This window comes from Lotus japonicus, chromosome 2 (assembly GCF_012489685.1).
Source record: "Lotus japonicus ecotype B-129 chromosome 2, LjGifu_v1.2".
NCBI classification, from domain to species: Eukaryota; Viridiplantae; Streptophyta; class Magnoliopsida; order Fabales; family Fabaceae; genus Lotus; species Lotus japonicus.
In genome coordinates this window covers 45,819,873-45,891,961 of record NC_080042.1, presented here as the reverse complement: position 1 = coordinate 45,891,961, position 72,089 = coordinate 45,819,873, and the positions used below count along the sequence as shown (strand labels likewise).

The window sequence follows — 72,089 nt, the reverse complement described above, 5'->3', positions numbered from 1 at the left end:
GTATTAGGCCTGATCAACTTAATATTGAGGGGGTGATATTCGGAATCACAACTGGCGATGGACTTTGATAGAAGGATGTGTAAGATGAATTTGAACTGGATCGAAGATTAGTCGAGTTTGGAAGTAAAAGTTCGCGTTAAGTATTAGTTTTCTTGCGAAGGAGTTATAGTTTTAAGAAATGGATATTCATTTAAGGATATTCACTAAATCCCTCTGGCTGCTCCATGTAGATTTGCTCCTCTAGATTACCATAGAGAAAAATTGTTTTCACATCCATTGCTCTATATGCATACCCATGTTGGCTACCAAGGCTCATACTGCTCTGATAGAAGTGTGCATAACCACCAGACCGAAAACCTCATCATAACCAATTCCCTCTGGCTGTGAATACCCATTTCAACTAGGCGTGTGTTGAACTTCTCCTCTTGTTTTTCTGTTACTGCTGGCTTTTTCTTGTACACCCACTTGCAATCAGTAGCTCTTTTTCCCTATGACAGCTAAACAAGATCCCATGTCTCATTCTTTTTCAAGGACTTCATCTCCTCCACCATAGCACACGTTCACTTATCTTTATCCTGGTTAGCCATAGTCTCTCGAAAGATAAAAGGGTCTCCTGAATTGGTAAGAAGAGCATAAGAAGCTAAGGGTCTGTTTGATTGCAGTTTTAGTTTTCAGTTTTTTAAACAATTTTCAGAAATAATTTTTAAAAATAGTTTTCACAAGAAGAAAACAGTTTGAATGACATGTTTTGCAACAATTAGGAAACTAACATCTGAAAACTCAAAACAAAAACTCAAATTATATTTTAGTTGTTTTAGTTTTAGTTTTAAAAACTGAAAATGAGAACTGGTTTTGAAAACAGGTCTTATCAAACTCGTTTTCAGTTTTTAAAAACTGAAAACTGCAAACAAACATGCCATAAGTCTTCAAACCCGTATCTCATTGGAGGTGTAATACGACGGGGCTCCCTGTAACACACAAGTGTATAGCCTAGTACTCCACATGAATTTTGTACTCCGCCTAAATCTGAGCCTGGTTCTTCTGATGTTGGGCTACAATCTGCCTTGGACTCGTTGATAGCTCCTCAATGTCTACCTGAATCTTGTTCTGACTGGAATTTTCTACCTCGGTATCTGGTATAACTGTCGCATATGACTGTTTCAACATCGACTGCTCATCAAATACAACATCTCAGCTAACAACCACCTTTCTCTTAACCGGATCCCACAACTTGTACCCCTTTAAACCGTTATTGTAGCAAATAAAGATGCATTGTTTTGACTTGGAGTCAAGTTTAGACCGATCCTCATTGGAAATATGCACATATGTTGGACACTAAAAAATCCTCAAATTACTTAGATTAATGGGGTAACCTGTCCAGACCTCCTCTACAACTTTGTCATCCAATGAAGCCCCTGGTGATATGTTGATGAGATAACATGCCATATTGAGTTCTACGTCCCGAAAACCTTGTGAAAGACAAGCATTCAACCAAAGGAACCTCGCCTTCTCCATTAGAGACTTGTTCATCCTGTCTGAAACACCATTCTGTTGTGGAGTCTTCCTCACAGAAAAGTGCCTCTGAATCTCATTATCCTCACAGAAATACATGAACTTATTGTCAGTATATTTAGTTCCATTATGAGACGGCCAATGCTTTATTTTTCTTCCTGTTTGGTTCTCAACATCTACCTTCCACACTTTGAACTTGACAAAGACCTCAAATTTATATTTCATAAAATAAACTCAGATCTTACAAGAAAAATCATCAGTGAACGTCACAAAGTACCCCGACCTCCAAATGAGCATTCTTTTGTAGGCCCCCAAAAATCACAATGGACATAGTCTAAGATTCCCTTGGTTTTGTGTTGCCTGGTCTTGAAACAAACTCTACACTGTTTCTCAAGAACACAATACTTGCACAATCCAATTGTACAACTGTGAACACCCTTCAGCAAATTCCTCTTATGTAGTTCCATCATCCCATGTTTACTTAGATGATCCAAGTGTGTGTGCCACAGTTTGGTTGCATCATTATTAGTTTCAACAGATTCTACATCACCCACATTTGTGCTCCCCAACAACTTATAAATGTGGCCTGCAATCCTCCTTATTTTCATCACTATCATTGCACGTTGCTAACCCTCATGATGTCTCTATCTCCATTTGACCGGAATGAATAACCTTTCTCTTGGAAAGTGCCTAGAGAAATCAAATTCTTCCTTAATTCTGGAACATAACACACCTCACTCAACGTGTGCATGCCACCATCATCCAAATCAATTTTAATTTGGCCCTTTCAGTGATTGTACAAGTTTTATCATTACATAAATAAAAAAACTAAAATCACAAGATTTGAAGGAGTTGAACCACTCTCGGTGCGGCGTCCTATGGTAGTAGCACCCAAAATCATAGATCCATGCATCAGTGCACTTTGCATATGAAACGCAAATCAAATCCTCTTCATTGCAAGAACCATCTGACTGAACTATATTTGTTGAACTCTTGCCGCTTGACTTGTTTGGCCAATTTCCTTGCAACCCAAACATTCTGATGTTTTTCTGTCCTTGGACTTGAACCTCCCTTTCTTTCCAGAATCCATTGCCTTACCCTTGCCTCTGCCATGGTCTTGACCTCCCTTCACAAACAAACATTCACTTGAACTTCCTCCACCTTCCTCTACACTTTGGCGATGTTGTGCGTGTTGCAAAAGTATCGAAGAAATAGAATCTAGCGTGAAAGATACCTTACTGTAGGTGAGAGTGGTCACCAAGTGATCATAAGAGCCCGATAAATAGCACAACAAAATAATGGCGTTGTCCTCATCGTCAAACTTCACACCAAATCGTGTCAAATCAGCGAAGATATTGTTGAAAGCGTTGACATGAGACTGCAAATCACCTCCTTCCGCACCTTCTTGGACATGTACTGTTTCTATAATTTCTCCCAAACATTCTTCGAAGTTGTGAGGCCCAGGATATGATTCATGTTGTCGTCTGAAATGCATAATCTGATCAAACTTGCGGTCACCTCCTTCCTCTCCATCCAATCAACAATGTTGATGTCCGTCGATTTCTCCTTACACGAGGCCTTCTATAAACCTTGCTGAGCCAACATATCCTTAAGACGTCATCTGATACCAATTATTAGAACAATAGCGCGAATATAGAATCAGAATAGAGAGAAACACACAAGACTCTGGTCATGCAGTTTTACCAAATTATCTACGTCTGTGACTATAGACCTTCTTTGATTAGATAATTTGCATGTTTTGTGGGGTTTATTTAAGTTATTTCATTATTTTTAGTTAAGTATTTGCATTATTTTAGTATTTTAGTATTTTTTTTATTTTAATTAGTTTTACTATATTTTAATAATTTTTATGTTATTTTTATATATTTCATTAGGATTTAATCGAGTTATTTGAAGTTGTTATCTTTTTCTATCTTTTAGTTAATTCCGGTTATTAGTTTTTAATTATTTATCTTTGTTGAATTTTGGAGAAGATTTAAAGGAAATCAGGAAAAGATAAGGATATAGAGTGGCTGGAGATTTTGGCATGAAATTCGTGCAAATTCAGCTTGTTTCTCGCGCAAATGCTTGAGTGTTGTGGCTGTTGGAATTTTTGTGCGAAAATTCGCACAATTCCTTCTTGATTTCGCGCAATTGCCGTGTTGTGTTATTTTTTCTCGAATTTTCATGCAATTTTTTGTGTTTCCTGGCGCAAATGCGCCAAATTCCGCCGGGAAGGTTATAACTCAATTTTAACCTAATTGTTTTTTATCTTTTCATGTGGAACCACTTTTGAGACTTTTGGAGGCAGAGCTTTGAGTTCTTTAAGATTCATTCAGGTTTCTATGACGATTTGAATGCTTTGTTTCTCTTTTCTTGAATTGTTCCCTTTGACTATGAGGAACTAATCCTCCTTTGTAATGGGGATTTGATGTAGTTTTCTCTAGACTATGTTTTGATATGTTTCAGTTATATATGAATGTTCATATTAGTTCATGAATTTCTTCTTTATTTTTATTGAATCCAATCGCGAAAGGGTTTCATGCTATCGTTTGCACAATTGGGAAGTTGGTAGGTGATAGAGATCTAGGAAGAAATTGAATAAGGGTCTCTACGCCTTAGGGATAAGGGTAACAATTTATTTGTATTTGCATGAACATGAAAATGAATCTCTAGTTAATTAGGATTAGTACTTAGGAATTAGCTATCACTAATTAACAAGAAGGGGTGCTTGACTAAGGGATTAGCAAGTAAACAAATAAGCTTAGCTCCATAAACAAATTTAACTAATTTCATATATAATTGAAGCGGGTAGAAACATAGCGAAGGGTGAACGAAATCAATTCCTCGGTGCGCTTTTCTCTAAGTAATTTCAAATCAATAATTGTCTTTTTCTGCATTGTCTTGTTACTTCGTACTATCAACCAACCAAAACCCCCCTTTTACTTTCTCTTTCCGTCTTTACAACGAGAATTTGGTAACAATAGAAGTAAACAATCACAATCCTTGAGGTTCGATAAATTAAAATCCCGGGAGAAACTGTACGCTTGCAGTTTAGCACATCATCCGTTTATTGATTAGGATTCAGAATACCCCTAGGGTTACAGTGTTACGAACATATATAGGGATATCGCAACCTCGTCCTTTCCCACTTGACATTATCCATGAGCCACACTCAACACATATAAAAGTTAATGTTATAATTGTATGCAATATATTATAAGGAATCCAATGAATATTTAATTTTTCTTACCCAAGTATCTTTAGAACTCTTGTTAACCTAAGTCAGTTCTTTCTTTTTCATGTGAGTAGGGGTATGAGAGCAGCCTGGGAATGGTTGAAGGGTGAGGCAATTGGAGTGTTGTCAGTGGTGGTGGTAAGAGGGATTGGTTCTGTCGGGTGGCGGGAGCAAGGCAACGGCAACAGCGCAGGATGGTGATGGTGACGGTGAAAGTGAGAGAGGGTTAGGGTTTAAGAGAGCTTATATAGACATATTTGACGCTAACTCATGACCATATTAAATGGGCCAGGACGAATTTAAATTAGGGGTTTTTCATACTTGTATTAATTTTGATGATATTAGCATGAACTTTCACCAACGCTAATAGATGATGAATGAACACCAATTTAAGTGTAAAATTTACCCTTGATTGAGGATGATGCTATTTTGCTGATGAACGGTGAGCCGGCACCAATTAGTGTTGGTTGAACCGAAGCTACCTTTGATGTTGTGGTTAACGCTAATCTTTTACGGCTAAAGTATAACTATTTCACTTGTGCTCTGTCTGACAATACCAATAACAGATTAAGAATTTTACACCTCAATGAAATTAAACCAATTTCTCAATTGTTATTTGAAAGATAACACAACCAGAACTTTGAATACATTGTATATTATGAAGACCGACAAAATTTAAAATATTGCTATCCCACAAAATAATTTACAGATCACCTTTCCTCAGCCTACAGACAACTTTTTTTTTTCTTTCTCTGAACTAAAATCCTAAAACTAACAAATAAAAGAAGAAAAAAGGGAAAATCCAAATGAACCAAAGCTCTTCTTGCTCTGATTTATTTTCTTTCAAACAACAAGACTTTAGCAGATAACACAGCCATTAGGATCCTCTTCCACAGTTCTGTAATAGTAATATGGATTTGGCTGTCTCATTTGACTATAATAGTTTTCATAGGCCCTGACAATTTCAGCCATTTCTTCCTTTGGATCCTTTTTCTTTTCTACTGGCTTCTTTCCCTCTTCTTTCTTCTTTTCATCCTTCTTCTCCTCTTTGGCAGGTCCAACTGAAAGAATGTCAGCATGACACAGTTTTCTCAACTTGCCCACTACCTTAACAGGGTCGATGTCTCCAATTAAGGTCATTTTTTGGTCCTTCATGTCCACAGAGACTGACTCAACACCTGAGAAAGAAAAACACCAAATCATTAATTATTGAACTTCCTAAGCATCAAAATGAAAACTTTACAAGGGTTTGAAATTGATGATTAGATATTAAAATTCCATACCTGAAAGGCCAGAGACTGCTTTCATAGCTTTTTTCTTGATTTTGTCATCATAAAGTTCCACCTTCAACACTACTTTCTGTTACAGAACAAAATCAAAGAGCTTTTAGTACCCTACAATTATAGTCAATATTAAGAAAGAAAATAACATATATTTGAAAATCTTGATTCTGAAACCAAAATTAATTTTAGGAAAACACATATGTGAGTAGCTTTGGGAAGCAGAATTGATTCTGAGAACAAAGAAATCAATTCAAACATGTTATCTCCATTGAATATTAATGAGAATAAAAAAAAAAGCCCAGGTTGTAATTTGGAAATTAGAATTGCATCTCAATTGTCAAATTTCAAGTATCATAGAGTAGTTAACTAAAATAAAGAAAACAAAATTGATAGTTGGAAAAGGCAAGCAAGGAAACAGAGCAAAATTGAAAAACTTTCAGAAATAGGTTGAATGAATCTATATGGTTAATCCAATTCTTAAGGAGAGGAACCTTGAGAGGGCACAAATTCTTACCTTCATATTGATTTGAAGCTGGGTAAGGTTGCTACTTGCTAAGGAAGGCCAATGGAAGGAGTTGGGAGATTATGAGGGAGTTTGAGAGAGAGAGAGAGAGAGAGAGAGAGAGGGGTAAGAGATGGTTCTAAGCTGAAGTGTTGAGCTACTCGCCCAAGGTTTTATAATACTCCCAAGGTTGAATAATATGCAATGTAGAATAGAGAAATAGTCAACTGAAGTCAAGACCCAATTTGTGATCTTTGCTTTGGTCACTTGGTCAGCATAATTACGCAGCCGTGCTAGGCCCCAAAAGCCATTTTATCAAGTCTTAACTTTAGGTAACTACTTTATAAAAACTTTATGGATTGATTGTTACATGTGCAATGAAAATATGTAATTTTTATAATAACTTCAAGAAGTGATGTGTCATAACGAATTATAACTCATGCATTTGTTTGAATATCTCTCAACCTGCCAAGTAACATCATTTTTTAATATTAAATAAAATATTAAATATGCTATGAATTTTGGAGTAATACATTTTTAGTAATTTTCTGTGATCAAAATTATATTAAAAGCCATCATATTTTCATTTAGTTCGTGTCAAGGAATCAAACATGGCTATTTCAAAAATTCAGGGGACTATTGTAAAATAATTTTTTCCGAGAGACAAGACTCAACTTTTTACCAATCAACCACATGTTCTCGTAGGATAACTCAAGTGGTAAGAGATAGGAACATAAGGGTTGGGTGTGATGAAAGGTAAATGTATAGTGTTCGAACCATGAGAATGACTAATTTACTAACATTAATTACTAATAACTAACATTTACGTATGAAAAAACCACATCTGACAAGCTCTCTCATAAACACAATCATGCGGCTAATGAGCAAGCATGATCAGATGATGTGCTCAAGAATAATTTATTTTTCAAAAGGATTTTTAACATTTTTAAAATTTATTTTGAATATTTTTAATATATATTATTTAATTTTACGAAAAATTAATTATATACATATCTTATCTTAACTTTAAATAAGATTTTTTTTTCATCGGAAAAAATAAACTACAACCTTCCGGGGTTGATTCCTGACTCTCCTCCTCCCAAACTCATATCTACCAGCTATCACCACTTGAGCTATCAATCAGGATGCTAAATAAGATTGTTCTGATTTAACTTATTTCTTATTTTTCTTTGAAAAATAGCTTTAAATAATATTTAACTTACTTCAAAAAGAAACTTTTATTTGAATTTGTATTATTACTTATATATGAAAATAAACATACAAGGTATAATATATTTAGCGGACAAGGAAGGTTTTTACTAGAGTGCTGGTACGATGTAAATTCAAATTAAGTAAAACAGTACCTAAGCTGAAGAAAATTCCAGAAGTAGAAATTAAGGTGTGTGTGATTTTGACTCGAAGTGCAACTGTGTGGAAGTTTCGTTCATATTTTTTATTCTTTCTCCCGTCCTTCCTAAAACCGCGTTAGGGGCCCTTTTCATATTTTGCTATCGAGACCTTGACCTGATCAAACATGCCTGAAGGCTCCTGTTTGCTTCTCACTCGACGACTTAGTACAGGAAAACAGTCCCACTATTAAGACTCCCAAAAGTTGGACAAACAATAGAGACACAATTTTTTGACAGCCAGTAATTGCGCAATTTCTAACAGTTTGATATAGCCACAAGCTGTGTGACTATTTTCACATCCCTAATTTCATATCCCAAAAACCATGTCCAGCTCCATTTCAGGAGTTTATATCGCGGAAATCATGCATAGATTCTCCCGGGTTTTAAATCCCCGAAACTTTCGGGAATTGTAAACCCCAACTCAACCTGCGTTGAAAAATAGTGTTCCGGGTTCTAAAACCCAGAAAATTCAAAATTACAACATTATATATTTCGGGATCTAATTTCCGGAAGTTATTTTTGAGTTTCCGGGTTCTAAGACCCGGAAAAACACTCAATTGCAACATTAAATATTATGGGATCTAAATCCCGTAAACTATTTTTTACTTCCGGATTCTAAAACCCGGAAAGCACTGAATTACAACATTAAATATTATGGAATCTAATTCCCGGAACCCATTTTGGTCTTCCGGGTTCTAAAACCCAAAAAAACTAAATCTCGGAAAAAAAATTGGAAGAATTAACAAAAGAAGAGAAAATGAAGGAGAAGATAATGAAGTTGAGTGAGAGCGAAGAAGAGGAGAGGGGAGAGTGAAGAAGATGAAAGATTGAGTCTGAGGGAGAGGGAGAGTGAGGAGGAAGAGTGAAGAGGATGAAGTTTAATGTCATGACTTATTTTGTTCATATTAAGTTTATGGGCTTCGACCTAGTTATGATTCATTAGATGACCAACCATGGGAAAAAAAGAGTGACCATAAGAAAGAAATAAAAAAAGGAGGATCTCATATTAATTGCCATCAAGCACTAAACTCTAACATCCATTAACCCTAGCTTCTATCACTTCTTTCTCATTCAAAGAGTCAAACTTATCAAAACCCTAGTGCAGTCACACCATGAACCTTTCCTCCGGACCTCTCCACAGGAAGATCCCCTGATTCCCTGCTCTTCCATTCTCTTTCTTTGTCTTCACTGACCACCATCGACGCCGCGCACCACCAACGTCGTCATCGCCCTTTCTCTCTCATTGTCGCATGTCCGCGTGTGGAAGCTTCATCTCCTCCTGAAGAGGAGGAGATTTCTTCACGGCTGAGGAGTTCTCATCATGGCGGTTGAAGAGACGGTTCTGGTATTGGATTCACCTCTTCCTCTGGTTCTAGTTACTACATGCAATTGGGGTTATTTCAAATGATAGGTTATTTTTTTTGAGGTTCCTCTTTGATTTGGTTATATTTTGAGTTATTGTTCATCTGTTGTTTTGGAATATGGAATTTGAGTGAAAACATTGCATCTTTTTCCTTCTATTCCCTTTCCTTTGGATTTTTTTTCTCTGATATTTTCACTCTCGACTAGATGCTAAACGACCCGACAAATTCGCCGTCTGGAAAAACCGAACCCAAACCACCTGTCGCTAGTGAACGGTAAGTGGCGGGTTGCTGGTTTGGTATTTTTCAACCCCAAAGAACCAACGACCTTGGTTTGAAACCGATTGTAACCATCCGATGGAAAACCCTAAAGTATGGGATGGAAATGCAATATTGAAAAGTATGAACGCAGGACTCATGTGCAATGATTTGATCCAAAGAAAAACTTGTGTTAAATTAAGAGAAGGAGGAAAGATAATATAAAAGGAAAAGAAAGAGAGAGAAGAGGGAAACCTTCATTAGGGTTTTGAGAGGAAAAGAAACATAAAGAAAAATGAGAGAATGGAGAGAAGAAATAACAAGGGAAAAACTTCCATGGAGTAATTAGAGCATGGGGACTTTCCCGACCTCTTGCTCAAGAGGACTAAGGTAACAATATAACCCTTGAAACATCATTGTTGTGTGTGGTTCTATCTCTTTAGTAATGTATAAATTTAGTGCTTTGTTCATGATTTATAGGTAGAATTCTTGATTTCTAGGTTTTTCCTAGGTGTGGGATATTGATTTATGGTGGACAAGGAAAGTTGGATTTCCTCTTCAAAGCATGAAAATCGTGCATGGTTTTATCGTTATTGTCCTTAGCTCAACGAGATGTTTTCTCGCTCGACGAGAGAGCATTAGAGAGGAATTTCTGACTTGATCCCTCAACTTGTAAGGGGCTTAACTTTCTCATCCCATGTAAGTTTTAGGCTTGTAACCACTCACTAATATAAAAGAAAACGCATAATCTCGATAACCAAATGTTGTCGGTAACTACTCTAAGCTGTTAGAAAAGTAAATTTACTTATGACCAGATGTTGTCGGTAACTACTCAAAACCGTTAGAAAAGTAATCTTACTTATGACCAAATGTTGTTAGTAACTACACAAAACCGTTAGTATATTACCCACAGTTTTAGTTATGTGCCAGGTTGAACTGCTAGATTTGGAGCGAGGCGCCCAAACCAGTCCAACAAGAAGACAAGAGGGAGAAGGAGATCGTGATGGCAATAGAGGGGATGGTAGGGGATGGTAGCGGATGAGACAGAGGCGTAGGCAGCCAAGATGGAGGAATATGTTGCAAAGGTGGAGAAAATCGATTATGGCCACAAAAGAAGAAGAAGAAGAGAGAAAACCAAGACTATAAAGGAGAAAATAGTCACTTATTTTCATAGTCAAACCACCTAAGGTGGACCAAAAACCACTACATATGGAAAAAAATACCTACCATTAAAATGAGAAGCCTTCCCAAATAAGGGAGAACCCTACGTGAATACGAGATCCTAAGGAGGGTGAGGTGACTACGGACAATCTTTCCTCTCTACTACGTTTTTTTAGGGAGAGCGGTTTCTTTTATCTTTTTATTTTAGTGACGCAAAAAAGATAAAAGAAATAATTACATTGGGCTAATACCATGATAAGTCTCTTATTTTTATTTTAAATATTAAATTTAAGTAAGACGTTAATTATTCACAACACTTCTGAAACCCATGGGTTTCATGCTTTCTTCTATAAATAGTACTGGCACATTTTGGGAGAGGATATTCATCAGATGGTGGACTCAGCATTCCAGAATGGAGAAGGAGATCAGAATTTATTGGAGACACTCCTTGTTCTTATTCCCAAACTCGAAAAATCAGTTCGCCTTAAGGACATGAGACCTGTAAGCCTTTGTAACGTCTCCTATAAGGTGATTACGAAGGTGTTGGTGAACAGATTCAGGCCTCTCCTCCAAGAGCTAGTGCATCCACTATAGGGTAGCTTCATCCTAGGGAGCGACACAAGGGATAATATCATTCTTGCGCAAGAGGTGATGCACACTATCCACACGTAAAAGAAGGGAGGTGGTCTAGTGGCGATCAAGATCAACCTCGAGAAGGCCTATGATAAGGTGAATTAGGACTTCCTTCGTGCGACGCTTTATGACTTTGGGTTCCCTCCGAGAATCGTTGACCTCATCGTGTGGGGTGTTCGATGCCCTAGGATCTCAGTTCTTTGGAATGGATCTAAATTACCACCATTCACTCCCCAAAGCGGGTTTCGCTTCGGAGATCCACTCTCTGCATATTTTTTTGTTCTTTGTATGGAACGTCTAGCTATTAAGATTATGAAATTGGTGGCGGCTGGGACTTGGAAATCGGTCAGGGTTACGAAGAATAGGATTGGAATCTCACACCTGTTTTTTGCGGACGATGTGCTACTGTTTTGCGGAACAATTGTGGATGATCAGCCACACATTGATAGCATTTTGTGAAGCGTCCGGGATGAGGGTAAATCTTTAAAAGTCAAGAATGTTCTTCTCTAAAGCAGTGGACCAAAGGAAACAACAAGAACTTTCTACGATTGCTTGTATCTCAAGAGATAGCAATCTTGGGAAGTATCATGGTCTTCCATTTCTCAAGGGAAGAGTCACTAAGGAACACATTGCTCCTCTCATTGATAAGGTGACTATGAGACTTGCATCTTGGAAGAAAAATCTCCTTAACAAGGCAGGGAAGGTGTGCTTGGAAAAATCGGTTCTCACCTCTTTACTTGTGCATGCAATGAAATCACTTTGGCTTCCTAATTCCATTTGTGAACATGTGGAAAAATTATTGCGTAGATGTTTGTGGGGGAAAAGAGGGGATACTAGAAGTTGGCATCTTGTAGCATGGAAAGACTTGACCCAACCCAGAGCGAAAGGAGGGTTAGGGATTCAGTGTGCAAGACGGAACAATGAGGCGTTGTTGGGAAAATTAGTTCGTCAAATGATAAATGAAAAGGACAAGCTGTGGGTGCATGTTATAGGGCATAAGTACCTTCACTCAAATTCAATTTTGACGAAAAAAAGTGAGATTGGGAGCATCATATGTGTGGCGAGGGTTGTTGAAAGCCAGAGATGCAGTGGCTCATGGGTTTTGTGCAAAACTAGGGGCTGTTGCGTCTTCCTTTTGGTACTCAAATGGGCTCGGAACAGGTCTATTTGCGTGTCGGGTACCATTTGTAAATATCTCAGATACGGCTTTGGCAGTAGCAGATGTATGGCGAGAGGGAAGATGAAACCTTACTGCACTGTATACTCAGCTCCCTATCGGCGTGAAAGAGGAAATTTTGGGTGTCCCGAAGGGGGAGGACAAAATTCTATGGATGGAGGCCAGCAATGGGTGCTATACTGATGTGTCAGCTTATAATTTCCTAAATGATGATGGTGACTATGAAAGCAAATTTTGAAAGCTGGTGTGTAAGGCAACTGCACCAGAGAGGGTTCGATTGTTCTTCTGGCTTGCAAGCAAAGATTCTCTTCCGACAAATAGAAATAGACATCCCATCCGTCTTGCTCCGTCGTCGACTTGTACCGGGTGTGGTGCGCCTTTATATGGAGCATGTCCTTCGACAATGCCCAAGAGCGATATGGGTATGGAGCAGGTTCAGAGGTGCAGTGGCTAGCGTACCATCAACTTTGCGGTTTCGAAGATGGATGTTTTCTCTCTTGCAGGTACAACAACATGTCGTATTCTATGCCATAGCCTGGAATTTATGGAAGTGGAGAAACAACTTTATTTTTTAGCAGCAACCATGGCAACCCGCTGAGGTTCTGCAACAGATAGTCATCGATGTAGTAGAGTTCCAACGGTGGGTAATTGGGACGACGCAGAGCACTGCAATAGCGGTACATGGAGGTGATCACACCATGCTCCACACCTATGGAAGCTGGCAGCGAGGTATGAATCGAATGGGAGGATGGGGAGTGATTCGCGACGAAAACGGGCGATGGGTGTCGGGTTTCTCGACAATGATGGGTGCTGGAGATGCATTCAAGGTAGTGTTAACATCGCTTCATAAAGGATTGCTGCATAATTGGGAGCTCGAGCTGCGAAATGTGGTGTCCTGCGTGGATTTCCTTGAGGTGCAACATGTTCTCACAAACAACGGTGATGTGCAGAACTATTGGCATAAGGAGGTGATTTTGCTGATTAGAACTTTGTTAGCAAGGAATTGCAATGTGTCAGTGGTTCATATTCCACGGGAGATGAATACAGTTGCAAATGCTTTGGCGAAACTGGCGATCATTGATGATTGGAATTGGAAGGTTTGGCGTTTTCCCCATCGGCGGTGGTGCCTCTTCTTTGCCAGGATATAGTTGCGTAGTTTTATTTTCTTGTTTCTTATTTCCATTTGTAACAAAAAAAAAATCATAACACTTCTTACAATGCCAAAAAAAGATTTATAACGAAATTTTTTTATCTTTAATTCTCAATAATGTTTTCTATTTGTATTAGCACCCCTTGTGCTATGTTATATGAAAGTTCTTTGGCCTTTCAAAAAAAGAAAAGGAAATGGATAGAAATAGAATAGTTAAATTGAGAAATATGATAAATGATGTAATTAGAAAAAGAAGATAAATGAAAGAAAATAAGGTAAAAGAGTTAGTAAAACGTCAATAAATGAAACCGATAATTCCTCCCATATCTATTATGGTTTTCCAATGGGAGAGTTCTAGCGGGTTCGGGCCCAATCATCAGTTTTGGTCAGGTGAAAAAAGATCAAACCCTTATGCCGCCATTGTACACCGCTAGGCAGCGAGTTACTCTGGTTCGGGTCGAACATTAATCGGTTACCTCGGGCGGGTTCATCAATTTGGAGATCTAGGAAAAAGATTCAAAAAAAAAATTGATGACAAGAGAGAAGGGAGAACTAATACAATACAAATTTTCAATATATTTTAGATCCAAGTACATCATAACACATAAATTACAAAATACAATCGTATTTGTGAAATCACAACAGAAAAATAAAAAAAACTTCCACAGATGACATGGTGGATGGAGGCACATAGGAGGATGAACTCGTAGTTGAGCAGATCGAAGGCAAGGATAAGATTTCGAGCACATGACCGAAGCTTTTTAAAAGTCCATGACGGTGGACATCTGACGCAGTGGATTTTCTTTTGATCTGAGTGGATTTTCTCAGAGAAGGAGGATGAGGTGGTGGTGTTGCATGTTGGAACACGAGGATCAGAGAGGAAGAGAAGGAATGATGAATGGTGGCTGCGCGTGGTGGTGGCTCGCGGTGGGGAGGAAGAGAAGTAAAGGTTTGTGACGTCTGCTGGGTCTACTAGGGTTTGATGAAGTGAATGTTTAGACCTAAGGTGGAGGGTTGAGAGTGGGTATGGGTTGATTAGGCTGGGTTGGTTTTTTTATTAATGTTACTTCGGTCAGTTCGGTCGGGCTCAAGCCCAAACCGAAACCGACCGAAACAAACCTAAAAAACCGGTTTATGTCACCTGCTGGCTGCTGGACTTGTGAGTCGGCCCAACTGGACTGAATTGACACAAATTGACTAAGTTTTACCGGGTACGGTTCATGCTGGACAACCCTAGTATCTATATTCAAATATGTTCCCGTAGGTAGCGTTTGGTATCCTGCTCGGAAGAGAACAAAACATGACTTAAATGTTTCGTTCTGTCTTTGTCATGTTTTTAACATGGAAGGAACAAGACAAAAGTCTTCAGGAACGGGACACTTTAGTTCTCTGGAAAAGGGTGGAACATAAGGAAACAGAACAAAACACTCTTAAAACTTTTACACAGTAAAAAATGTCCATAGTTTATGTTTGAAATATTTTGTATCTAAACAGTTTAAAATCACTTCTAAAGTGAAAGACACTTATTATATTTGTAGACAAAGTTAAATAAATTTCTGCTTTACAAAAAAAATCACTTAAAATAAAATCAATTATTTTTTCAAAAGTAAAATCACTTTTTCTTAAGCAATGATAAACGAGTCAATGGGAGTGCGTTTGATTCAACTTATTTTAGAATAATCAATTTTTAATCAAAAAATCACTTTTTTAATAAAAAAATCACTTTTATAATCAAATAATCACTTTAATGTTTGTTTCAGCTTTTATTTGAAAAATCTACCTTCGGTTATCATGAAAATCTATTATGATATATGAGAGGAGATAAAAAAAGTGATTTTAATTAGAGTAGTCAAACACGAGTCAACTTATGATTTTCTGAAAATCTCTAATAATAATAAAAAGTTATAGTCAAAAATCATTATTTTTTAATCTAAACAAACACACTTGAAATACCTTAATGATATAACTAGATTTCTGTTTTTTTTTAAAGCATACTCAAAGAACTTAAATATATATAAGTGATTATTTCATGAAGTTAGCAATAATAAACGGTTTCTATGCATAATGTTCAATTGAGTTCAATTTTTTATCCTCAATCAAATATTAAACATGCAAAGTTATATATCAATATATATTAGAAAAGAAGAACTCCTATCAGGCTGATTTAGTGACGTGTCATTCTCACGTTAATTCTTAGTGACGTGTCATTTTCACGTTAATTCTCATAAAAAAAATTCCACGTGTCGTTCTCTGGTTAATTCTCATCAAAAAAATTCATTTTTAATTTATTTTTGATTTAGTTTTAGAGTATTAATTAATTTTTATGGTATTTTTATTGAATTTTCGGATTTTTAATTAATTCAGGATTTTATGAGTTTCTATTGAGATTTGCTAAATTTTGATAGTTTTTATCTATATTTACTTCGCACCTTTTAAAATTTTAGATTTGATTAAGATTTAGGTTGTTTATTTCATGATTTTATCTTGATTTATCTTATTATTTATTTTTAGAGTATTAATTAATTTTTATGGTATTTTTATTGAATTTTCGGATTTTTAATTAATTCAGGATTTTATGAGTTTCTATTGTGATTTGCTAGATTTTTTTAGTTTTTATCTATTTTTATTCATTACCTTTTTAAAGTTTAGATTTGATTAGGATTTATGTTGTTTATTTTTCTTGATTTTATTTTAATTTATATTATTATTTATTTAATGTTAATTTCAGGAAATGTTTTATTTTATTTTAGAGTTATTTTTAGAGTATAAATTAATTAGGATTTAGGTTGTTTATTTTTATTTTAAATTAATTAATACTCTAAAAAAAATCTCACGTGTCAAAATTCTCATAAAAAATAATTTCACGTGTCATTCCATTTGATAGATTCTCTTATGTTGTGATTTGCTAGATTTTGGTAGTTTTTATCTATCTTTAATTTAGTCCCACAAATATTGTAACCGATTTTTTATAGGTAATTTTAAATCTGAATTTTTTTTTTCATAAAATTTTAAAATTTTAAAATATTTGCCCTAATTATCTAAGATTTAATAAAAAACTAAAAATTAAATAAAAAATCTTAAAAATTAATTAATAAAAACTCATAAAATCCTTAAGTAAATAAAAATCCGAAAATTCAATAAAAAAAATTAATTATTACTGTAAAAATAAACTTTGTCTTCACCTAAAATTTATTTCCATAACAAATCTTGAAACTGATTTTTTAAGTTAATTTTAAATCTGAGATACTTTTTCATAAAATATTAAAATCTTAAAAGATTTGCCTTAATTATCTAAGATTTACCTAAATTACTCCTTACTAATACCGCATCAGCCATCTCCTCCTCTACATGCCTCTACTGTGAACCGGTTGGCATGGAGGTAAAATGAGGAAGATCACTCGAGTATGCACCTTACTTTATGTGGTGCTGATAATTGTGTAAGTGTTTGACATCAATGTTTATGCTTCGCTTCCTAAAGGTTATATTTTGTTGCTGAATTGATTGACTTATATTTGGTAGTTTTGATTCAATTTCTAAAAGTCATGGCCTTTTTTTTTCTCTTAATTTGTTCATTGCTCCCTATTTTGTGATTGTTTTGTTTAATTTCATATATGCTTTAGTATTTGTTGGTGGTTTCTGTGATGCTTCCATATCTCTTAAATAAACTAATGATGTGATGCTTCCTCTTATGCAACCCTTATTCTAAATGTACGTAATCGACCAATTGATATGAGACTTACATGTTTTTATCCTTCCCATTTCAAGTTTATTTAATTGCATCATTGCCTGCCAGTTTTGGCTGCCAAAACTTCATCTACAATGTCAGTATCATGAAGGCAGAGAAACTATTTCAGAAGAAGAGACATCCAACAAATTTGACCCAGGATCACAGTTAAAGAAATGAGATTTAGGTAAGATACTTATTCATATGATTGCTTTCAATTCCAGATTTTGCTATTTTTCTTATGAATTAATAGTTTTTTTGCTGTCAAGTCTAAATAGCTTTTAGACATGGCTAAAGTCTCCTTTATTTTGCTTTACTATATGAATAGTGGAAGTTTTTTTTCAATTAGTACATGGGTTAAATTCTAAATTTGCTTAACTAAAGGTATTATTCTATTTGATTTTCAGGCAGTTTCCTATTTGGCTCAAGAATGCTTGGGGTTATGGTCCGGGAACTGCATCCTTATACCTCTCACATCCATGGGTATTAGTTGTACTCATAGTTGCATCTTCATAACTCATAAGTTATATTTAGTTTGGCTTCATAACTGATACTTGAGCTTTTGCTTAGTGGGAAGCAAGCATTAACACAATTAATGACCTGAATGGAAAGGGAATGTGGGTAAGGAGAATGAATCATATAAAATTTCCTTATTTTCATTCACCAATTTATGACCTTTGCTCTTGCTATCTCATTTCTTGCAGATAAATTTATAGCTACTGATTTGTGTTGATTTTGGATCTTAGAATTATGAATCTGATGCAAATAAGTAACTTTTCCAGCATGTGGTTCATTCTCCTTTTCGTCTCCATTTTGTTACTGAAATTCTTGATCTGAAGTGGAATGGAGTTAGTATATAAGATTGGTAGCATAATGAACAGTACTGGGTTCATATAATGAGGATAGGGACTTTGCTGAGCTCTATGGACATCACTTCTCATCCCAATCTTAGGTAAGGGAAGAAATTTATTATAGCCTTCACACATTCTGATTGCTTAGTATGAAAAGATTATTAACTCTTATCCGGGTTTTATGAACTTGCATGTATGCTGCTCACCTTTTTTTTGGTATGTCAATTGTTTACTACTACCTAAACATTATTTCATTGTTCCTCTCAATCTGTTTTGTCCATCTCACATGTGCAATGTAAGCTCTTGCGTGGTTTGCAATTTGGTTTTGTATTTTTTTTCTATAACAAATGCATCATCTTGCACAATTTAAGATCATTCCCCATAATGTAGAGTAAAAGAAATACATTGATGCTCCCAGCTACCAAAGAAGCATGACGATGATTGATAATCTGTGATGGATTTGCAAGAAAAGGAGCCTGAGTTCTACACCAATAATAGTATAAAATGCGTTATTCTAAACACAGTTGGTGTCTACTATACAGCTCTAAGGGACCACACTTCTTGATAAATGGTGGCAAAAAAGAGCATGCAAAGATCAATGTTTGCTGTAATGATGTTTCAAGGTGTTGCCACCTATGTATAAGTAAATCCTTCTCCTATTTTGACACGTGTTACGCTGAAAATTTTAAAATTTTCTTTTTAACATTAGAGATTTCTTTATGCACATGTAACGTGAGATATTGTTATATATAAAAAGTATCATTATATTTTTTTAAACAATCATTATATTCTAAACTAATTGATTGATATTGTGTTAAATTACAAATAAAATCAAATGAGATACCAACCAAATGCATTCAGTTATAAATGAAGTAGAGAAATTTCTGCACCAAAAATTTATTACCAAAACAAATCTATGTTGGCTAATTTAAAAATTTTAAATATGAGAAACTTTTTCATAAAATATTAAAATCTTCTTTTTAAATTTAGAGATTTTTTTATGTATATGTTACGTGAGATATTGTTTTATATAAAAAGTATCATTATATTTTTCTTAAACAATCATTATATTCTAAACCAATTGATTGATATTATGTTTAATTTCAAATAAAATCAAATGGGATACCAACCGAATGCATCCAATTATAAATGGAGAGGAGAAATTTCTGCACCTAAAATTTATTACCAAAAGAAATCTATGTTTGCCAATTTAAAATCTATGCAAAATTATTTTTGTCGGTTTAAGGTTCGTAAATTTTGTACAAAGTCTGATATATTTCATAAATTTTGTAGGTACCCTGCAATATTGGCTCAAACTTGGATGACTTCAAATAAACAAAATGATGTCATATTTTATGATTTATCTTTCACAACCCTAATTTGTGCTACTATCACATTCTTTTTTTTCCCCATGATTAATATGTGTTTATCATTTACTTTATTATAATTGTTCTTACATTCTTAGTATGTTAAATTTTTTATAATTTAAAATATTGATCGATGTATCAAATATAATAGACACATTATTTTTTTTTTCCATGATTAATATGTGTATATCATATGCTTCATTATGATTGTTCTTACATTCTTAGTATCTTAAATTTTTTTATAATTTAAAATATGATCGATGTATCAAATACAATAAACATATTCTCCGTGCAACGCACGGGTAAAAAAAAACACTAGTATGTAATTAAAATCATAGTTTTGTTCAAATGACTTGGAGTTACCAAACACAACACACAGAACGTTATTGTCTTGTTTTGTCCCATTCCTATCTCTTCTGTGGTAGTGTTGTAATGTTGTTATTTTATTTCTCACCATTTTATTCTTCCTTCGCAGAACCATGAAATGGAACTATCAATCGAATGTATCAACCTTCTAATCAAATTAATCTTGGATTTTTATATTTATGGGTTTGTTTTCCATTTCTTGAAGTCATTTGGAATTGGGATTCGTTTGGTTCCCTTTTCTTCATTTTTTTTTTCAGAAACCAACTTGCCGCAGTGTTTACATATCCTTATTTTTCTAAAAGCTTATTGCTTGCCTCCTATGAAGCACGGACACGGGACACGGACACGGGTGGGAACGCCGACACGGCAAAACTCCAAAAAATATGATACAACATGAAAATTTATTCACAAAATTAAGAGAACATTAGACAAGTAAAGATTTATATATAACTTTCCCAAAGTTTCAAGAACATGTATTGATAAAGGGGAGCCTTGGGAACAAAGTTTTTCCTAGTAAACTAATAACCAGCAAGGAACAAAGGAAAAGAAAAACACAAAAAGGGAATTAACAAATCTAAAACAGTAGCAGTAAAACACAGACCAAGAAAAGCAAGGAAGAAGCACCAAGGAGCTTCAAAACACAAAGAGTATGTGCTTCAAACATTCTCAAAGTTAAAACACAAGTTAATGTCATTACAATTAAAAACTTAAAACTTCAATCTTATGTCAATGAGCTTCACCAAAAAGAAATACTAAGAAGTCTCATTTTGCAAGTTAAGAACTTTGTCTCCATAAAATAAAAGAGTTAATCTATCTAGTGGCTTGCTCCTCCTTCTTGACCACCATCATCATTGAAAAATATAGCCTCTAGCTCCGGTTCATCAAGTGATAAATTAGAAACTTCAAGTATTCCACATCCACCATCATCAAGTGATTCAAACGCATCTCCTGCTATATCCCACATCTTGGTTTCCCCTTCATGGTATTGTGGAGAACTTCTTGAAATAAGCCGGAGATTGCTATGAACAAATACTAAATCTTTAGCTCTTTCGGGTGTCATCTTATTTCTCTTCAAAGAATGAATGAAAGAGTATGTGCTCCAATTTCTTTCACTACATGAAGATGAACATGGCTGCCCAAGTAACTTAAGAGCAACTTGTTGTAATAGTGGAGCATGAGCACCATGAGTAAGCCACCAAGATTTAGCATCAATCTGTCCCCTATCTCCTAAAGAGTCAATGTCATCAAATCCTTCTCTTCCATATGAGAAACTTGCAAACTCTACATTCACACGTCTCCTCACATCCACATCAACAAAGTACTTTCTGAAGCACTTCATCCTTTCACGAGTAATTTCCACATCTTGATGTGGACGAACTCTACTAGCATCTTCACTTAGTCATTCATGACTATAATATCTACAATAAATATATACAAAATATGGTTATATATAAATTCGAATAACATAGAGAATATAACTAAACATTATATTTAAAGAGTATAGATAACAACCTTGGGTTCAAAGAGTGAGCTAAACAATGGAGAGGTGTGCTACTCTTAGTCCAACAATCAACTAATATGGAGTGCACTACCTCATAAAAGGTTGATACCTCCGACTTCGTCTTTCTTTCATACTCGTATATGACTTTCCTTACATTTTCAATCATTGAATCTCACATTTCATATACTACATGGAGAGTTGAAGCATCCGTATCCATTTTTCTTAGGACATCATAGATTGGACTAGTGAATGAAAGAATGTAATCAACCTTATCCCACCAACTAACATCCAACAATTTTTCCCTCACAAGTTTGGCCTTTTCAACATCATCATCCTTGTAAGAATTCCATTTGTCCCTAATGACCATCTCTTGAAGCCCTTTCTTTAATTCCCTAAACCTCTTGAGCATCACTATTGTGGAGGCAAATCTCGCTGGAGCAATGGAAAGCAACTTCAAGGAATTGAAAGAACGGAAGATTGATAATCTCATAGAGTGGCACATGATGAAGTTCTTGATAAGCATAGCATCTTCAGCAATTTTTGTGATCCAAGAACATTCTTCGTAAACAGCACTGTTTCTCTCCGTATTCTTGGCTGCACATATATTCTTCAAAGCAAGGTTAAGGGTGTGCACAACACAAGGATTCCAATAAATAGAAGGAAACTCAGATTCAATAATTAAACCTGCTGCCCTACACACAGGTGCATTATCAGTCACAACTTGCACCACATTTGAGGGTCCAACTTCTATTATAACCTTCTTATCTTTTTGGCAATGAAATCTTTATTGTAAGACCCAAGTTTTTAAGCTTAGAAAAAGTGGAAGAGATTTCCATTTACGACTAGGCTTAATATATCGTGAAGGAAAACCTGAACAAGAGTTTACTAAATGAAATGAATTTATGAAGGAGAAAGTTCAGGAAAAGTCAAAGGATTGTATCGAAGTCGATAAAAGTTATAGCACGACCGTTATACGCTTAAACCTAGGTCAGAAACCCTAGTATATAGCTAGTTTTCACTTTTAGGCACGATGGAAGTTAATTCCAAAAATCTTCAGAGAAATGTTAGAACTTCTCTTTTTCCATATATCACAATCGTTTCGAGGCAAAACTCTAGGATCTACGAACGTCCGATTCCAATCATCGGAAGTTTGCCGAAACCGAAACCCTGGTATTTCAAAACCCTAGAATTTCCCGACAATGAAGACTTTTTCTATTCGGAACATCAAATGAATATTCCACACGCTTACACCCATTTCTCTCGATGATTTCAATCTTTCTTCAGAAGGAAGTTTTCCATTCCGACATCCGATGCAAAAAGAAACTTATCGGGTAAAATAGTTTTACACCGACTATGCATTAGTTGCCAAAAATACAAGGAAACCTGATTTTAGTTTTGGAATTCTTTCTCCAAAACATATCTTAGAATTCATGGAGAATGAAGCCGGAAAAATCAGATTCGCGAAACTTTAATTTTACCGCGTTTTGCCAACCTCTATATATAGCCAAGAAAGGAAGAAAAAAACACAAAAACTCACCCATTTTCACCAAGGAGGCCGCGAGTTTGAGAAGAGGAGGAGGAGAAGAGATTTTCTTCATTTCTTGCTTGATCGTCGATCAATCAGTTGCTGCTTCAAGGTTTCGAGGTATAGTCGCTAATCCTTACCTCTGATCGCTTTTTCCATAGCTTTTCTATAGACTTTTCTGAGCTGATAGTTTTGAGGTTTTTGCAAAACTATCCTGAATATTTCATTTCTGATTCTAAACCTCTTCCTTATGTGCCCAAGATCACTTCTGCCGGATTAGATTTTCCGTTATGCCGCCGGATTTCCGCCGGAATCAATTTTAGCCTTAAATACCCATTTTTGGAGTTTTTGGAGTAAAGCTTCAACCTTTAGGCTAAAAACTATCGCCTTAGCTTAGTGCTAGTAGGATTAGTTGTCATAAACGTCGTTAGTAACGTCCCTGTCAAATTTGGTTTTTGGGATTTCAGTTTTGAAAATTCTAAGTTAAAAATCATGACCAAAATACCCCTGCGACAATTTTTGATCCGATAATTTTTCCGAGTTCAGGATACCCTTAGTTACGGCTAATGAAAGCATAGGAACCAAGTTTGATCGAAGAAAAATCGAGCCCCATAATTGTGAAAAGTGGCCGAGCCTATTAGGGGGGAGGAGGAAAATTTCCTTTTCCGAAAACTTGTCTTTCGCGCTAGATTATCGTACCTTAGAGTATAGATTACTTCGAGTAACCTTAGTAAGTATCGATAGCTTAGTTTTCGATAGATTCTGATAGTATTTCTGTGATTTTGCTTTAAAGGAGCTTTTGAGGAATTTCCTGAGGAGCAACACTTTGATTGTGACGAAGAGTTTGAAGTTCACCCTGGAGAATCTACAGGTGAGGGCTTCTCACTGAATCTCTAGTTAATGCTTAGGGTCGATGCTTTCGACATTGTTTACTGTTTATGCACTGGATTGTGTGTGATTGGAAAATGTTTTCTGAGGCTTCGGCTGACAATGTAGATGATTCATCTACTGAATGTTTTTGAGATTGACTTACTGAAGGTGTGAAAAACGACTAGAAGGGGGGGTTGAATAGCGTTTTCAATATAAAAACTTTCCCCTTTAGATTTAAAGTAAATCAATTCGATTTCTCTAAGATAGATGGTGCAGCGGATAAAGATAGAGAGAAGAGAGAAGCACACAAGTATTTTATCCTGGTTCACTTGATAAATCCCTCAAGCTAATCCAGTCCACCCGTTAAGGTGATTTCTTCCTTCTTAGAATGAAGGCAATCCACTAATCAGATAATTGTTACAACTGCACTTGAAACCTACAAGTGACTAACAATACACTGACTTAGCTATCACTAAGATTCACTCTCTTAGTCTTCTCTAGGATCCGATCAACCTTGATCTCCTAAAGGAATCACCACTAAGATTCACTCTCTTAGTCTTCTTAAGGATACTGACCTACCCGGTCCCTTAAGGAAAATCAAACAACTGTTTGAGGTTGGTGTTTACAAAGGTTTGCTTCTAAATAAGCTGAGTGTAAACTAAATATGAACCGATGAAGAAAGTAGAGGCTTGAATCTTTTCTTGTATTGCAGCTCTTGGTTTCTCTCTTCTAGCTTTCTTCTTTTCTTCAGCCTTTTATAGTCCAAGGTGCAAAGGATATTTCTGTTGAGAGAATATGACCGTTGGAGGGCATTTCTGGAACTTCCAGAACCTGCTGTGGCTGAACCTTGGTAGGTAGGCTTTTCAGAATAGTACACTGCTCTTGTACTTCTTGATAGAGACATTTGCCTTTAACCATTGACTTCTGATCAGAGTTATGCTTCGTGTTGGAACTTGTGAAGCTTGGTGATCAGAGTCAGAGGGATGCTTGGATCCTCTGACTTTCGTAACTTCTGCTTCTGGACCTTCAGAGCTTCTGGACCTTCAGAGCCTCTGGTCCCTCAGAGCTTCTGGTCTTCAGATCTTCTGATCCTCAGATCTTCTGATCCTCTGATCCTCAGATCCTCTGATCTTCAGATCTTCTGATCTTCAGATCCTCTGATCCTCAGATCTTCTGATCCTCTGATCCTCAGATCCTCTGATCTTCAGATCTTCTGATCTTCAGATCCTCTGATCCTCAGATCTTCTGATCCTCTGATCCTCAGATCCTCTGATCTTCTGATCTTCAGAACTTCTGACGAATATATCTTCTGGTGTCAGAATCAGAACCTGTTTGTCAAAACACTCAAGACAAACATTAGAGTATCATAGTTGTTCATCCACAAATAAATACTTGTTATCATCAAAACATAGAGTTGTACCACATGACCAAATCTTGATCTTACAATCTCCCCCTTTTTGATGATGACAAAACCATGTATTTTGATGAACAACTCTAAACAAATAAACTGAATACACTCAGAGTATAAGGTATCAGAGTTAAAACTTATCCTGATGTGTATAGTTTTTCTTGCTCCTTCTGAATCCAAGACTCGTGCTTGATTCTGAGCTAAGCTCCCCCTGAATCTAATACTTAATATCAACGTTAGTAATATCTAGATTCTGAGCTAAATAATATAGGAGTTGTCAAGATACTATAAGTTCTCCCCCTTTTTGTCATAAGCAAAAAGAATGAAGGTGGGAAAAAATAGTAAGAGCATAAGACGAAATACTCCCCCTCAGAAGGAATACCAAGGGATACTTGGCTTCTGATTAGCATATCTTCTGATGAGAGCAGAAGTGTGGTTCTGGTGACATCTCCGTTCTGGACAAAATTTCATCTTCAGATACTTCAGAATGAGAAGCTAGGAACCTACTCTTCTTCTGATGACGCAAGTCAGAAGTTGTAGTAGCATCTTCTGATGTTATTGCTTCTGGTTCGTCAAGTTCTGAGTCTTTGTTTCTTTCTGAAACGGTCATGCTCATCTCTGCAAGCTTTTTCAGCTAGCTTTGACTTGACCAAATCTTACTCTACTGATGCCTCCAAGATCAACTTCACCTTCAGGTTCAAGTTTTGGATCTTGGGACATATGCCTTTCTCCCGTCATGTGTTGCCTGCATCCACTGTCCAGGTTCCATGGTTGGAGTTTCGATGGACCTATTGAAGATATCTGCAACATATATAATCTTATCCCTAGGTACCCACTTTCTGGGTCCTTTCTTGTTAGTTAGCCCAGAAGTTCTGACAACTTTGGGTCTTTCAACAGGATAATATAAAGGAATTTGAGCATGATATATTGACATTGAGAAAGTTCCTTTCTTAAGAGATGATGGAGCAACTGCAGAAGGTTTAGAATGACCAATGCCATATATTCCATTTCTGCTTACGCCATAGATCATTGAAACCATTAAGCTTCTGTCTACGCTTTTAGCCAGGAATCTTTGAAAAGACTTTTCATACATAGATTCATTTCTATAATCAGAGGCATCACAAGCAACAATTTCTTCTAACTTAGCAATCTGGTTCTTAAGCACAGAGTTAGAATTTACCAAAGCATGGTTATCATTTTTCAAATCAGAAATAATTTTCTCATGTTCAGAAGAAGTTTCAGAGGCAACAGAGAAATTCTTTTTCAACCTTTTATGCTTAGTCAAGAGAGAGTTATATTTATCCATAATTTCAGACAAAGCATCTTTAAGTTCAGAAGTTGAGAAAGAATCAAATACCTCATTTTCATCGTCAGAGTCTGGATCTCCTTCTGATTCTGAGTCAGAGTCAACAGCTTCCTTTGACTCTGCTCCTTTGTCTTTGACAATAGCCATGAGTCCTTGGACTTCACCATCAGAGTCAACATCCTCTGACTCTGATTCATCAAAAGTCACCATCAGACTCTTCTTGGTCTTGAAATGCTTCTTTGACTTTTTGTCCTTTGATGAGCCTTTGAATTTGCTCTGCCTGTGCTTCCAGATGCAGTTGAGCTTTCTGGATATCAGAGTCAGCTCATCTTCATCAGAATCTTCAGAGGCTTCTTCAGATTCTTCTGCTTCTGCTTGGAGAGCCTTAGCCTTTTCAGATTTGGATTTCAAGGCTATAGACTTCTTCTTCTGATCCTGATGTTCAGCACGCTTTAGTTCATGACATTTCAGTATGCTGATGAGTTCTTCTAAACTCATATACTCAACATCTCTAGTTAGCTCCAAGGAAGTTACCAAAGGCATCCAGCTTTCAGGAAGACCTCTAAGGATCCTCATGACATGATCCACAGTGGTGTAGCTGTTGCTGAGGGGTCTTATTCCAGCAATAATCAACTGGAATCTGGAAAACATATCTTCAATGGATTCGTCAGTTTCCATTTGGAAGGATTCATATTTCTGGATCAAAGACAGTGCCTTTGATTCTTTCACTTTCTTGTTTCCTTCATGAGACATCTGCAAGGATTCAAAGATGCCCTTGGCGGAATCACGATCAGTAATTTTCTCATATTCTTCATATGAAATGGCACTTTGCAGAATAGATCTTGATCTGTGATGATCTCTGAATTCCTTCTTTTGATCTTCACTCATCTTCTTCCTTGGGATCTTTACACCATGTACATCAACAGGAGGGGTGTAGCCATCAACAACAAAATCCCAAAGATCAGGATCAAAGCCAAGAAAGAAGCTTTTGATTCTGTCTTTCCAGAAATCAAATCTCTGACCATCAAAGATAGGTGGTCTTGCACTGTATTGATATTTGCTTGTAGTAGTGGTGGAATCCATGAGTTTTTCACACTGGCCTGGATCTACTGAACACTGTTAAGTGTGGTAATCAGAACTTGCGCTCTGATACCAATTGAAGGTGTGAAAAACGACTAGAAGGGGGGGTTGAATAGCGTTTTCAATATAAAAACTTTCCCCTTTAGATTTAAAGTAAATCAATTCGATTTCTCTAAGATAGATGGTGCAGCGGATAAAGATAGAGAGAAGAGAGAAGCACACAAGTATTTTATCCTGGTTCACTTGATAAATCCCTCAAGCTAATCCAGTCCACCCGTTAAGGTGATTTCTTCCTTCTTAGAATGAAGGCAATCCACTAATCAGATAATTGTTACAACTGCACTTGAAACCTACAAGTGACTAACAATACACTGACTTAGCTATCACTAAGATTCACTCTCTTAGTCTTCTCTAGGATCCGATCAACCTTGATCTCCTAAAGGAATCACCACTAAGATTCACTCTCTTAGTCTTCTTAAGGATACTGACCTACCCGGTCCCTTAAGGAAAATCAAACAACTGTTTGAGGTTGGTGTTTACAAAGGTTTGCTTCTAAATAAGCTGAGTGTAAACTAAATATGAACCGATGAAGAAAGTAGAGGCTTGAATCTTTTCTTGTATTGCAGCTCTTGGTTTCTCTCTTCTAGCTTTCTTCTTTTCTTCAGCCTTTTATAGTCCAAGGTGCAAAGGATATTTCTGTTGAGAGAATATGACCGTTGGAGGGCATTTCTGGAACTTCCAGAACCTGCTGTGGCTGAACCTTGGTAGGTAGGCTTTTCAGAATAGTACACTGCTCTTGTTCTTCTTGATAGAGACATTTGCCTTTAACCATTGACTTCTGATCAGAGTTATGCTTCGTGTTGGAACTTGTGAAGCTTGGTGATCAGAGTCAGAGAGATGCTTGGATCCTCTGACTTTCGTAACTTCTGCTTCTGGACCTTCAGAGCTTCTGGACCTTCAGAGCCTCTGGTCCCTCAGAGCTTCTGGTCTTCAGATCTTCTGATCCTCAGATCTTCTGATCCTCTGATCCTCAGATCCTCTGATCTTCAGATCTTCTGATCTTCAGATCCTCTGATCCTCAGATCTTCTGATCCTCTGATCCTCAGATCCTCTGATCTTCAGATCTTCTGATCTTCAGATCCTCTGATCCTCAGATCTTCTGATCCTCTGATCCTCAGATCCTCTGATCTTCTGATCTTCAGAACTTCTGACGAATATATCTTCTGGTGTCAGAATCAGAACCTGTTTGTCAAAACACTCAAGACAAACATTAGAGTATCATAGTTGTTCATCCACAAATAAATACTTGTTATCATCAAAACATAGAGTTGTACCACATGACCAAATCTTGATCTTACACTTACATGCTATGTGCTATGTGGGTAATCTAGGATGTGTGGTGCATGCTTTATATGCTAAGTGCTAAGTGTTTATGATGAGATTTATTGATATATGACATGTTGTTGATTGTGATGATTTAAATATGCTTTGCACTGGAATCTGAGATTCTGAATCGTGAGAATAGCGGGCAGGTCATGCCGATTTTATTTTGAGAGTTTTGAGGAAGCTTGATAGGACGAACGAGGTTCGGGCCTTGTTTTTGTTTAGTGGATCGAGACATTCTCTGGAAGTGATTTGGGATTTGGAGATCCTGAAAATTTATAAGATTTGCGATAAGACAAAATGTAATCTATTTTATAAGGAAAACTCATAAGACATTAAACAACCTCTAAATCTTTAAGTAAGGATAACAATCTCGAAAGGAAGGCTTGGAAGTCAAATCTTAGTTTTGGAAAGCGAGAAGTGTCGTCGGATCCTAAGTGTTGAGAATGTTAAGAAGTTTTGAGTAGGTTGATACTCTTTGCTCGTTGAGCAGTTTGTTTAGCCATCCAAGGGATGAGCCGAGAAGCTTCACTGAGGCGTGAGACCTTGTGAATGCGGGATACTCCACCGAGGCGTGAGACCTTGTGGAAAGCATGGATCTTCACTGAGGCGTGAGACCTCGTGAACAGCATGGAGCTTCACTAAGGCGTGAGACCTTGTGAAAGCGTGAATCTTCACTGAGGCGTGAGACCTTGTGAAAAGCATGGAACTCCACTGAGGCGTGAGACCTTGTGAGAGCATGAAACTTCACTGAAGCGTGAGACTTCGTGCAAGTGTGTAAATTCATTGAGGCGTGAGACCTTGTGAAAGCATAAAATTTCACTGAAGCGTGAGACTTCGTGAATGTGTGAGACTCCACTGAAGCGTGAGACTTCGTGAGAGCATTGATGACTCGAAGAGTTATCGTGAGTGGTTGCACTCATTTTATGATTATTGTATTTTGTCGCAGAATCGACTTTTACCTTAGGGTAAGCTTTTAGAGACATTAATTTACCTAGAACACGTGGCGACGTGTCGAGTGAGGTCGGAGACGTTGTTTGGTTAATCATATTGCATTCATGCATACATAGGAGGTTAATACACGGCGTGATACCGGACCTCGGAGAATTCCAAATGTCGTCGGTTTCCAAAATGGTCATAAGACCCGGAATGCCGTGTAAGAGCGTTTGTAGACGACTCTTGTAGCAGACCGAAATGGCAGACCTACGGGTTACGGATGATCTGGCTACCTTTGTGTGGTGTAAGAGGCACGCGGGCAGAAATGGTCCCACCGTTGCTAGTGCTAGGATTGATCCGTTTGATGCCCATCCGTTTCCGGAATGCATTTGGTTGACTGGGTTAACCTGCATATCATTTCATGCAACATGCATACTGACATAGTTGATGAGTGTGTTTGGTACTTGTTAATTCTATTTGAGGCATGTTAACTGTGATTTACTGTCGTTTATATTCATTGTGAAATATGCAACCCTAGGATGTTATCCCTAGCTATAAGCCTAAGTGGCTATTTTCTTATCTGTATCTATCGGTGGTATTATTTATATAATTCTTTGGAGTTGACCCTCGCGTCTTCTGTGTGTGCTTTGGCGGACAAACGCCCTTTGTCAGATGTCCATGGCGGACTAGATCATGATGGTTCACCCTTCGGGGGGAACTAGAGTTGAGATGCTGGAACAGGAGCGCATCGCGGTAGCGAGAGGAGGACGGATGGTGTACATAGAATAGGTCGTTCTGGATTTCGAATTCGGACGACGATCATGCTAGCATGTAGGTCTTAGTGCTGGTGTGAGCTCCTCGAGATGGGATTAGTGTAGGAGTAGAGTCTTAGCTCTGAACATCTTTTGTTTCTTTGGGGACAGGGTAGTTTCCCGCCTATAGCTTTTTGTGTGATTTCTTTACGGGAATCACAGAGAGTTGGTTGGACTTAGGAGGTCTTGCTTCAGGCCGATGGGCCAGCTTATTCTCAGTTTTGAGGGATGGTGTTGCGGACACTTGACCTTTCTTTTGGATTGTACCATTTGCCTTCGGGCGTTACACTTTTCTTTCCGTCACTGGAGGATTACTCGTGACGAGGTTACTACTACAGCGGGGGCTGTTTATATATTGTATATTAGTTCTGATTATTGTTATTGTTGGGTTCTATTTATTTCAGTCTTGTCTTAGTTATTATCGAAAAAAAAAAATATATTCACGTTTTTCCGCATTAAGTTTACTTTTGGTTACTAAAGTGAGGCCACCGAAATCGGGGTGTTACATTTATCTTTTACCTCATCTGAACAATCTACAGCTTTTAGGAACATAGGCCCACTCTCCGTAACAGCCATAAAATTGATAAGGGGTCTCCTTTGTGGATCACTCCATCCATCACTAACAATAGTCACCCCTTTTTAGCTCCATGAATTCCTAATTGGCTCCAATAGCTTGTCCACATGTCTTCTTTCATTTTCTAGCAAGGTTGTTCTCAACTTGTTATAACCAGGAGGTTGATATCCACTTATAAAATTATTGCATGCATAAGCAAATGCCTTTTTGTAATGGGGATTTCTTGCAAAATGAAATGGCAATCCAGAAGAATAAAACATTCTAGCAATTTCATAATCAAGTGTCTCTCTACCTTGCATATTGAATGCATTTTCAAGAGCTCCAGATGTCTTCCTCTTTTTAGGATCAGCAGTAGGACTCTCACTAGAAAGCGAGGGCAAAGATGTTGTTTTGGGTTTTGACTTCTCAATCATAAGTGTAGCCTCATTGTCTAATTTCTGCATATCAATAAGCTTAGCTTGTGTTAGCTTGTCACAAAATCCAACACCCTGTCTTGGAATCTTCAATAGATGAGCTCTGACTCTAGTGTAAGATCCATGAAAGATTTTGTTACAGAGCTTGCATTGGACTTGAAAATTCCCACCCCCAACTCCTGCTCCTTTTGTCTTTGTTACAAAGTTATTTAGAGGCTTGGTGACATCCCCTTGGTCAACTTGACTTGAAGAAGCCATTTCTATCATGATTTTAAACAAACACAAATTTAGGGAAAGTAGAAAACTGGACAAGAATCAGCAACATAAGCATAATGCCATAATCTGATCATGCTCTCATATATATGGGGCTAAAATTACAAACTGCTAATGCTATTTATCTCATATAAACTTATGAAATCAGCAGCATAATCTTAACAAGTTATTCAATATATATATGATTCATAAGTTTTGTTTGAAAACTCAACTTAGCAATGAAAATCAGCAGCAAAATCAAAGTTTTTTTAATCAACAAATTGATTATATATTGAAATATTGGGCTGTTGGCGTGCAAAAAAATAGCATGTACATTAGAAACACTTGTTGTTTGGTTGATGAAACAAGTAACAGAGTAGCAAAAATTGAAGTTTTTGTTGAAAACATTCATAGAACAGAGGCGTGTAGAACAAGAGAAGCTTTCCAACCCATATACAATGAAAGGACCCAAAATAAGTAACTAGCAAACAAAATCAATAAAACCCTAAAGTGATAAAGTTCTTACCTTTGTCCAGAAACAATGAAGAGAAGTGACAGAGAATACTAGGAGGAAGGAGGTGTGACGCCCGGAGCCGACGAGGGCGGGGAGTGATCGCCGGTGCAGTGAGGCACGGACAAGGAGCGGCTCCTGGCAGGCTTCTAGGCGGAGGGGCACATGAATGAACCGATCTCACACCCGAACAAGAGGTATTCCAAGACTGTATAGGGATGGACTATACAGTTGAGGAGGGCATAAAAGATTTGATTGGTATTACTCATGACAACAAGTTGCAACTTCTTTTCGGGAGCCCAACTGATAAGAACTCCATGGTTAAGTGTGCTTGCCTTGGAGCAATATCGTGATGGGTGACCTCCTGGGAAGTTTTCCCGGGAAGTGCGCGAGTGAGGACAAAGCGCACTGAAAAGACTCGTGTTGTTACCGTGAGGCCAGTCGTCAGATCGGGATGTTACAAATGGTATCAGAAACGACCTCTCCCAGTACGGTGTGGTTCGGGGACGAACCAAGCGGAAGTTGGTGGGCCTGTGACGCCCGGAGCCGACGAGGGCGGGGAGTGATCGCCGGTGCAGTGAGGCACGGACAAGGAGCGGCTCCTGGCAGGCTTCTAGGCGGAGGGGCACATGAATGAACCGATCTCACACCCGAACAAGAGGTATTCCGAGACTGTATAGGGATGGACTATACAATTGAGGAGGGCATAAAAGATTTGATTGGTACTACTCATGACAACAAGTTGCAACTTCTTTTCGGGAGCCCAACTGATAAGAACTCCATGGTTAAGTGTGCTTGCCTTGGAGCAATATCGTGATGGGTGACCTCCTGGGAAGTTTTCCCGGGAAGTGCGCGAGTGAGGACAAAGCGCACTGAAAAGACTCGTGTTGTTACCGTGAGGCCAGTCGTCAGATCGGGATGTTACAGGAGGAAACGACGGTTCGGCAGAGAAAAACACGTTGTCGGTGTAGGAGGAAGATGAAACGCTCACAGTAAAGAGAAGACCACAAAGAAGCACGCCGATGGAGAGAGGACGATCGTCGATGGAGAGATGACGATCGCCGCCGTCGTTGGCTGAGGAAGAACAACCGCCGCCGTCGCTGGCGGAGGAAGAAGATGAAACCGTCGTTCGTAGCAGTTGCAGAAGAAGATGAAGCGTGAAACGTAACTTTGAGCGTTCTGTTTGTGTATGCGTTATGAGCTTTTGATAGGGTTTAATTGATTTTTCATTAGATAAAGTTTGTTTTTTTTTTGTATAAAGATAAAGTTTGTTTGACTTTTAATTTATATTTTTTTTAAATAAAAAAATAATAAAAAAATGACACAAGTGTCCTATATATGTGTCCAACCATAAAGGTGTGTCGGCTCATTCTACAAGCCGTGTCTCAGCCGAGAAAAAATAATTTAAAATTCAGACACGTCGTAGACGTGTCCGACACGTGTCGGTCACGTGTCTGTGTCGTCCGCGTGTCCGATACACGGACACGCCTCTGTTCTCACGTACCCGTGCTTCCTAGAGAACAAGAGAAGCTTTCCAACCCATATACAATGAAAGGACCCAAAATAAGGAACTAGCAAACAAAATCAATAAAACCCTAAAGTGATAAAGTTCTTACCTTTGTCCAGAAACAATGAAGGGAAGTGACAGAGAATACTAGGAGGAAGGAGGAAACGGCGGTTCGGCAGAGAAAAACACGTCGTTGGTGTAGGAGGAAGATGAAACGGTCACAGTAAAGAGAAGACCACAAAGAAGCACACCGATGGAGAGAGGACGGTCGCCGATGGAGAGAGGACGATCGCCGCTGTCGTTGGCTGAGGAAGAACAACCGCCGCCGTCGCTGGCGGAGGAAGAAGATGAAACTGTCGTTCGTAGCAGTTGCAGAAGAAGATGAAGCGTGAAACGTAACTTTGTGTGTTCTGTTTGTGTGTGCGTTATGAGCTTTTGATAGGGTTTAATTGATTTTTAATTAGATAAAGTTTGTTTTTTTTTTTGTATAAAGATAAAGTTTGTTTGACTTTTAATTTATCTTTTTTTTAAATCAAAAAATAATAAAGAAATGACACAAGTGTCGTATATATGTGTCCAGCCATAAAGGTGTGTCGGGTCATTCTACAAACCGTGTCTCAGCCGTGTCCGAGCCGAGAAAAAATAATTTAAAATTCAAACACGTTGCAGACGTGTCTGACACGTGTCGGTCACGTGTCTGTGTCGTCCGCGTGTCCGCTCGGACACGCCTATGCTCTCACGTGTCCGTGCTTCCTAGCTTGCCTCTTTTTACCATAAAGGTAAAATCTGGGAGATCATCAACAGTCAACCTATCAACTATATTGGGGCTATTCGTAATTGTTCTTTTTTGTTAACACGATTATTTCTATACAGTCTTTTCCATATACCTTAAATTTATGTTTAAGTTTTTGTTCTGTAGGTTTAATATAAATTATGGTTTAATTTTATATTGATTAGTACCTGGCGTCTATATATCCCTTTACGCCTTTACCATGAGGTATGCTGTGTAGTGGTCATACCAAACTGTTATAATCCATTTAATAATAAGCACATCTTTTGATTTTCTTTTGTTATAGTATAAGACTCATGTTGTTGAGTCTGACTTGGCTATGGTGATGAAAAACTAACATATGTCCTTCTCACTGTTATGGTTACTTCACTTTCTTAATAATTTTTGTTCTACAACTCTCAGATTTAATTATGTTTTAGTTTTTGTTTATCATAGAGCCGGAGGTCAGCAAATGGATTGGTCAAGGTGTAATTATGAATTATCATTTGAGATTTCTGGTTTAACTAATCAAAGTATTGATCATGATTGACACTTCTACCTAATATAGTGCATATTTGTTTGGATACATGGTAAAAAATCACAGTGAGCATAAATCATTGTTGTTTGAGCAACTACTCTAATTTTTCGGGCTGTCCACCCTGATTTTGCCTTCATCTGTATCTAAAAGGTAAGTGAGACTAATTTAGTAACTTGTGATGCCTAGATAATGTTAGACACTTGTTTAGCACGACATTATAAACAAGAGAAGCATGCTTCCAAGATTTACATTACGTTGGACCAACTTGGCCCAACTCTCATGTGCGCGAGGCTCATCCCTTGTTAGGCTCTTTAACATCCACAAGAGAAGTTTAGTATATAAAGTCTTTGAAAAATCATGGCACAAGCAATGTGGGACATTGAAACTTTTGAAATATCAACAATTTTTTCCAACACTTTAAATGCATTCCTCGATTCTCACTACTTGACCAACTAATTATCTCTGGCTCAGATAACTTATTTATATAGGTCTTACAACGTTTTTTGTGCTTTCCCCCCATATCAAACAATATCATGTGCTTCCCCCCCTATCAGACTTCTATGAGAATGAGTTGTAAGATCAAGTTTTGATCTAGTAGTACAACTCTATGTTTTGATGATTACAAGTTAACCTTTTGGTATGAACAATTATGGTACCCTAACGTGTTTTTCTGAGTGTGCTGTTTACAGGCTCTGACCTCAATTCAATTTCACAAAAATCAGAAGCACTGTGTTTAAAGAGTGTCCCAAGCATCGCTTTCGCATTCACCATGTTCTGTATGAACAGTGGAAAAGCTTCAGAAGTTCTGAAGTTATACAAACTCTGATGTGGACTCAGTCACTAGAAGTTCTGAAGATCCAGAAGTTCTGACAACCAAGAAACACTGAAGGTTCAGATGTTCTGATGGTGTAGAAGACTCTGAAGATCCAGAAGCTGAATAGTGGAATCTCTGATGTCCAGAAGCAAGAAACTCTGAAGACCATGTACTTCCCTCTGAGTTCAGAATCAGAAGATACAACGGTCAGAGGTTCTGTGCTTTCCCTCTGACTCTGATCAACCAGCTTCACAAGTTCCAACATGCAGCATTCCCCTGATCAGAAGTCTCCTAGGTCTAAAGGTCAAGTCACTTTCAAAGTACAAAAGCAACAGTACTATCCTGACGACCTACCTAACAGTCTCAGACACAGCAGAAGCTGGAATTTCCAGAACTGCCCTCCAACGGTAGCATTTCCATGCAGCGTTCAAACCCTAATCCTTGGAGTATAAATAGAGACTGAAGATTGAAAGATGCGGTTGGAAGAATTCACACAAGCATAAGCCATATTCAAAAACCTTCAAGCATTCTTTCATCTGAAATTCATTGTGTTTACTATTAGCTTTTCAGAAGCAAATCTCTTGTAAACATTTCTTGATAAACAGTTTGTTTAGTTCCTTTAGGAGATCAAGGTTGATCGGATCCTAGAGAAGACTAAGAGAGTGAATCTTAGTGTGAGCTAAGTCAGTGTAATTGTTAGTCACTTGTAGGTTTCAAGTGCAGTTGTAACTCTTACCTGATTAGTGGATTGCCTTCATTCTAAGAAGGAAGAAATCACCTTAACGGGTGGACTGGATTAGCTTGAGTGATTTATCAAGTGAACCAGGATAAAATCCTTGTGTGCTTTTCTATCTCTTATCTTTAGCACTTAAGTTCTCGAAAAATTTGTCAAAATCTTTAAGGTGGAAGCTTTATCTTGAAAACGTTATTCAAACCCCCCCTTTCTACCGTTTTTCATACCTTCAATTGGTATCAGAGCGCAAGTTCTGATTACTACACCTAACAGTGTTCAGTGATCCGGGCCGGTGTGAAAAACAATGACTGCCACCACCAGTGAAACTCAAAGAGATGGTTACAATGCAAAGCCTCCCATGTTCAACGGTCAAAGGTTCGAATATTGGAAAGATAGACTGGAAAGTTTCTTTCTGGGTTTCGATGCAGATCTCTGGGATATTATTGTGGATGGCTACGAGCGTCTAGTTGATGCAGATGGCAAGAAGATTCCAAGGTCAGAAATGACTGCAGATCAAAAGAAGCTGTACTCACAACATCACAAAACAAGAGCAATTCTTCTAAGTGCTATTTCTTATGAAGAGTACCAGAAGATTACAGATCGTGAGTTTGCAAAAGGCATTTTCGAATCTCTGAAGATGTCTCATGAAGGAAACAAGAAAGTTAAAGAATCAATGGCATTGTCTTTGATCCAAAAGTATGAATCCTTCGTCATGGAGCCAAATGAGACCATTGAAGAAATGTTCTCCAGATTTCAGTTGCTTGTAGCTGGAATACGACCTCTCAACAAGAGCTACACAACAAAAGATCATGTCATAAGGGTTATCAGGTGTCTTCCTGAAAGCTGGATGCCTTTAGTGACATCAATTGAGCTCACAAGAGATGTCGAGCATATGAGTTTAGAAGAACTCATCAGCATTCTGAAATGCCATGAGCTGAAGCGTTCTGAGATGCAAGATCTGAGGAAAAAGTCTATAGCCTTGAAATCCAAATCTGAAAAGGCTAAGGCTGAGAAGTCAAAGGCTCTCCAAGCTGAAGCAGAAGAATCTGAAGAAGCATCAGAAGATTCTGATGAAGATGAGCTGACTCTGATCTCCAAGAGACTCAACCGCATCTGGAAACACAGGCAGAGCAAGTACAAAGGCTCTAGAAAAGCAAAAGGAAAGTCTGAATCTTCAGGCCAGAAGAAGTCATCAATTAAGGAAGTCACATGCTTTGAGTGCAAAGAATCTGGGCACTACAAAAGTGATTGTCCAAAGTTGAAGAAGGACAAGAAGCCAAAGAAGCACTTCAAGACGAAGAAGAGTCTGATGGTGACATTTGATGAATCAGAGTCAGAGGATGTTGACTCTGATGGTGAAGTCCAAGGACTCATGACTATTGTCAAAGACAAAGGAGCAGAGTCAAAGGAAGCTGTTGACTCTGACTCAGAATCAGAAGGAGATCATAATTCAGACGATGAAAATGAGGTATTCGCTTCTTTACATGCTTTGTCTGATATTATGGATAAGTATAACTCATTATTGTCTAAGCACAAGAAGCTGAAAAAGAACTTATCTGCTGTTTCTAAAACTCCTTCTGAACATGAGAAAATTATTTCTGAGTTGAAAAATGATAATCATGCTTTGATCAATTCTAACTCTGTGCTTAAGAACCAGATTGCTAAGTTAGAAGAAATAGTTGCTTGTGATGCCTCTGATTGTAGAAATGAATCTAAGTATGAAAAGTCTTTTCAAAGATTCCTGGCTAAAAGCGTAGATAGAAGCTTAATGGCTTCAATGATCTATGGCGTAAGCAGAAATGGAATGCATGGCATTGGCTATTCTAAACCAATTGGAAATGAGCCCTCTGTGCCTAAAGCTAAATCTTTGTATGAATGCTTTGTTCCCTATGGTACCATATTGCCTGATCCTTTACCTGCTAAAGTTGCTAAACCTCCTCTTAAAAAGGGATCTTCCTCTATGTCTAAATATCATGCAAAAATTCCTTTACATTATCATGTTGAGAAACCCAAGGTGATCAGAACCTCTGGAGTAACTAACAAGAGAGGACCCAGAAAGTGGGTACCTAAGGACAAGATTATCTATGTTGCAGATATCCTTGATAGCTCCACTGAAACACCAATCATGGTATCTGGACAGTGGATGCTCGCGTCACATGACGGGAGAAAGGCGTATGTTCCAAGAGCTAAAACTTAAGCCTGGAGGCGAAGTTGGCTTTGGAGGAAATGAAAAGGGTAAAATTGTTGGTACTGGTACTATTTGTGTAGATAGTAGTCCATGCATTGATAACGTGTTATTGGTAGACGATTTAACACATAACTTATTGTCTATAAGTCAATTAGCTGACAAGGGTTATGATGTTATATTCAATCAAAAGTCCTGCCGGGCTGTAAGTCAGATCGATGGCTCTGTTCTGTTTATAAGATCAGATTATCTAAGTTGGAGGCTCAGAATGTGAAGTGCCTTCTGTCTGTTAATGAAGAGCAGTGGATATGGCATAGACGGTTAGGGCATGCCAGTATGAGAAAGATTTCTCAGCTGAGCAAGCTAAACCTTGTCAGGGGCTTACCCAATCTGAAGTTCGCTTCAGACGCTCTTTGTGAAGCATGTCAGAAAGGCAAATTCACAAAAGTCCGTTTCAAGGCAAAGAATGTTGTCTCAACCTCAAGGCCGTTGGAACTTCTGCATATCGACCTTTTTGGACCAGTGAAAATTGAGTCTATAGGTGGCAAGAGATATGGGATGGTTATCGTTGATGACTATAGCCGCTGGACGTGGGTAAAGTTTCTAACCCGCAAGGATGAGTCTCATGCTGTGTTCTCTACCTTCATAGCCCAAGTGAAAAACGAGAAGGCTTGTAGGATTGTGCGTGTCAGAAGTGACCATGGTGGAGAGAGAGTTTGAGAATGACAAGTTTGAGAGTCTGTTTGATTCCTAAGGAATTGCACATGATTTCTCCTGTCCCAGAACTCCTCAACAAAATGGTGTTGTTGAGAGGAAGAACAGAACTCTTCAGGAGATGGCTAGAACCATGCTCCAAGAAACTGGCATGGCTAAGCACTTTTGGGCAGAGGCAGTAAATACAGCATGTTACATTCAGAACAGAATCTCTGTGAGACCAATTCTGAATAAGACTCCCTATGAATTGTGGAAGAACATTAAACCCAACATTTCTTACTTTCATCCTTTTGGTTGTGTTTGTTATGTTCTTAATACTAAGGATAGATTGCATAAATTTGATGATATGTCTTCTAAATGTCTATTACTTGGTTATTCTGAGAGATCTAAAGGTTTTCGATTTTATAATACTGATGCTAAGACTATTGAAGAATCTATTCATGTCAGATTTGACGATAAGCTTGACTCTGACCAGTCAAAGCTAGTTGAGAAATTTGCAGATTTAAGTATAAATGTTTCTGACAAAGGCAAAGCTCCAGAGGAAGCTGAGCCAGAGGAAGATGAACCAGAAGAAGAAGCTGGTCCCTCTGATTCACAAACTCTGAAGAAGAGCAGAATCACTGCAGCTCATCCTAAGGAATTGATTCTGGGCAACAAAGACGAACCAGTCAGAACCAGATCAGCCTTCAGACCCTCTGAAGAGACCCTGCTTAGTCTGAAAGGATTGGTGTCCTTAATTGAACCCAAGTCCATTGATGAAGCTCTTCAGGACAAGGATTGGATTCTGGCCATGGAAGAAGAATTGAATCAATTCTCCAAGAACGATGTTTGGAGCTTAGTGAAGAAGCCTGAGAGTGTCCATGTAATTGGAACAAAATGGGTGTTCAGAAACAAGTTGAATGAGAAAGGAAATGTAGTCAGAAACAAGGCAAAGCTAGTTGCTCAAGGCTACAGCCAGCAGGAAGGAATAGACTACACAGAAACATTTGCTCCAGTAGCAAGACTAGAAGCAATCAGACTGTTGATCTCTTTCTCAGTGAATCACAACATAGTTCTTCATCAGATGGATGTGAAAAGTGCCTTCCTAAATGGTTATATTTCAGAGGAAGTCTATGTTCATCAACCCCCAGGTTTTGAAGATGAGAAGAATCCAGACCATGTGTTCAAATTGAAGAAATCACTCTATGGTCTGAAGCAAGCTCCCAGAGCATGGTATGAGAGACTCAGCTCATTCCTTCTGGAGAATGAGTTTGTAAGGGGTAAAGTAGATACAACTCTCTTTTGCAAAACCTATAAAGATGATATCTTGATTGTGCAAATCTATGTTGATGATATTATATTTGGTTATGCTAATCAATCTCTATGCAAAGAATTTTCTGAGATGATGCAGGCTGAATTTGAGATGAGTATGATGGGAGAACTCAAGTACTTTCTGGGAATACAAGTTGATCAAACACCAGAAGGAACATATATCCATCAGAGCAAGTACACTAAAGAACTTCTGAAGAAGTTCAATATGCTGGAATCTACAGTGGCCAAGACTCCAATGCATCCTACATGCATTCTGGAGAAAGAAGATGCAAGTGGTAAAGTGTGTCAGAAGCTCTATCGTGGTATGATAGGTTCACTTCTATACTTAACTGCATCTAGGCCAGATATATTGTTTAGTGTTCATTTATGTGCTCGTTTCCAATCAGATCCTAAGGTATCTGAAAGGTACCACTAACCTTGGCTTGATGTATAAGAAAACATCAGAGTATAAGCTTTCAGGTTATTGTGATGCTGATTATGCTGGAGATAGAACAGAGAGAAAAAGCACTTCTGGAAATTGTCAATTTCTGGGAAGTAATCTAGTCTCATGGGCAAGCAAGAGGCAATCAACCATTGCACTATACACTGCAGAGGCAGAATATATCTCAGCAGCAATATGCAGCACTCAGATGCTCTGGATGAAACATCAGCTGGAGGACTATCAGATCCTTGAGAGCAATATCCCAATCTACTGTGATAACACTGCTGCAATTTCATTGAGTAAGAATCCTATCTTACATTCAAGGGCAAAGCACATTGAGGTAAAGTATCATTTTATTAGAGATTATGTACAGAAGGGCGTACTTCTTCTGAAGTTTGTTGATACTGACCATCAATGGGCAGATATCTTTACAAAGCCCTTAGCAGAGGATAGATTTAATTTTATTCTGAAAAATCTGAATATGGACTTTTGTCCAGAGTGAAGATGGATCAGAACCTCTGAAGGTGTGAAAAACGACTAGAAGGGGGGGTTGAATAGCGTTTTCAATATAAAAACTTTCCCCTTAAGATTTAAAGTAAACCTTTTCGGTTTCTCTAAGATAGATGGTGCAGCGGATAAAGATAGAGAGAAGAGAGAAGCACACAAGTATTTTATCCTGGTTCACTTGATAAATCCCTCAAGCTAATCCAGTCCACCCGTTAAGGTGATTTCTTCCTTCTTAGAATGAAGGCAATCCACTAATCAGATAATTGTTACAACTTCACTTGAAACCTACAAGTGACTAACAATACACTGACTTAGCTCACACTAAGATTCACTCTCTTAGTCTTCTCTAGGATCCGATCAACCTTGATCTCCTAAAGGAATCACCACTAAGATTCACTCTCTTAGTCTTCTTAAGGATACTGACCTACCCGGTCCCTTAAGGAAAATCAAACAACTGTTTGAGGTTGGTGTTTACAAAGGTTTGCTTCTAAATAAGCTGAGTGTAAACTAAATAAGAACAGATGAAGAAAGTAGAGGCTTGAATCTTTTCTTGTATTGCAGATCTTGATCTCTCTCTTAGCTTTCTTCTTTTCTTCAGCCTTTTATAGTCCAAGGTGCAAAGGATATTTTTGTTGAGAGAATATGACCGTTGGAGGGCATTTCTGGAACTTCCAGAACCTGCTGTGGCTGAACCTTGGTAGGTAGGCTTGTCAGAGCTCTTGTACTTCTTGATAGAGACATTTGCCTTTAACCAATGATTTCTGATCAGGGTTATGCTTCGTGTTGGAACTTGTGAAGCTTGGTGATCAGAGTCAGAGGGATGCTTGGATCCTCTGACCTTCGTAACTTCTGCTTCTGGACCTTCAGAGCTTCTGGACCTTCAGATCTTCTGATCCTCAGATCTTCTGATCCTCTGATCTTCTGATCCTCTGATCCTCAGATCCTCTGATCCTCAGATCCTCTGATCCTCAGATCCTCTGATCCTCAGATCTTTTGACGAATATATCTTCTGGTGTCAGAATCAGAACCTGTTTGTCAAAACACTCAAGACAAACATTAGAGTATTATAGTTGTTCATCCACAAATAAATACTTGTTATCATCAAAACATAGAGTTGTACCACATGACCAAATCTTGATCTTACAATCTCCCCCTTTTTGATGATGACAAAACCATGTATTTTGATGAACAACTCTAAACAAATAAACTGAATACACTCAGAGTATAAGGTATCAGAGTTAAAACTTATCCTGATGTGTATAGTTTATCTTGCTCCTTCTGAATCCAAGACTCGTGCTTGATTCTGAGCTAAGCTCCCCCTGAATCTAATACTTAATATCAACGTTAGTAATATCTAGATTCTGAGCTAAATAATATAGGAGTTGTCAAGATACTATAAGTTCTCCCCCTTTTTGTCATAAGCAAAAAGAATGAAGGTGAAAAAAAAAATAGTAAGAGCATAAGACGAAATACTCCCCCTCAGAAGGAATACCAAGGGATACTTGGCTTCTGATTAGCATATCTTCTGATGAGAGCAGAAGTGTGGTTCTGGTGACATCTCCATTCTGAACAAAATTTCATCTTCAGATATTTCAGAATGAGAAGCTAGGAACCCTCTCTTCTTCTGAGGACGCAAGTCAGAAGTTGTAGTAGCATCTTCTGATGTTGTTGCTTCTGGTTTGACAAGTTCTGAGTCTTTGTTTCTTTCTGAAACAGTCATGCTCATCTCTGCAAGCTTTTTCAGCTAGCTTTGACTTGACCAAATCTTACTCTACTGATGCCTCCAAGATTAACTTCACCTTCAGGTTCAAGTTTTGGATCTTGGGACATATGCCTTTCTCCCGTCATGTGTTGCCTGCATCCACTGTCCAGGTTCCATGGTTGGAGTTTCGATGGACTTATTGAAGATATCTGCAACATATATAATCTTATCCCTAGGTACCCACTTTCTGGGTCCTTTCTTGTTAGTTAGCCCAGAAGTTCTGACAACTTTGGGTCTTTCAACAAGATAATATAAAGGAATTTGAGCATGATATTTTGACATAGAGAAAATTCCTTTCTTAAGAGATGATGGAGCAACTTCAGAAGGTTTAGAATAACCAATGCCATATATTCCATTTCTGCTTACGCCATAGATCATTGAAGCCATTAAGCTTCTGTCTACGCTTTTAGCCAGGAATCTTTGAAAAGACTTTTCATACTTAGATTCATTTCTACAATCAGAGGCATCACAAGCAACTATTTCTTCTAACTTAGCAATCTGGTTCTTAAGCACAGAGTTAGAATTTACCAAAGCATGATTATCATTTTTCAAATCAGAAATAATTTTCTCATGTTCAGAAGGAGTCTTAGTAGCAGCAGATAAGTCCTTTTTCAACTTTTTATGCTTAGACAATAAAGAGTTATACTTATCCATGATATCAGACAAAGCATGTTTCAGTTCAGAGGTTGAGAAAGAAGCGAATACCTCATTTTCATCGTATGAGTTAGGATCTCCTTCTGATGCTGAGTCAGAGTCAACAGCATCCTTTGACTCTGCTCCTTTGTCTTTGACAATAGCCATGAGTCCTTGAACTTCACCATCAGAGTCAACATCCTCTGACTCTGATTCATCAAAAGTCACCATCAGACTTTTCTTTGTCTTGAAATGCTTCTTTGACTTTTTGTCCTTTGATGAGCCTTTGTATTTGCTCTGCCTGTGCTTCCAGATGTAGTTGAGCTTTCTGGATATCAGAGTCAGCTCATTTTCATCAGAATATTCTGATGCTTCTTCAGATTCTTCTGCTTCTGCTTGGAGAGCCTTAGCCTTTTCAGATTTGGATTTCCAGGCTATAGACTTCTTCTTCTGATCCTGATGTTCAGCACGCTTTAGTTCATGACACTTTAGTATGCTTATGAGTTCTTCCAAACTCATCTGCTCAACATTTCTAGTTAGCTCCAAGGAAGTTATCAAAGGCATCTAGCTTTCAGGAAGACCTCTAAGGATCCTCATGACATGATCAGCAGCGGTGTAGCTTTTGTTGAGGGGTCTTATTCCAGCAATAATCAACTGGAATCTGGAAAACATATCCTCAATGGATTCGTCAGGTTCCATTTGGAAGGATTCATACTGCTTGATCAAAGACAACGCCTTTGTCTCTTTCACCTTTTGGTTTCCTTCATGTGTCGTCTTTAAGGAATCAATGATACACTTAGCGGAATCACGATCAGTAATTTTCTCATATTCTTCATATGAAATGGCACTTTGCAGAATAGCTCTTGATCTGTGATGATCTCTGAACTCCTTCTTTTGATCTTCACTCATCTTCTTCCTTGGAATCTTTACACCATGTTCATCGACAGGAGGGGTGTAGCCATCAACAACAAAGTCCCAGAGATCAGGATCAAAGCCAAGAAAGAAGCTTTTGATTCTGTCTTTCCAGAAATCAAATCTCTGACCATCAAAGATAGGTGGTCTTGCACTGTATTGATATTTGCTTGTAGTAGTGGTGGAATCCATGAGTTTTTCACACTGGCCTGGATCTACTGAACACTGTTAAGTGTGGTAATCAGAACTTGCGCTCTGATACCAATTGAAGGTGTGAAAAACGACTAGAAGGGGGGGTTGAATAGCGTTTTCAATATAAAAACTTTCCCCTTAAGATTTAAAGTAAATCTTTTCGGTTTCTCTAAGATAGATGGTGCAGCGGATAAAGATAGAGAGAAGAGAGAAGCACACAAGTATTTTATCCTGGTTCACTTGATAAATCCCTCAAGCTAATCCAGTCCACCAGTTAAGGTGATTTCTTCCTTCTTAGAATGAAGGCAATCCACTAATCAGATAATTGTTACAACTGCACTTGAAACCTACAAGTGACTAACAATACACTGACTTAGCTCACACTAAGATTCACTCTCTTAGTCTTCTCTAGGATCCGATCAACCTTGATCTCCTAAAGGAATCACCACTAAGATTCACTCTCTTAGTCTTCTTAAGGATACTGACCTACCCGGTCCCTTAAGGAAAATCAAACAACTGTTTGAGGTTGGTGTTTACAAAGGTTTGCTTCTAAATAAGCTGAGTGTAAACTAAATAAGAACAGATGAAGAAAGTAGAGGCTTGAATCTTTTCTTGTATTGCAGATCTTGATCTCTCTCTTAGCTTTCTTCTTTTCTTCAGCCTTTTATAGTCCAAGGTGCAAAGGATATTTCTGTTGAGAGAATATGACCGTTGGAGGGCATTTCTGGAACTTCCAGAACCTGCTGTGGCTGAACCTTGGTAGGTAGGCTTGTCAGAGCTCTTGTACTTCTTGATAGAGACATTTTCCTTTAACCAATGACTTCTGATCAGAGTTATGCTTCGTGTTGGAACTTGTGAAGCTTGGTGATCAGAGTCAGAGGGATGCTTGGATCCTCTGACCTTCGTAACTTCTGCTTCTGGACCTTCAGAGCTTCTGGACCTTCAGATCTTCTGATCCTCAGATCTTCTGATCCTCTGATCCTCAGATCCTCTGATCCTCAGATCCTCTGATCCTCAGATCCTCTGATCCTCAGATCTTCTGACGAATATATCTTCTGGTGTCAGAATCAGAACCTGTTTGTCAAAACACTCAAGACAAACATTAGAGTATCATAGTTGTTCATCCACAAATAAATACTTGTTATCATCAAAACATAGAGTTGTACCACATGACCAAATCTTGATCTTACAACCTCTGACTATGATACTTCTTGATCAGAAGATGTCTAGTCCAGAAGGTAACTCAATCAGAGTTTATGTACCCATTGGTGCTGACTCTGAAGCTGAGACAGTAACACGAGTGTCAGTTTCTCTAATGCATAGTTCCTTGTGCCCGTGTGACAGTCTGTCATAATATGTGTAGATGTGCTTCTCTCCTGCGTGTGATATGTGTATTTACTGTCACTATGATGTCTTTAATTTTTAACCGTTGATTTTAACCTGCTTTTTGATCAACAACGGTTACTTTTAAAAACCCACTATGCACACACGTTCTCCTACACTTAAGGTTTTACATTCTCTCTCTTCAGTTTTTCAAAACCTCTCACCCACGATCTCTCTCTCTCTCTATATTAATCATCTTCATCTTCTACCCAAAACCTTCAACCGCTCAAAATGGTGAGACAAACCAGAAATGAAGCCGCTGAAGCAACTAGTTTCCCTCACATGGAAGTGGGTCTTGCAACAGGACAAAGGGGTCCTGAGAATCCGACTCAAGATCAAGGTCAAGTTCAAGGGCAGATAATTCCAATTGCAGAACGGGGCTGTGCCGTTCACTGTGTGTACGCTCCTGCAGAACTTCAAGTATTGGCAGAATGGAGATTCGACCTCGACAATCTTGCTGAAAATGGGTATGATCTTCGTCCTGAAGTCCGTGTTCAAGGCTGGGAAAATTACTTCAACAGGCTTCGAGGACCGGTGTATGACAAATTGGTCAAGGAATTCTGGAAGCACGCCGACTGCGATGATACTCAGGTGGTTTCCTACATCGCTGGAAGAAGGATAATAATCACGGAGAAGTCATTCGTGAATCTGCTAGGTGCAGACACTGCACATGGGTATCGATTTCAACTCACTAAATCGAAGCTGAAACCCAAAACGAGAGATGACACCAACAAGGCTCTATACACCACATACAAACCGGGCAAGACTGATTACAAGGTGGTGGATCTGCATCCCAAGCTCATAATCTGGCACAAAATTCTGCTGCACTGTATCAACCAGAGGCCAAAGGGCAGTTCTCCAGATTACATCAACTTCTGCCAGAAGGCGATGCTGTTCTTCATCCAAGACAAGAAGAAGATCTGCCTTCCCTTCTTCCTGTTCTCCTACCTGAAGGAATGTATCAGAAAGTCAAGAACTACTGCCTCCATCAAGTCCGCCATCAACTATATCCCCTTTGGGAGATTGCTGTCTGATCTCTTCATTGAGAGCGGCCTTATTCAAGATCTGGTCAATGCTGGATGCACAGAGGATCTGACCACCATAGTCAGTGATGTCTTCACTGCTAACTCTCTGAAGAAGATGGGTTTGGTCAAGACGAAAATTGCCCCAACTCATGAAGATACATCCTCTGAAATCAGGAAGAGAAGGGTGCCTCTGAATGACTACCCTCTGTGGACCTAGGCTGACAATCCTGAAGCAATTCGGTGTTTCGTTGATGATCTGAAGAATCAAGGGTATGAGATTGATTTAGATGAATTCTTCAGACAATTGCCCCCAGCTCTAGAGTTTGACTCTCCTCCCAAGAGGAAGATGATCTTAGAAGAATCCTCTGAGGAATCTGATGGATCTCAGAAGAAGAAGAAGAAGGCTGACCAGCCTAAGAGGAAACATGAAGAAACCACCAAGCCAGGTGATGGTGATAATGGTGACAATAACGATGGTCCTTCTCCTCCCAAGAAGAAGAAGAAACAAGTAAGACTCGTGGTGAAGCCCACATGTATGGAACCTGCTGCTCAAGTGATCAGAAGGATTGAGACTCCTGTCAGAGTGACTCGGTCATCAGTGCGATCATCAAGTAAGTCTGCTATTGCTTCTGATGATGATTTAGATACATTTGATGCACTCCCTATCTCTGCCATGCTCAAACGATCTTCCAACCCACTCACTCCTATCCCAGAGTCCCAACCAGCCACACAAACCACTTCACCACCCAATTCCCCAAGGTCCTCATTTTTCCAACCTTCACCAAATGAAGCACCTCTTTGGAATATGCTTCAAAACCAACCTACCGGACCCTCTGATCAAACCTCACCCATCACCATCCAATATAACCCATTAACCTCTGAACCCATCATTCCTGAACAACCAGAGCCCAACCAAACAGAACCTGAACCCAGAACTTCTGATCACTCTGTCCCCAAAGCATCAGAACGTCTGGCTGCCAGAACCACTGATACAGATTCTTCCACAGCCTTTACACCTGTATCATTTCCCACCAATGTTGGTGATTCCTCTCCCTCCAATAACTCTGAATCAATTAGAAAATTTATGGAGGTCAGAAAAGAAAAGGTGTCTACCCTAGAAGAGTATTACCTCACTTGTCCAAGCCCTAGGAGATATCCTGGCCCTAGACCTGAACGTCTAGTTGACCCAGACGAACCTATCTTGGCCAATCCCTTACATGAGGCAGATCCTTTGGCTCACCAGGCTCAACCTGACCCTGTGAAACAAGAGCCAGTTCAACCAGAACCAGAACAATCTGTGTCTAACCACTCCTTGGTTAGGTCACCACATCCTCTGGTTGAAACCTCTGAACCTCACCTTGGAACCTCTGAACCAAATGCTCACATGTCTAACATTGGTTCTCCTCAAGGTGTCTCTGAGGCAAACAGCAGCAACCACCCAACCTCTCCTGAAACCAATCTATCCATCATTCCCTACACTCACCTAAGACCAACCTCTCTTTCTGAGTGCATCAGTGTGTTTAATCATGAAGCTTCACTGATGATTCGCAACGTCAAAGGGCATACTGATCTGAGTGAGAGTCCTGACTCTGTTGCTGAGGAATGGGATAATCTGAGTACTTGGTTAGTTGCTCAGGTTCCTACTATGATGAGTCTTCTCATTGCTGAAAGGGATCAGAGGATCCAGGCTGCAAAGCAAAGGTTTTCAAGAAGAGTGGCTCTTCATGAACAAGAACAAAGACATAAGCTTCTTGCAGCTATTGAAGAGGCCAGAAGAAAGAAAGAACAAGCAGAAGAAGTTGCACGTCAAGCGGCAACTCAAGATGAACAAGCCAGATTAGAAGCAGAACGACTTGAAGCTGAGGCTGAAGCCCTTAGATGCCAAGCACTTGCACCAGTAGTGTTTACTCCTGCTGCTTCTGCTTTCATTCCAGCTCCTCAAGCTGCTCAGAATGTTCCTTCCAGCTCTACTCAGTCAAGCTCGTCCAGACTCGACATCATGGAACAGCGTCTTGATACTCATGAGTCTATGCTTATAGACATGAAGCAAATGATGATGGAACTTCTGCGTCGATCTGATAAACCCTAGTTTAGGATTTCTTCGCTTTTCCTTGTTTTTAACTTTATTTTATTTTGGTTAACTTCTGTTTCGTTTTCTTTAATTATTCTGCTTTGTTTGTTTGTGTTTATCTATGCACATATATATTTATACTTTGTCACTTCATGTTTGCAAAATTTTTTATTATTCATAATCATTATGTTTACATCATACATTTTCTCTTTTCCTAAAGTCTAGAATGGAGGATCCTTCCTCATTCTCCTGCACTCCTGGCGCTGCTCTGACCTCTCCTTTTCCAGACGATCCAGTGCATACTGGATGTTGTTGAGAATGCCATTTAGCTTTTCCCTCTCCAGAACCTCTTCTGAAGTCTTGAGCTTTCCTTCTATGATCTCTTTTTCTTCCAGCAGTTTTAGTTCAAGCTGGCTGAGTTCCTGCACTTCCTCCACGAAGGCACGGAATTCCTTCAAGTCATTCTTCAGCTCTGGATTCAGGTCCTCTTCCAGTAGTGTCCTTGTCAGCTCTGATATGGTTGTTGTATCCTCTGGATGCCTTATGTTTAGGAACAAGTCCTCCTCAAAGGCCTTCCTTCTGAGCTCTTCTAGTGCAACCATGTATGAAGCCATTTCCGATTATGAACTTGATCGAGTTGTGAAGCTTACCCTCTTTCTCCATCGCTTTATATAGGCTTCACTTTCTCTCTGAAAGTTAATGCTCCTACAGTTTCTCGAGGTTAAGTTCTTGGTAACTGACCCTTCTCTTTACTCCCTTGGCCGGTGGTAAACGTTCTTCTTTCGCATTAACTCTTCTCTTCAATTCGCCTAACTCTGATTCATGCATCGTTTTAATTTCCTTAAAACTTAGACCTTCTCTAAGAGGGAGTACCTTGTACTTCAAGCTCAGTTTTTCACACCCCAAGCTTTTTGCTTATGACAAAAAGGGGGAGTACAACCCAGTTTTTGATGTGTAAGATGTGTTAGTGTGATTTTTTTTCTTTTGGAGAATTTAAGAGTTCCACCTTTATGACCATAGATATGTCACTGGGCAAATACAAGGAATACATTTCACTTCTTATGAAGTGATTTTAGTTTGACTCTGATACCAAAGACTCTGATACCTTGTCCGTTGATTCTGATTACTTATGCGCTCTGATTATTCTATTTCATCTATGTCATAAGTCTTTCACTCTGAACTCTTATATTATTTATTTAGCTCAGAATCTAGGCTTTTCTAACGTTTTCATCAAGTATTAGATTCAGGGGGAGCTAAGCTCAGAATCAAGCAGTGACTTGAATTCAGAATGAGCAAGATAAACTATTCACATCAGGATAAGTCTTTTTCTATATTCCTAAACTCTGAGTGAATTCAGTTTATTGTTTAAGAATTGTTCATAAAAAATCTTAGTTTTGTCATCATCAAAAAGGGGGAGATTGTAAGATCAAGTTTTGATCTAGTAGTACAACTCTATGTTTTGATGATTACAAGTTAACCTTTTGGTATGAACAATTATGGTACCCTAACGTGTTTTTCTGAGTGTGCTGTTTACAGGCTCTGACCTCAATTCAATTTCACACAAATCAGAAGCACTATGTTTAAAGAGTGTCCCAAGCATCGCTTTCGCATTCACCATGTTCTGTATGAACAGTGGAAAAGCTTCAGAAGTTCTGAAGTTATACAAACTCTGATGTGGACTCAGTCACTAGAAGTTCTGAAGATCCAGAAGTTCTGACAACCAAGAAACACTGAAGGTTCAGATGTTCTGATGGTGTAGAAGACTCTGAAGATCCAGAAGCTGAATAGTGGAATCTCTGATGTCCAGAAGCAAGAAACTCTGAAGACCATGTACTTCCCTCTGAGTTCAGAATCAGAAGATTCAACGGTCAGAGGTTCTGTGCTTTCCCTCTGACTCTGATCAACCAGCTTCACAAGTTCCAACATGAAGCATTCCCCTGATCAGAAGTCTCCTATGTCTAAAGGTCAAGTCACTTTCAAAGTACAAAAGCAACAGTACTATCCTAACGACCTACCTAACAGTCTCAGACACAGCAGAAGCTGGAATTTCCAGAACTGCCCTCCAACGGTAGCATTTCCATGCAGCGTTCAAACCCTAATCCTTGGAGAATAAATAGAGACTGAAGATTGAAAGATGCGGTTGGAAGAATTCACACAAGCATAAGCCATATTCAAAAACCTTCAAGCATTCTTTCATCTGAAATTCATTGTGTTTACTATTAGCTTTTCAGAAGCAAATCTCTTGTAAACATTTCTTGATAAACAGTTTGTTTAGTTCCTTTAGGAGATCAAGGTTGATCGGATCCTAGAGAAGACTAAGAGAGTGAATCTTAGTGTGAGCTAAGTCAGTGTAATTTTTAGTCACTTGTAGGTTTCAAGTGCAGTTGTAACTCTTACCTGATTAGTGGATTGCCTTCATTCTAAGAAGGAAGAAATCACCTTAACGGGTGGACAGGATTAGCTTGAGTGATTTATCAAGTGAACCAGGATAAAATCCTTGTGTGCTTTTCTATCTCTTATCTTTAGCACTTAAGTTCTCGAAAGATTTGTCAAAATCTTTAAGGTGGAAGCTTTATCTTGAAAACGTTATTCAAACCCCCCCCCCCCCCCCCTTTCTACCGTTTTTCATACCTTCATGAGTGTCTCCACGTCCTGACACAATTCTCCCTAGACCTTGCAATGCTCAAACTAGAGAATAACTTCCGAAAAGCACCCTTGGTGGAACCATAAACCAGGGACCTGATCCGCATGGGCAACTCAATGTGTACGAGACCAAGATGAGCTTCTCAGGAGCCATAGGTGCAATCATGTGATGTGCAGAACCTACCCTAGAACCTTGTGCAAGGTCATACTAACCTGGTTCAAATCCCTAGTGTCGGGGCACCTCCTTTGTCGGTGAGACCTTTCCACCAAATTCTCCCGTCACAGATCAACAACAAAGATATTTTGAGGACCGCACACTCCTTATCCCGAGTCAAGCAAGAAATTACAAGTCACTGCACACATCTTTTATCGAGATTTTACCCCAAGGCTTCCTTAATTCCCAGTCCGTTTCTCGATACCGTGCTTCACATAGCTGAAGAATCCCTCAAAAAGGGATCGCCTTTCGCGCTGTCTTTGGTCGGTCACTAACTCTGAACAATAGTTGAGCTTATTGAATGATCACTAAGAAGACCACCTAGTAGAATTTGAATCATGAGATATTGAGTTGAGACACATTCACACAAAGAAAAATCGAAAACAAACGAATGTCTATAATATTACGTTTTCCTCATGAAATTTCGCAAGAAGATCCCAGAAAAAAAATTGTAAGAAAATGGGTGTTGCAAGGGTGCCCCTTCCGAATGTCTATAAAGTTTAATTTGTTTTTTTGGTACATAAAATTTAATGGGTTTAAGAAAGTGTGAAAAGAATAATAAACTTAAATTATTTTATCGAGGCTTTTAACAAAGGAGACAACGTAAACAATGATACATTCAATTCTATTTCATGATTTCATCATATATCATTTAATTCCCCAATTGTAAAAAAAACAAATAAAGCAGAAACCATGAGAAAAAGCCTTAAATTTAAAAAAGGGGGAAAAAACAATCTTTCTTCTTTTATAAAGCTCTCTGGTATAATCTGAAACTCAACAGATGACACACCCAACATTATCCTCTTCAACACTTTGAACATAATGATATTGAGTGTATTGTGATGGTCTTGTCTGATAATAAAGGGGATAAGCTTCATAGAACTTGACTGGCTCAGGCAATTTTGGTTGATCTGGCTTAGATGATTCTTCCTTCTTTTTCTCCTCTTTTGCAGGTCCAACAGAAACTATTTCAGTATGACACCACTTCCTTAGTTTGCTCACTACATGTACAGGATCAATGTCTCCAGTTAAGGTCAATTTCTTGCTTCCCATGTCCACAGAAACAGACTCAACCCCTGCAAAGATAAACCAAATACATTATACGATGTGTGTGTTCATTCTTTTTTTATGTAGAAGTGAATGTAGAGTTTTTATCAAGCTTAGCTAGTTTGTTGAAACTAGAGACTAGAGAAACTGAAATAGGAGGAAGATAATTGTTCAATTGAATACCTGAAATGCCAGAGACTGACTTCATAGCTTTTTGCTTGATTTTGTCATCATGTAACTCTACCTTTAACACTAGTTTCTGTAACAAAACAAATAAGAGTGCTTTAGGGCCCCAACAGTTACTTCACTTCAATTGTACCATGTAAAGAAAACAATCCAGCATAACCCCAGCTTTTTGCTTTAAACATCAAAGTATCAAATTCATAGCAAAAAAATTCATAGTGAAAATGGAAAACTTCATGAGCTATGCGTGTAAACAGAGGAAAACTGAGAGAAAACTGAAGACAATTTTCTAAGTAACTTCTAGGTGCTATAATTAATTTTGAGAAAATGAAAGTTGATCCAAACATGCTATGAATATGAGGCGAGATGAAGGAGATAAAAGCGATTAAATTGGCATGAGGGGGTAATTCTTACCATCATTTTTGTTGAAGATTCTGATTTCTGATAGTTATGAAAGAATTGTTGGTTAAAGTTTCAAAGAAGACAAAGATGAGCTAGGCAACTAGAAGAGCTAATTAAAGAGTAGGAAATGGATTTCCTTGTTCACAATTGAAGTGGGGAATTGAAGCTAAGGTTGTGCTAGATTTATAGTTGGGTCCGTCAACTCAAGTCAAGCAAAATAATGCAAAAATATAGTTGGGTGTTCTTAACTTTTTGCAGCAGCAATAAAATACTCTGACATGTGTTTTCCCAGACGCGTAAACGGTGTTGACTGCTGTCGTAACTTGTTCCTTCATAGAAAGAGACTCGATCAATCGAAGAATCATCATCGATTGTTCTCTTCCTTTTGTTTGTCTCTTGATATAAAGTTACCATACTATATATTACTCTATAGTCTATATTGTTCTTCTAGAAATGGAACCACCTCTAGTCTTTGTAGGGTGGATGTGGGCTGAATGCTCTCGTGGCTGTTCTAGTATCCATGACGGGGTTTCGGCATTTCGCAGGAAACAATATGGGTGTATCCGCAAAAATCACTCCTGACACTTAAGTTAGCTTCAAGATCAAAAAGGGTTCTGAAAGTCTTAGAAGAGTATTCAAGTAATGTTTATGGAAAATAATGATTAAATTTGAGAAATAATGCAGGAACACAAGAAAGAGAGGGTTTGAATCGTCTCTTTTAAAAACGACCTTTTAAAACAAGTATTACTTCATCAAAACTTTTCGAAAGAATGATTGTGCAGCAGATAAGATGAGTGAATAAGAACTACAGTAAATAAAAAAGCACACAAAAGCTTTATCCTCATTCACTCTAAATCAGTGGGCTACCTATAAGCCTTGGTATCCACCAGGATTTTCTACTATTTCAGCCAAGTATCAAGGACTTCTCCTTCACAAATATTCTACAAGACCACTCCTGAACAAATATTCTCAATGAATTCTCCTTGACAGGTATTCTAAAGGACTTCTCCTCAACAAGTATTCTAAAGGATTTCTCTTCCACAAGTATTCTAAGACATCTTGTACAACATAATACAAATAACAGTGTTCAGATATGCAAGCTAATGAATAGAAATAACAAAATCAACACAAGATATTGATAACCCAGTTTGGTGCAATATCACCTATGTCTGGAGGGTTTTCACTCGAGAAAGATAATCCACTATTATAAAGAAATAAATATACAAAAGGTCTTAACTGAACAACCCATTTTTACTGTCTTTTCTACCTAACTCTACATGTGGTTATTACTTAATCCTCTACCTAAGTATGAGAGCCCCTCTCACTTTCTCACACACAATCACTGCCACAATGATCGATCTCTTGCACAAGAGTAAAGAGAGATCTCAAGATCAAACAACAAACACAACAACTCTCAGCTTAATACAAGAACATAAAGCTGTTGAGAGAACAACCAGTATGAACTCATAATAAAACCCTAATCACTCATTCGAAGCACACCTAACAACTAGGTCTTGGGTCTTCATAAATAGCAGTCATTCAGGCCTTGTCTTCGATGGGCTTGAAAGATCAAAGAGTCCATACACAAACAAGAAGTTATTCCACTAAAATCAGTAGCAAAACTGCAACAAATCTTAACACATAAGATTCGAGTAACAAACAAAAACTTCCACAAATAACTTCAAATCAAATCTTCTGAACACGATTTGATTACACTTGATATATTCCTTGAACGGCCTACAGAAGCTTCTTGAATAACCCTAACTTGATTATCACAAAATTAATCCAAAGCTTCTAGAACAAAACAACCAAACACACAACACGTTCTCAGGAACAAATGTCACAACACGATGTTACAACATCTTGACCTTCATCTTGGCACACAAAGTACTTTAGCTAAAATGTAAGCAATCATAATAAAGAAACAACATGGGTCATCGTTCGTGTTGTCTTTGGTCGGCCGCTAACCCCGAATGATAATTTAGCTTAATGAATGATTACTTAAGTTTATTAGCAAGAAGGACCACCTATGAGAATTTGAGCGAGGAGATATTGAGTCCAAACACAAAGGGAAATCGAAAGTAAAAGGCCCAAACACCAAAAGATCATAACATCCGCTCTAGCTTCCATTCAACCTCCCCAAAGGAGTTTTAATATTAGATTTTCCTCATGAAAATTCCACATGAGATTCCAAAGAAAATATTAGTAGAAAATTTGGGAAGAAAGTGGGTTTTCTCGGGTACCCTTCCGAATGTCTATAAAGTTTAATGTGTTTATGATAGAAATAAAAGAATAATAAACTTCAATTTTGTTTTTTAAATCCAAATATATTAGTAAAGAAGGATGGGGCTAAGCTTAGGAAAAAGCTAAAGGAAGCGATGCCGAAGACTTAAAGCAGAACCAAAGCAAAAATCAAGAGAGACCCCGACACTCAAGGCGGCCACCACTCCTTTGTTTCTTGTGCAAGGATGCAGAAACGTACAACCTAGAAGCTTGCCAACAAGCCACACCTTCTTGATTTGCGTTCGATAACTACCACCCGAAGGACTCGCTGAATCCAACCATGCAAGACGAACTGATGGTGTGATTGCACTAGACGAATATCCACCTCCATCAAAACCACACTAGTGGCCGGGGGCCCCTGGCGGGGCTTTCGACCTCTCTTTCCCTTTTATGGACGCCCTCTGCCACGAGGAAGAGAAGAAAAGGGGTCTCGAACGATTCCCCCCTCTGAAAGGTGCAGCCATCAACAAGAGAAGCAACCTCTATAGGCGAAATGTCAAGCCCTCGAAAACCAAAGAAGACGCAAGAAGCCTTAAAACTGCAAAGCTTCTCTCCACTGCTAGAACGTCATAACCACCTTAAACTAGCTCCTCCATTGCCACAACTAAAGCCCTCCCTTTGGACCCAAAATCTACATCTTCCACAACCGCAGAGCCAACTTCCCTAGAATTATCTTACAAATCAAGGGAGGAAGACTTACAACTGTCAACCCTCCACACTTTAGTCCTATGATCTACATTGAGTAAACTTCTGGAAAATAAAGATAATCCCTCTCCTAATCATTGTTCCTCTTTACAAAACCCTCTTTGAAACCTAAGACATCAATCTCAAGAAACAGAACTACATTACGGATCCTATGCTCCCGATCACAGAACCAAAGAAAGACAACAAACAAGTCATCATCAACAGGAGAAATATAGTTTTTCTATCCTCGTCACTGATAAAGTTTCCTTACCAATCTCACACCATCAAGAGCTTAGATTGCATATGAATCATGATCATCTCAAAGAAAATGTCCAAAACGAAACCTGAAACGCCTCCCAATTTTGTGACTATTTGAACAAAGACGTTTAGAAGCCTTCAAAATTTTCACACAAATCGCAAACTTGTTGGTAGCCAACCTCCTCTGCTATACCATCGACGAAGAGAGTACAGACTCGACAAGTAGAAACCATGTTAATCATCTATGGAACACCCATCACACTCGTGGAGGATCTAAACCCAATGCCAAGACTTAAGAACTAAACTACCCACCTTGAAGCCCATGACCTTGGACACTCCAACCGCCTTCAACTTTTCCCTGTCCTTGAGAAATCTAGCCTTCATCACTAATAAAGTTGCCCCTACCAATCTCACCCCATCGAGAGCTTTGATTGCATAAGAAGCATGACCACCTGAAAGAAAACAGACAAAGCCAAACTTGAAATGCTCCTCATTTTTTGACTACGTTGGACAAAGACGTTCAAAAGCCTCCCAAATTGAGCACCCAACCCGCAAACTTGGTGGTAGTTGATGCAACATCCTGACTTGGCGACTGACCCCACTGTAACAACATGAGTCTTTTTAGCGCGCTTTGTCCTCACTTGCGCACTTCCCGAGAAAACTTCCCAGGAGGTCACCCATCCCAATATTACCAAGGTTATTAAACTCGCGATTTAACTCGTAAAATCGTACGATTTTACGTTTTTAGGTAGTGAATTCGAGTTAAATCGAGTGTAAAATCGTTTTCGGGTAAACTCGGGTAAAATCGAGATAAACTCGCTAAACTCGTGTAAAATCGCGAGTTTGTAACGAGTAAAGCGAGTTCAGAATAATTCATTTTTTCCCTGTTTTTTTTATCAAAATGACGTCGTTTTTTAGGGGGGGGAAACTAGGGTTCAGAAATTGAAACGCGTTCAATTCTGCTCTGCGTTCAATTCCGCTCTGCTGCGTTCAATTCCTTCCTCTGCGTTCAACATTGCAACGACTCCATGACTGCTCCTGCGTTCAATTCCTTCCTCTGCTCTCCTGCGTTCTAGTTCCTCCTCACGTTCTGCTTCCAGTTCCTTCCTCTGCTCTTCTGCGTTCCAGTTCCTTCCTCTGCTCTTCTGCGTTCCAGTTCCTTCTGAGGTGAGTCCATTAATCTCCCTCCACTTTTCTGCTTCTGCGTTCATGTTCTGCTCCTCTGCTCTCTGTTGATTTTGTTGGCACTTGGCACTTGACTGTTGGCACTTAGCTGTTGCTATGTTGATTTTGTAAATTGTAATCGCTAGTTTAGAAATTAGAACCATGGAGTTTAGAAATTAGACATTCTTGTTCTGTTGTTATATCCTCTGCTCTCCATGTTGTTTTGTTCTTTATTATATGTTGTTATTTGCAGCAATGTCTCAAGTTGATCCCTCAAGTGCCTCAAACGAAACAAGCGCTGCTACTGGACCTAGAAATAGGAGGAAAAATGCTCCTGGAAATCGGTCTGATATTGGGTGGAAACATGGGGTTGATATTGAGGGCAATGCTCGAAAAGTTAAATGCAATTATTGCCCAAAAATTGTCAGTGGAGGAATATTCAGATTTAAGCATCATCTTGCTGGATCAAGCGAAGATTCAGGACCTTGTGTCGGTGTGCCTGAAGATGTTAGACTAGTTATGCAGGATTTTGTGGACAATGCTAAAGCTGCAAAAGATAAAAAAAGGAAATTGACTCAATATGGAGGTGATGTTGAGGGGGAGGGTGAGGATGTACAAACGGAAAGCTCTCAAAGAAAAGGGAATGGCATTTTAAAGTTTACTACAAATGTAAAAAATGGTGGTGGGGTTCAAGCAACAATGAATCAAATAGTAAAGAAGGACTACAAGGAGCAAGTTGATCTACAAGTTGCAAAGTTTTTCTACACAAGTGCTATTCCCTTCAATGCTATAAGAAATCCAGAATTTACGAAGATGTTGGACATGGTTGCTAGATATGGGATTGGTTATAAGCATCCTTCCTTTCATGACATTAGAGTGCCTCTCTTGAAGCGAGCAGTCAAGGAAACACATAACATGCTTGATGAGTTTAAGCAGGATTGGAAGAAAAATGGTTGTACAATCATGTCGGATGGATGGACTGATATGAAAAGGCGTTCCATTTGTAATTTTCTGGTGAACAGCCCTATGGGGACTGTTTTTCTATATTCATTGGACACTTCTGATATTTCTAAAACAACAGACAAGGTTTTCAAGATGCTAGATGATGTTGTGGAGCATGTTGGAGAGGAGAATGTAGTGCAAGTAGTCACAGATAATGCTGCAAATTACAAAGCTGCTGGGCAAAAGCTTATGGAGAAAAGAAAGAACTTGTATTGGACTCCGTGTGCTGCTCATTGCATTGATTTGATCTTGGAGGATTTTGAGAAGAAGCTAAAGGTGCATGAATCAACTATAAAAAAAGGAAGGAAGATAACCACATTCATATACTCTAGAACAATGCTCATTCCCTTGTTGAAACATTTTACTAAAGACAGAGAGTTAATTAGGCCGGGTGCCACTCGATTCGCCACATCATATTTGACCTTGGGATGCCTAAATGAGCTTAAAGTTGCATTGATGACTATGTTTGGCTCAGAAGAATGGAAAGCAACCAAGGTTTCTACCTCATCAGATGGGAAAAAAGTGCAAAGCATGGTTTTGGATAGTCGTCTATGGAATAATATAACCATATGTCTCAAGGCTGCCATTCCTCTTATGTCTGTCCTTCGCTTGGTGGATTCGGATGAGAAGCCCGCCATGGGTTTTTTATATGCTGAGATGGATGCGGCCAAGGAGAAGATAAAAAGCAATTTCAATTCTGTCCAAAGAAGGTAAACTTTGTTAATTTATCTTTTTATGTGTTGTTTTTTTGGAACATGCCTAAAACCTAATTATATTTACTCTTTGATATTTGTATTTCTATTGGTGTGTAGTTATGAGCCTGTGTGGAAGATTATTGATGAAAGGTGGGAAAACCAACTCCGTAAGCCATTACATGCAGCTGCTTATTACCTCAATCCCCGATTTCACTATGATGATGCTTATGTAAAGGACCTTGAGACCAAGCAAGGGTTATTTGCTTGTGTGGATAGGATGACAAGTGACCCCTTGGTGAGACATAAGATTCATAATCATATTCCTTTGTTTCAGAAATCTCATTCTTTGTTTGGTGATGCTAATGCCAAGAGTAGTAGGAAGACTATGGCTCCTGCAGATTGGTGGAGCATGTATGGTGATGGATGCCCAGAACTGAAGAACTTTGCTATCCGTATTCTTAGCTTGACTTGTAGCTCTTCTGGATGTGAGCGTAATTGGAGTGCATTTGAAATGGTAAATAAATTTATTATGTTTTTACTTTTTAGTTATCAACTTTGTTTGTTTAGAATTGAAATTATGAGCCTTAATTTTGGATATTAATTTTTATTGCTAGGTTCACACAAAGAGAAGGAATCGTTTGCATCAGCAAAGGATGAATGACTTGGTCTATGTGATGTACAACAACAAGTTAAGATCTAGACAAGTTAGAAGAAAAGTTGTCCTTCCTTTTGATGATATAGAATCTGATGACGAATGGATAACTGAAGATGTGGAAGAGATTGATGAACAATCTCTTGTTGGGGATAATGACATTGTTGGTGAGAATCAAGTCACAAAAGAGCCTACTCTTGAAGGGGACCCCGAGCCCGATCTTTGATCCTATACTTCATGAGCCTCTCTCATCGGGAGCAGAATTTGATGATGATGATCATGATAGTGGTGGTGATGAATGATGGCCATGATGATGGATTTTAAGATGTTGAAGTATTTGAAATTTGATATCATGACTTGTTGGCTTTTGTTTAATGTTTTATTATGAGTTTATGACTTGTGAAACCTTTAATTTGGATTATTTACTGCTTTTATGTATGAACTTAAACTTGTTAGTAATTTAATTTATGGTTTGAACTTGTTCTTATCACTATTGTTGGTGATTTGGTTCATTTTTAATGTTGTTAGTGTGCGTTCATCACCATAATAGTGTTTTTTATATGTATTTTTTGCATCCGGTAAACTCTTACGAGTTTACGAGTCGAGTTTACCCCCCCTCCACGAGTTTACCTAAACTCTCGAGTTTGATTACCTTGAATATTACTCCAAGGCTAGCACACTTAACCATGGAGTTCTTATGAGTTGGGCTCCCGAAAAGAAGATGCATCTTGTTGTTATGAGTAGTACCAATCAAATCTCTTATGCCCTCCTCAACTGTATAGTCCATCCCTATACAATCTCGGAATACCTCTTGTTCGGGTGTGAGATCGGTTCATTCATGTGCCCATCCGCCTAGAAGACTGCCAAGAGCCGCTCCTTGTCTGTGCCTCACTGCACCGGCGATCACTCCCCGCCCTCGTCGGCCCCGGGCGTCACAGGTCCACCAGCTTCCGCTTGGTTCGTCCCCGAACCACACCGTACTGGGAGAGGTCGGCTCTGATACCATTTGTAACATCTTGACTTGGCGACTGACCCCACTGTAACAACACGAGCCTTTTCAGCGCGCTTTGTCCTCACTTGCGCACTTCCCGAGAAAACTTCCCAGGAGGTCACCCATCCCAATATTACTCCAAGGCTAGCACACTTAACCATGGAGTTCTTATGAGTTGGGCTCCCGAAAAGAAGTTGCAACTTGTTGTCATGAGTAGTACCAATCAAATCTTTTATGCCCTCATCAACTGTATAGTCCATCCCTATACAGTCTCGGAATACCTCTTGTTCGGGTGTGAGATCAGTTCATTCATGTGCCCCTCCGCCTAGAAGCTTGGCAGGAGTCGCTCCTTGTCCGTGCCTCACCGCACCGGCAATCACTCCCCGCCCTCGTCGGCCCCGGGCGTCACAGCTGACTTCCTCTACTATACCTTCGACGATCAAAAACCCTGATTGGGTCCGAGCTTCCCAAGCTCTATGTTGTTGGGGAACTCTGCAAGGGTCTTACCACCTTCTTCTTTAGAACACCCATCACACCCCTGATGGATCTAAACTCCAGGCCTTGTACCAGACTGTCAGCCTCGTCTACCGACTCACCTTCATCTTCCTCATCCCCATCTTGAAGACACCCATGGCCATCAGAGGAGGTTGGACGAGAAGGGAAACCACCTACCATTGCGGATCTAGGTATGAGAACCGTGTGCAGAGAGGTAAGGAAAATGGTATGACAGAAAGAGCCTCAAATGGAACCACGAAAGACTAGGAAGAGCCCAGCCAGCACGGAGGATGACGGTAGAGCTTCACCCCTTGCATTATCATTTAGGGAGGAGAGCAACAGAACCTAAACCAAAGGAGAGATCAGCAAACCAAAAGGTGATAGATCCTACGGCAGCCTGAGGACGATGGTGGGTCAGCCGAGGAGCTCTCAACTTTAGCGACAGTAGAAACCTTAATGGTGAAGACAGTGGTAGATTTGGCGGTGAATCTCTCAACTGTGACCAGCTGAGCCAGATCCGGCAACAAGCTCTGTGTTTTTTGCGGATCCGGCAATTGCAATATCTTGAGGGAAACCTTATGTCGGATATCTTTGGTTTAGTGACTAATATTAGTGGTATGTAAGTTGATAGGTTGAGGGTGGTGACTGATGCAGGTGGTTCGGTTGGTGTGAGTGTTTGAGAAACAACGGCAGTGGTTGGTTGTTGAGACTTGAGGGGGAAAGAGGTTCGGGGGTTTTAAGGAGCCACTCCTTCATAAATCCATGAACTTCAAATTCTTGCCATGCTTCCTTATATTTTTATCGAGACTTTTGACTAGGAGAATGAAAACTTCCCTCAAACTTTTTACCTTAAACATGTAAACAATGATACATCCAATTCTATTTCATCATATATCATTTGATTTCGCCAATTCTAAAATAAGAATAGAAAGCAGAAACCATGAGACAAAGCCTTAAAAATAGAAAAAGAAAAATATCATTTTTCTTCTTTTATACAGTTCTCTGGCATAATCCGAAGCTCAGCAGATGACACACCCAACATTATCCTCTTCAACACTTTGAACATAATGATATTGAGTGTATTGTGATGGTCTTGTCTGATAATAAAGGGGATAAGCTTCATAGAACTTGACTGGCTCAGGCAATTTTGGTTGATCTGGCTTAGATGATTCATCCTTCTTTTTCTCCTCTTTTGCAGGTCCAACAGAAACTATTTCAGTATGACACCACTTCCTTAGTTTGCTCACTACATGTACAGGATCTATATCTCCAGTTAAGGTCAATTTCTTGCTTCCCATGTCAACAGAAACAGACTCAACCCCTGCAAAGATAAACCAAATACATTATATGATGTGTGTGTTCATTCTTTTTCTTTTTCTTGAAGTATATGCATAGTTTTTGTTAAGCTTAGCAAGTTTGTTGAAACTAGAGAGACTGAAATAGGAGGGAGATTAATTGTTGAATTGAATACCTGAAATGCCAGAGACTGACTTCATAGCTTTTTGCTTGATTTTGTCATCATGTAACTCCACCTTTAACACTAGTTTCTGTAACAAAACAAAAAAGAATGCTTTTAGGCCCCAACAGTTACTTTACTTTAATTGTACCATGTAAAGAAAACAATCCAGCATAACCCCAGGTTGAAATTCAAACACTAGAATGTGGATATCAAACTTTAAACATTACCAAATTGGTAGTAAAAAATTCATAAGAGAAAATGGAAAACTTCATGAGCTATGCTTGTAAACAGATCAAAACTGAGAGAAAACTGAAGAAAATTGATTCTATAGGAAAGATTAATTCGAGGAAGAAGTTTCTCTAAGTAACTTCTAGGTGCTATAATTAATTTTTAGAAAATGAAAGTTGATCCATACATGCTATGAATATCAGGTGATGAAGGAGATAAAAGCGATTAAATTGGCATGAGGGGGTAATTCTTACCATCATTTTTGTTGAAGATTCTGATTTTTCTGATCGTTATGCAAGAATTGTTGGTTAAAGTTTCAAAGAAGATAAAGATGAGCTAGGGAACTAGAAGAGCTAATTAAAGAGTAGGAAATGGATTTCCTTTGTTCACAAATGAAGTGGTGAAGTGAAGTTACGGTTGTACTAGATTTATAGTTGGGTCCGTCAACTCAGCAGCAATAAAATACTCTCAAAAATTTGTTTTCCCAGACGCGTAAACGGTGTTGACCGTTGAGTTGTTGTTTAGATTTCTAGCACTCGATAGTTCACACCGGTTCCTTCATAGAAAGTGATCACTCGATCGTTCGAAGAATCATCATCGATTATTGTCCTACTTTTCTTTGACTCTTTACAATTTACCACTATTATTCTATATCTTGTCTATATACTTATATACTTGCATTCCAAGGTTAACTCTCATTCAGCCCCCTCATTAATTAGCTGACAAGTGTCACACTTCTATTCATTTGGACCAAATTATTACAAGCTCATTTTCATTTGAATTTTGTACTAGCGTTTTTACCCCATGTGTTGCACGGCGAATCGATGATCTCGCAAAAATGAGCATTCAACCAAGCAAAATCACAATGAGTATCGCGCAACTTGCAAAATTTGTCAAAAACTTCATATATATTTAATCCTAAATAGTTTGTGAAAAACATTTTTAAAATTGTGAAAAACATACTTAAATGAGATGAAAAATTGTTACCGAGAGTTGCGAAGCTATGAAAAATAAGGGTTGAAGGGGAATGGAGAGTTAGCAAAAATTATTAGTTTTTACATAAATTATTTTTTATGTAAAATATTTTTCCCCGTGGAAGATTTTTACCATGTGATCTAAATATAATTATATTTTTCAGTACACTAAATATAAGTATATAGTATTCATTTAAGAAAAATGTTTTAAAATCTGACTGAATATTTGGCCCCAATTACTATTATTTAGTACTAATTTTAAATTTCAAACTCAAATTACAATTTTTTTTACAAATTTTAAAAAACATGACTTTTCCTAATTTTTTGTAATGATAATTAAAGGAATTAAAATTAATTTTCATATACATAAAATTAGGATCGATCCATTGAATAAGCAAACAACATGAGGTGTACCCATCTTGGGCAAGTTCAATAGTTATCATTTTCTGTTTAGTACCATCTTTCTCGAACTCTTGTTCTCCACTTGCTATAATAGAGAATCATAATTACATCTCATGATATACAAAAAAAATTGTAAGGAATGAGAGTTTAAACTAAAATACCGGATTTTCCATTTAATGTAAAAAACATTTAATGTATTTTTGTATCATGTAATATTCTAAATTATTTTAATTGCATTCAGAACCATTATTTTCTTTTCAATTAAATTTATGTTAAATAATGAAATCAGTATTTTTTCTCTTTTTAATAGTAATTAAAAAGAGAGACTCACACACATTAAATCAGTATTAAATGTTGTATTATGATTTTTTAAAACATGTAAAATTATTAAATGTTTGAAATTGTCAATGATACATAATTAAAATTGTCAATGATACATATTAATGTGATTTTCGTATCATGTTATTTTCGTATCATGTAAACATTAAATTATTTTAATTGCATTCATAACTATCATTTAATAGGAGACAAAGATACAAAATTATAGGGAAATCAGTTAACTGTTTTTAATGTGTGTGAGTCTCTCTGGTCGTGACACTTGTCAGCCAGAGAGGGGGTGTGATAACTTTTATTCTTGTAATGTCATGTGTACAATGTTTTTGGATAATGATTTTTTTTTATATAGTATATAGATGAAGACTCATTATTGACAACCTTTTGAATGTTTATTTAAATTTTGTATTGGGACTCCCTTATTAATTGAATTTTTTATTAGCATTGGTTGATTAATCTTTGACTAATTTAATTTTAATTAATTGCATATAATCTGGACATTAATGGATGATTCATTCCGGCACATACTGTGAGACCCAAGTTTTTAAGCTTAGAATAAACCGAATAAAATTCCTATTCACGATTAGTTTCGATGTAACGTGAAGGAAAACCTGAACAAGTGTTTATCAAATGGAATAAATTTATGAAGGAGAAAGTTCAGGAAAAGGCTAAGGATAGTATTAAAGTTGATATAAGTTATAGCGCAAGTAGTATTCGCTTATACCTAGGACGAGAGCGATAATAAACGACTAATTTACACTTAAAGACACGATGTAAACTAATTCCAAAAATCTTCAGAGAAATGTTAGAACTTGCCTTAATCTTTCCATGACAAGCATTTCGATACGAAACCCTGAAATGTACGAACATCCGATTCTAATTCTCGGAGATTTGCCGAAACTAAATCCCTAATAACTCAAGAAACTTAAAATAAACGGTCGATGAAGACTTTTTCTATTCCGAGCTTCAAACGAAGATTCCACACGCGTACACCTATTTCTTTCGAGGTTTCTAATCTTTCTTCAGAAAGAAGTTTTCTCATCCAACATCAATTGCAAAAAGTAGTTTTTCAGGTAAAATCGATTTACACCGACTTTGGATCGTTTGTCTTAATTCCAAGAAACCTATTCTGAGTTTTGGAATTCTGTCGCCAAAACCTATCTTAGAATTCACAGAGGATGGCACAGGAAAAATCGGAATCGCGAAATTTTCATTTTTCCGCATTTTCCATAAACTATAAATAGCTTAAAAAAAATCAAAAATTTTCCAACACTATAGCCATCAAACCCGCGAGCTTGGAGGAGAAGGAGGAGGAAAAAGATTTTCGCCGTTTCTTGCCTGATCGCTACACCGTTCGTTGCTACTCGAAGACATCGAGGTATAGATGTTATCTCTCACTTATGATCATCAATTCTGTCGTTTTTCTCTATGTCTTTCTGTACTCAAAGTTTTGAGCTTTTTGTAAAACTGTCCAAATAACTCGATTTCTCTGTCTAAACTTATTCCCTGCATGCCCAAGAGCATGTTTAGCGGATTACATTTTGCCGAATCTCGCCGAATTACCGCCGAGTTTCAATTCTGCTTGAAAACCCCATTTTTGGCCAAAGCTTCGTCCTTTAGACTTAAAACTCTCGAATGAGCTTAGCGCCAGTAGGATTAGTTGTCATAAAAGTCGTTGGTGACGTTCCCATCAAATTTGTTTTTTGAAATTCCAATTTTGAAATTCCGAGCTAAAAACACTGACCAAAATACCCCTGCGACAGTTTTCGATCCGATAATTTTTCCGAGCTTGAATTCGCCTTAGTTACGACTAATGATAACCTAGGAAACAAGTTTGATCGAAGAAAAATCGGCGCACACAATTAGTGTGTGTGGCCGATAGCACCTCCATAGGGGGAGGAAAATTTTGTTTTTCGAAAACTTGTCTTATCGCGTTAGATTATCGTACTTCGGAGTTTATGATGCTTCGTGTAACTTTAGTAATTGTTGTTTGCTGAGTTTCTGACTGATTGTGATTGAATTATGTGGTTTTCGCTCTAAGGTTCATTTGAGGAATTCCAAGGAGCGGAAGGAGGAGATTGTGAAGGAACGCTTCAGGATCACACTGGAGGAGCTACAGGTGAGGGCTACTCACTGAATACTAGATAATGCTTTAGGTGTCGACGAATTCGACTTGATTTATTGTTTATGCACTTGATTGTGATTGACTAGGAAATGTTTTATGAGGCTTCGGCTGACAATGATGAGTATTTATCGCTGGATTTGTTTTTGATATTGATTCACATGCTATGTGCTAAATGGTTAATCTAGGATGTGTTGATATTGATTCACATGCTATGTGCTAAATGGTTAATCTAGGATGTGTTGATATATGTGCCATGACTGTTGGATTATGTTACTTTGATTATGAAATTACACATATATCTGTTGTACGTCAGAGAGGATAACGGGAAGTTATGCCAAAATTATCATGAGATTTTGGGAAAGTTTGACGGGACGAACGGAGGTTCGGGCCTTGTTATTGTTTTAGTGGATCGAGACCTTCTCTGGGAGTTACTTGGGATTATGGCATCTTTTAAACTCATAAGATTAGAGATAAAACTAAATGGAAACTATTTTACTGTAAGGCCCAAGTTTTTGAACTTATGCCAAGTAAATAGAATCCTATTCACGATTAGGGTTGATGTATCGTGAAGGGAAACCTGAACTAGAGTTTACCAAATGAAATAAATATATGAAGGAGAAAGTTCAGGAAAAGTCAAAGGATTGCATCATGATCGATAAAAGTTATAGCACGATCGTTATACGCTTAAACCTAGGTCAGAAACCCTAGTATATAGCTAGTTTTCACTTATAGGCACGATGGAAGTTAATTCCAAAAATCTTCAGAGAAATGTTAGAACTTCTCTTTTTCCATATATCAAAATCGTTTCGGGGAGAAACTCTAGGATCTACGAACGTCCGATTCCAATCATCGGAAGTTTGCCGAAACCAAATCCCTGGTATTTCAAAACCCTAGAATCACCCGACTATGAGGACTTTTTCTATTCAGAGCTTCAAATGAAGATTCTACACGCGTACACCCATTTCTCTTGATGATTTCAATCTTTCTTCAGAAGGAAGTTTTCTATTCCGACATTCGATGCAAAAAGCAACTTATCGGGTAAAATAGTTTTACACCGACTATGCATTAGTTGCCAAAAATACAAGGAGACCTCATTTTAGTTTTGGAATTCTTTCGCCAAAACCTATCTTAGAATTCATGGAGAATGACGCCGGAAAAATCAGATTCGCGAAACTTTCATTTTCCCGCGTTTTGCCAACCTCTATATATAGCCAAGAAAGGAAGAAAAACACAAATTTTCCACCATTTTCCCCACCCAAACCCGCGGCCAAGAAGAAGAAGAAGGAGGAAGAGATTTTGTTCAATCCTTGCTTGATCGTCGATCAATCAGTTGCTGCTTCAAGGTTTCGAGGTATAGTCGCTAATCCTTACCTCTGATCGCTTTTTCCATAGCTTTTCTGTAGACTTTTCTGAGCTGATAGTTTTGAGGTTTTTGCAAAACTGTCCTGAATATTTCATTTCTGATTCTAAACCTCTTCCTTATGTGCTCAAGATCACTTCTGCCGGATTAGATTTTCCGTTATGCCGCCGGATTTCCGCCGGAATCAATTTTAGCCTTAAATACCCATTTTTGGAGTTTTTGGAGTAAAGCTTCAACCTTTAGGCTAAAAACTATCGCCTTAGCTTAGTGCTAGTAGGATTAGTTGTCATAAACGTCGTTAGTAACGTCCCTGTCAAATTTGGTTTTTGGGATTTCAGTTTTGAAAATTCTAAGTTAAAAATCATGACCAAAATACCCCTGCGACAGTTTTTGATCCGATAATTTTTCCGAGTTCAGAATACCCTTAGTTACGGCTAATGATAGCATAGGAACCAAGTTTGATCGAAGAAAAATCGAGTCCCCCAATTACCTAAAGTGGCCGAGCCTATAGGGGGGAGGAGGAGGAAAATTTCCTTTTCCGAAAACTTGTCTTTTGCGCTAGATTATCGTACCTTAGAGTATAGATTACTTCGTGTAACCTTAGTAAGTATTGATAGCTTAGTTTTCGATAGATTTTGATTGATTTCTGTGGTTTTGTTCTGAAGGTGCTTTTGAAGAGTTTCCCGAGGAACAAGACTTTGCTTGCGAGGAAGCGTTAGACGATCATTCTGGAGAACCTACAGGTGAGGGCTTCTCACTGAATCTCTAGATAATGCTTAGGGTCGATGCTTTCGACATTGTTTACTGTTTATGCACTTGTTTGTGTTTGATTGGAAAAATGTTTTCTGAGGCTTCGGCTGACAATGTAGATGATTCATCTACTGAATGTTTTTGAGATTGACTTACATGCTATGTGCTATGTGGGTAATCTAGGATGTGTGGTGCATGCTTTATATGCTAAGTGCTATGTGTTTATTCTGAGACGTATTGATATTTGACATGTTGTTGACTGTGATGAGTGAATTATGCTGCTGCTATGATATCTGAGTTTCTGAAAAGTGAGAATAGCGGGCAGGTCATGCCGATTTTATTTTGATAGTTTTGAGAAAGTTTGATAGGACGAATGAGATTCGGACCTTGTTATGATGTTTATGGATCGAGACATTCTCTGGAGTCATTTGGGGATTAGGAGATCCCGAGAACTTATAGGATTTGCGATAAGACTAAAGGATACTATTTTGTAAAGAAAACTCATAAGACATTAAACAACCTCTAAATCTTCAAATAATGATAACAAACTCGAAAGGAAGCGTAGGATGCAAATCTTAGTTTTGGAAAACGAGAAGTGTCGTCGGATCCAATTGTTGAGAAAGTTGAGAGGCTTCGAGTATGTAGATGTTGTGGTGCTGTTGGAGCAGCGTTCGTTGTTGTGCTGTTGGAGCAGCTATTGTTGTTGTGCTGTTGGAGCAGCTATGTTGTTGGGCTATCCTGGGGATAAGTCTGGGGAATTTATAGTTCCCGAGTATGTTGATACTCTTGCTCGTTGAGCAGTTTTGACCATCGGATTGAGATGAGTCGGATGATTTGGAGATCATCGTGAGTTAGGTGTTGTTGAGAAGTGTCTTTTGTCGCAGAATCGACTTTGCCTTAGGGTAAGCTTTTAGAGACTTTAATTTACCTAGAACACGTGGCGACGTGTCGAGTGAGATTCGGAGACGTTGTTTGACTAATCATTCTACATTCATGCAACATTAATGAGGTATTAACACAGGACGTACTCTGGACCTCGTCGGTTTCCAAAATGGTCATAAGACCCGGAATGCCGTGTAAGAGCGTTTGTAGACGTCTCTTGTAGCAGACCGAAATGGCAGACCTACGGGTTTATTGCTGATCTGACTACGTGTGGTTGTTGGAGTAAGAGGCACGCGGGCCGAAATGGTCCCACTGTGGCTGGTGTTAGGGCTGATCCGTTTGATGTCCATCCGTTCCGGAATGCATGTGGTTAACTGGGTTAACCGTCATTTGCATATCATGCAACATGCATACTAATTTAGTTGTTGAGTGTGATTGGTAATTGTTAATCCTATTTGGAACATGCTATCTGCTATTATTGCGTTTATGTTATTGTGGAACATGCAACCCTAGGAATGACATCTCTAGCTATAAGCCTAAGTGGCTATCTATTATTTGTACCTATTGGGTTTATTATCTACATAGTTCTTTAGAGTTGACCCTCGCGTCTTCTGTGTGTGTTTTGGCGGACAACGCCTTTTGTCAGATGTCCATTGCGGATTGGTTCACAATGGTCCACCCTTCGGCGGGGATCAGATATGAGATGATCGACCAAGATGACCCCGGTTCGTGGGTGGTGGACCCCGCTAGCCACCGCGCGACCTATTCCGGGAGGATCATGGAGGATAGGGTTGATAGGGGAGGACTCTTGGTAGAGGGAGTA

The 72,089-nt window shown here is 38.3% G+C and overlaps 4 protein-coding genes across 4 annotated transcripts; 1 reads left to right on the top strand and 3 right to left on the bottom strand.

Annotated features, from left to right (window-relative positions):
• Positions 1–5,337: 5,337 nt before the first annotated feature.
• Positions 5,338–6,710, bottom strand: LOC130738114 (heavy metal-associated isoprenylated plant protein 39-like). Its single transcript, XM_057590019.1, has 3 exons — positions 6,548–6,710; positions 6,034–6,109; positions 5,338–5,928 (listed from the first exon to the last, which is right to left on the bottom strand). The coding sequence occupies exons 1-3, from the start codon at positions 6,551–6,553 to the stop codon at positions 5,609–5,611; spliced, it is 402 nt and encodes a 133-aa protein (XP_057446002.1). The 5' UTR covers positions 6,554–6,710; the 3' UTR covers positions 5,338–5,608.
• Positions 6,711–53,501: 46,791 nt separating this feature from the next.
• Positions 53,502–54,711, bottom strand: LOC130738112 (heavy metal-associated isoprenylated plant protein 39-like). Its single transcript, XM_057590018.1, has 3 exons — positions 54,542–54,711; positions 54,128–54,203; positions 53,502–53,973 (listed from the first exon to the last, which is right to left on the bottom strand). Exons 1-3 carry the CDS (start codon positions 54,545–54,547, stop codon positions 53,672–53,674), a joined length of 384 nt encoding a protein of 127 aa, XP_057446001.1. The 5' UTR covers positions 54,548–54,711; the 3' UTR covers positions 53,502–53,671.
• Positions 54,712–59,173: 4,462 nt separating this feature from the next.
• LOC130736504 (uncharacterized) lies at positions 59,174–61,493 on the top strand. Its single transcript, XM_057588330.1, has 3 exons — positions 59,174–60,630; positions 60,733–61,129; positions 61,230–61,493. Exons 1-3 carry the CDS (start codon positions 59,174–59,176, stop codon positions 61,491–61,493), a joined length of 2,118 nt encoding a protein of 705 aa, XP_057444313.1.
• Positions 61,494–63,576: 2,083 nt separating this feature from the next.
• On the bottom strand, positions 63,577–64,851 carry LOC130738111 (heavy metal-associated isoprenylated plant protein 39-like). The gene is made up of 3 exons (XM_057590017.1): positions 64,695–64,851; positions 64,225–64,300; positions 63,577–64,074 (listed from the first exon to the last, which is right to left on the bottom strand). Exons 1-3 carry the CDS (start codon positions 64,698–64,700, stop codon positions 63,773–63,775), a joined length of 384 nt encoding a protein of 127 aa, XP_057446000.1. The 5' UTR covers positions 64,701–64,851; the 3' UTR covers positions 63,577–63,772.
• Between the last annotated feature and the right edge of the window lie 7,238 nt (positions 64,852–72,089).

Excerpts from the sequence above, each read along its gene's own strand:
- LOC130738114 (XM_057590019.1), bottom strand. Across the intron at positions 5,929-6,033 it reads AGCAGTCTCTGGCCTTTCAG|GTGTTGAGTCAGTCTCTGTG; the intron begins GTATGGAATTTT and ends TTTCTTTCTCAG.
- LOC130738112 (XM_057590018.1), bottom strand. Across the intron at positions 53,974-54,127 it reads GTCAGTCTCTGGCATTTCAG|GGGTTGAGTCTGTTTCTGTG; the intron begins GTATTCAATTGA and ends TTATCTTTGCAG.
- LOC130736504 (XM_057588330.1), top strand. The coding sequence starts at position 59,174 with ATGTCTCAAGTTGATCCCTCAAGTGCCTCAAACGAAACAAGCGCTGCT. Across the intron at positions 60,631-60,732 it reads TTCAATTCTGTCCAAAGAAG|TTATGAGCCTGTGTGGAAGA; the intron begins GTAAACTTTGTT and ends ATTGGTGTGTAG. Across the intron at positions 61,130-61,229 it reads ATTGGAGTGCATTTGAAATG|GTTCACACAAAGAGAAGGAA; the intron begins GTAAATAAATTT and ends TTTTATTGCTAG.
- LOC130738111 (XM_057590017.1), bottom strand. Across the intron at positions 64,075-64,224 it reads GTCAGTCTCTGGCATTTCAG|GGGTTGAGTCTGTTTCTGTT; the intron begins GTATTCAATTCA and ends TTATCTTTGCAG.